This window comes from Thalassophryne amazonica, chromosome 21 (genome assembly GCF_902500255.1).
Source record: "Thalassophryne amazonica chromosome 21, fThaAma1.1, whole genome shotgun sequence".
Lineage (NCBI taxonomy): Eukaryota > Metazoa > Chordata > Actinopteri > Batrachoidiformes > Batrachoididae > Thalassophryne > Thalassophryne amazonica.
Window position 1 is genome coordinate 6,548,093 of NC_047123.1, and position 72,089 is coordinate 6,620,181.

At 43.0% G+C, this 72,089-nt stretch overlaps 3 long non-coding RNA genes across 3 annotated transcripts; all 3 read right to left on the reverse strand.

Annotated features, from left to right (window-relative positions):
• Positions 1–13,271: 13,271 nt before the first annotated feature.
• Positions 13,272–16,499, reverse strand: LOC117503532. Its single transcript, XR_004558585.1, has 3 exons — positions 16,452–16,499; positions 16,007–16,300; positions 13,272–13,352 (listed from the first exon to the last, which is right to left on the reverse strand). It is a non-coding gene; the product is annotated as an uncharacterized LOC117503532 (long non-coding RNA).
• Positions 16,500–20,427: 3,928 nt separating this feature from the next.
• On the reverse strand, positions 20,428–22,545 carry LOC117503138. The gene is made up of 3 exons (XR_004558495.1): positions 22,461–22,545; positions 20,635–20,724; positions 20,428–20,505 (listed from the first exon to the last, which is right to left on the reverse strand). It is a non-coding gene; the product is annotated as an uncharacterized LOC117503138 (long non-coding RNA).
• Positions 22,546–26,800: 4,255 nt separating this feature from the next.
• Positions 26,801–37,849, reverse strand: LOC117503139. Its single transcript, XR_004558496.1, has 3 exons — positions 37,790–37,849; positions 28,131–28,243; positions 26,801–26,863 (listed from the first exon to the last, which is right to left on the reverse strand). It is a non-coding gene; the product is annotated as an uncharacterized LOC117503139 (long non-coding RNA).
• Positions 37,850–72,089: the final 34,240 nt, after the last annotated feature.

Here is a 72,089-nt window from a genome sequence, read left to right on the forward strand (position 1 = left end):
GACTGAAGATTATGGTGTAAAAACTGCTAAAATAGTGACAAAGGTCAATTTCAGTTTGTACAGGGGTCTAAAGTTAAAGTTGCTCCAATTTTGGTAAAAAGGTGATGCATATTATTTGTTTATTTAACAGTTTTACAAATGAATATTTTGCACCATCTGTCATGCTCAGTTATCATGTCACAGGGTCACATGTCATAGAATCCTATGGATGCTGACCATGTTTGACCTTTAGTTTAGAACCAAACATTCAGCACAGTCAAAACAATTCCATTTATTAATCTTTTTTTTTTCAACCAGTAATTTCCATCACTTTTTATCAAAATTTGAGTAACTTTAACTTTTGACCCTGTTTATGACTTAATTGCACCATAAATAAAACACAATACATCAATATTTTCTTAATTATTCATTTATTTACAACAGTCAGTTTACCAGAGATACGTATGTACTTTAAGTGGGACCAAAAACCTGCTTGGCCTGTGGATGAGAACTGGAATAAGCAGGCTTAAAAATAGATGCATGGATGGATGGATAAAAAGATATTTCATAATAAATTCATCTGTTAATTTTTCCATGAGTGATACTGAGGATGGGAGGGGGCCGGAATCCACCTGCTGCGTCTCAGTCTCCAAAATCACGGACACCTTGGACTCCTGTCACATAAAACCCATCACCCACCTGGATTTACAAGTGTGTCGATGTCACAAAGAGGAAGAGGATGCAGGGATCGGACACAGATTTTTGACCCCCCCCATTCTTGTATCAGTTTGATAACCACCAGCTCCTCAAAATAAACTGATTCCCTTTTTTCTTAAAAACTTTTGTTTTTGGATTTCAGGGAAAATGTTTTAATAAATAACTTTATCTATTTACTTATTTTAAACTGCAGCAAATGTAACACCTACTGTTTCATCCGCTGCACTTTGAGTTGCACATACATTTGATGGGCAGTCGAGGCCTTATGTTTTAAAGATGAATTTGATCACTCAAAAGCTGCCAAAGTTATAGAAGAAAATCCACTGCAGGTTGTCAAAAAACAGGAAGTCTGGCATATCTTCAAAAAGTAAGTCCAGTAAACATGAAACATGGTCCAATGACACAGAAAAATTAACAAAACACTGCATAGAAAAACCATGAAATTCACATCTCAACAACTTATCCATCAAAGACCAGCAAAGATCAAAGAATGAGTTCAAGTTCACTGATTGATTGTGGGCTTAAAGAAAGCTAATGCCAGTGCCAAGAGAAGAGTTGTGGTTTTGTATGAGTAGTAGAGAAGTATTTGAGGGAGGTGCAGCCGGATACAGTGAGGCAAATAAGTATTTGATCCACTGTCTACGAAGAATGGAGAAGTCTGTAATTTTTATACACTTCAACTGTGAAAGACAGAATCTTAAAAAAAAAATAATCAGAAAATCACATTGTATTATTTTTAAACAATTAATTTGAATTTTATTGCATGAAATAAGTATTTGATACAATTGAAAAACACACTTTAATATTTGGCACAGAAACCTTTGTTTGCAATTACAGGTTTACTTATGTGCTCATTTAAAATAATTTTGTGTTCATTAACACGTGCAAAATTCTCATTTACATACGACTTTCTACCACAGTCAACTGCACATTTACTCTTTGAAAATAAATACTGAGATCTCAGTAAATCAGGACCTCTGTCTGGTGCTGAAACAACAGGTCAGCACCACGGACAGCTCCACTTAAAAAACAAACAAAATGATCACAAATCAGTGTGATTCTCATCCATCCATCCATTTTCTGTCCCCAACCGAAGCCAGCAGCAGTATGAATATAATTCAATTTAGTTCAATTCAAAGGGGCTTTACTGCTACAGGAAACACACGTTTACATTGGCAAAGCAAGTGTGATATAAAACAAAGGAATACAGGAATAAAAGAATAAAATAAAAATAAAAATTATGTTTCCATTTCAAAAGAAAGATATACTATAGAATGTACTATAATTATGGCATGTAAAGAGTTCAGAATCAGAAATTCTTTATTGTCCCGTAAAGGGAAATTAATGTTGCAGCAGGAGCACACAAAGGACAAGGTACACAAAGATAATATCAACAGTGAAAATAAGACCCAATTAAAAGTCTAAAATCAAACAAGGAAGGAAACAAAGGAATAAACTTAATAATAATAACTAAGTAACTTATCACTAAACTTAGTAATAAAAGTAAAACTTAATAATAATAATAATAACAATAAAACAATACCCATACAATGTCAAATATTCAATCCAGAGTCCATGCCAAAAACAAAAAGTATTGCAAAAATGCAATATGTGCATGTGCAAATAAGCAATAGTAGTGCAAAATAAACAACATCAAAGGCTAATTGCCATTGAGTAATAAAATTGCACTAGGAATAAACGAGACCTGAAATCTTTTATGCCTCCTCATAGGAGCCCTAAAACGACGGCCTGACGGCAGAAGCTCAAACTCTTTTTTCAGTGGATGATTAGAACAATCCAGAACAGCATTAGCCTTTCTCAGGACCTGTCTGTTATAGATGGACATTACCCCGGCCTGCTGACTGCCTGAGATTTTTCCAGCAGTTTTGACAAGACTGCCAAGATGACTCTTATTTGGACAAGTCAAATTTCCAAACCAAGCAACAATACAAAAAGTCAAAACTGATTCAATAAAACTTCTATAAAAAAGAGTCAACATCTCAGAAGAAACCTGGAAGGTTCTCATCTTCCTCAAAAAGAACAATCTTTGCTGAACCTTTTTGGAGATAACATCAACATGAGGTTCAAAGCAAAGTTTATTATCAAGGACCACACCCAGATATTTATAGCTCTCCACCATCTCAACATCAACATTTTTAAGAACAGTTGGTGATGGAAAACAGGTATACTTCCTAAAATCAATAATCATATCTTTAGTTTTTGACATATTCAATTCCAGAAAAGACTCCTCACACCAAGAGACAAAGTCATCAACAGCAGGCCCGTGGTCCTGCTCATCTCCCTGAAGAAGACTGACAATAACTGTATCATCAGCAAACTTTAAGATGTGTCTATTACTGACACTGCTGCGGCACTCAGTGTACAAAATAAAGAGCAGGGGTGACAAGCAGCAACCCTGAGGAGAGCCAGTAGAAGAGGGGAGCACACGAGAAAGAACACCATTGACACTCACACACTGTGACCTATGAGTTAAAAAGTCAGTTATCCAACTAATCAGGTGAGGATCAAGTTTAAAATGATGGAGGAGCCTATCAGCAAGCAAAAAGGGTTGGATGGTATTGAATGCTGAGGAAAAGTCTATAAATAAGAGTCTGGCATGTGTCTTCAGCCCCTCCAAATGCCTAAACAAAAAGTGCAGTAATGTTACCACTGCATCCTCGACACCTCTGCCAGCTCAGTATGCAAACTGCAGTGGGTCAAGCTGTTGTTCAACATGCAACAAAATTTCTGATCTGATAATCTTCTCAAAAGTCTTCATTACTAAAGAAGTCAAAGCTATAGGCCTGAAATCATTAAATACTTTGGGGGACCCACTCTTTGCTATTGGAACAATAACCGAATGTTTCCAAAGCTTAGGTACTTTGTGCAGCTCAAGAGACCGTGAAAAAATATAATGGAAAATGCTGCTCAGCTGATCCGCACAAGTTTTTAATACTTTACCACAGATATTATCAGGTCCAGGGCTCTTAGCCTTAGTTTTCTTAAAAAGATTTGCCACATCATCCACATCAATAGAAAATGCTGGAGACATTGTCAAAGTATCTTTAAAAACACCTGTCCGTGCAATAAAATTCTGATTTTCAAATCGAAGATAAAAAACTGTTTAAATCATCTGCTAACTCTTTATCTGAAGTAAAACCATCCAATGAAATTTTGTCATTCCCCTTCCTCAGTAACCCTGTCATTGTTGTCATTCCATTCCAGGCTTTCCTCAAATTGTTACTGCTCAGTTCAGCCTCAATTTTATCTTTATACCTTAATTTTGCCTTTTTTTATTTCAGACCTCACTTCCTTCTTTAGTTTTCTTTCTGTAAGGTCATCACCCATATCAAAGGCAATTTTCCTTTTGTGAATAAGTCCCCTAATATCCTTAGAGAGCCATGGTTTATTATTAGGAAAAAGTTTTACCTCCATAGAAGGAATCACAGAGTCTCTGCAAAATGAGATATAGCTACACACAACATCGGTGAGTTCATCAATATCTGGGCAGTCCTCCTGGAATAGAGACCAGTCTGTGCAATCGAAACATCCTTGTAGGGCAAGTGAACTGTCATTGATCCAGACATTGACCTGAGTTGTGCATTATTATAATTTTTCAATAAAAAGGATAATGCACGGCCCCATGTTGCAAGGATCTGTACACAATTCTTGGAAGCTGAAAATGTCCCAGTTCTTGCATGGCCGGCATACTCACCGGACATGTCACCTATTGAGCATGTTTGGGATGCTCTGGACCGGCGTATACGACAGCGTGTACCAGTTCCTGCCAATATCCAGCAACTTCGCACAGCCATTGAAGAGGAGTGGACCAACATTCCACAGGCCATAATTGACAACCTGATCAACTCTATGCAAAGGAGATGTGTTGCACTGCATGAGGCAAATGGTGGTCACACCAGATACTGACTGGTATCCCCCCCAATAAAACTGCACCTTTCAGAGTGGCCTTTTATTGTGGGCTGTCTAAGGCACACCTGTGCACTAATCATGGTGTCTAATCAGCATCTTGGTATGGCACACCTATGAGGTGGGATGGATTATCTCAGCAAAGGAGAAGTGCTCACTATCACAGATTTAGACTGGTTTGTGAACAATATTTGAGGGAAATGGTGATATTGTGTATGTGGAAAAAGTTTTAGATCTTTGAGTTCATCTCATACAAAATGGGAGCAAAACCAAAAGTGTTGCGTTTATATTTTTGTTGAGTGTATATGCACTTTGTTTGGTTGGGGCTCTTTTTGCATGAGTTACTGAATCATTGTGGCGTGGCATGAAGGCAATCATGCTGTAGCACTGCTGAGGTGTCATGGAAGCCCAGGTGGCTTTGATAGCAGCCACCTACAAAGCTTCAACAATTAGTGTCCTCAGTTCACAAATGCTTACCAAGTGTTGCTAGAAGGAAAGGTGATGTAACGCAGTGGTAAACATACCACTCTCCCAGCTTTTTTGAAACGTGTTGCAGGCATCCACTTCAAAATGAGCAAATATTTGCATAAAAAGTTTATCAGTTTGAACGTTAGTAGAGAAGTTTGACTCTTCGACTGGACTGGGTTGCTTGACGCGAGGACATTTCGCTTCAAATCGCAGAAGCTTCCTCAGCTAAAATTCTTGCTCTGGTAGTCTGACTTCTGTCTTGACTCTTCTTCTCTACAAGAGTCAAGGGTCAGACAGAAGTCGGACTACCAGAGCAAGAATTTTAGCTGAGGAAGCTTCTGCGATTTGAAGCGAAATGTCCTCACGTCAAGCAACCCAGTCCATTCGAAGATTCAACCTTCTCTACTATGGAAACCACCTGGACAACTGAGAGCCTTCAAGGAAAGTTTGAACATTAAATATCTTGTCTTTGTGGTGTGTTCAATTGAATATAGGTTGAACAGAATTTGCAAATCATTGTATTCTGTTTTTATTTACATTTCACATAACATCCCAACTTCATTGGAATTGGGGTTGTATTATATTAATATGAGTACATAATATAATTGTAAATATGTTAAAAATACACAAAAGAAAGTGAAAATGCATGTCCACTGTGGCCCATTTAAAATGACCAAATAGATGTAATAATAAAAGAAAGTAACAATATTCTACTAATACTAAAAATAATATTAACAGTGTGTAGATCAAGCGGGTAACGTGCTACTGACTCACTGTCATCCTACATATGGAGAATATCTATGCTTTCTCTGTCTTTTCCACCAGCTTGTCTGCTTAAGACACTCTCAGGCTTCTTAAAAGTCCTCCTCCCTCCTCTTACCAGTTTGGCACCTTCATCTTACCAAGGGAAAATTCTAAAAAATGTCTAAGAATTTGAGGAATTCTAAGATTTTTCTTAGAATAACATCACTAGGAGCTATTTTTAGCCTTAGGCTGCTTTGTGGATACGGCCACGGATGGCACAAGATGCAGTGATCTCTTTTTTTCCAGTTTCTTTTATCTTTTGGATCTGTTCATGAAGATATTCATTGCCGGGTTTAAATTCAAGCCAGTGCCAATTCCATGGATTCTTGATTCCATTATCATACTTTTTCATACTGTCTTTCTCGCGTCCTCCCGTCGTCCGACATCGCTCCTTGACAAAGTTATTCTAAAAATTGATCTTTGAACATTTTGAATGCGGTAAATTTTATATGTTGCGTTTAGCACTGATTTTGTGTCAGAAGGAACGCTGTCTTTTGGCAGCCCAATTGACGGAAATCTGTCATAGCTACAGAGTACTGTCTCTAAGCACATTTGACTGCCGTAGTCCAGAATGTCTGAGGAGTGAGTGTTCTGTTGTATGTTTTGCCTTCTGGGCACATCCCTGCATACCTCTCAAAAGTGATGAATTTGATCGGGCCATAGTCAAGGAGGAAGACTCTGACACTGGCCAACTGTGTGACCGGGGAGGCTTTCACAGCTCTGATACAGCCCGACTGCAAGATCTTGATCACCCTGGCCCGCTACCACAGACCCTTCTTCCACTTCACAAAGATCAATGAACCTTGGGGGAAAGACTAACATAAAGTTGAGTTTTCTATGCTGAATCATATTTAGAAGCATCGATTTTTAACTTCACTTTGTCAATACTTCATTTGGCCCACCATTTGGTCAGAAACTCGTTAGAATTCAAGGAAAAATATGGGATTTTTCATCCTGGAGCTTATTTTTAGTTATTTATTTATTGATGAACAATCTGCAACAATGCAAATAGACCACATGCACAAACATGACATACTGGTGTGAAGAGGCTGCAACGTACTACAGCACCAGTAACATGTTACTGCAAATCAAGACTTTTTTAGTTTCTTGAAATGCACTACAAATTCAGGGTTGCTTTGAATTTAATTTTCCAGACTGTGCTCTATGTAATATCCAATAATTTTTCAATTTCAACAAGGACAACTACAAAGTATTTGCTCTTGATCTTCAACATTTCTCTTGAATTTTTAAAAGCTTTTTTCAGATACATACATACATAAATAACTACCAGTCTCAAGTGTGTCGCTGGAAGAGAAGAAACTATCATCTTTGCAGCAGAACTGGTTGATCTTCTGGGACAGGATCTCACCTTCCCTCTTCTCAGCCATGTAGCGCACGTAAAAATGAGTCGGATTTACAACATGAGACAGTCAAACCCACTGGCAAACTGGGAGAGAGAAGCACAAGAGACATAAGGTAGCCTGGTTCTGCTGGAGGTTTCTTCCTGTTAAAAGGAATTTTTCAACAAAAAAGTAGTTTTTCTTTCCTACTGTCGCCAAGTGCTTGCTCACAGGGGGTCGTTTTGACCGTTGGGGTTTTTCTGTAGTTGTTGTATGGCTTTTGCCTTACAATATAAAGCGCCTTGGGGCAACTGTTTGTTGTGATTTGGCGCTATATAAATAAAATTGGTTTGATTTGGACGATTTGTCCTTGCTTTTTGGCACTTGATTTCCGACTGATAACCGGAAGAAAAACAGACATAAAATTGGAACCTCCATCCAATTTAAGGAGTATAGCCATTTTTTTTTTCCTATAATGGCTAAGTAGATCCATGTCATTTGATTGGTGCTTTGTACACCACATATCACAGACGGAGCTTTTATGAACACTGATTCACTAAATCACACTTAATTATTAAAGTCATGAAGTCATTACTAGTTAAAGTTAAAGGAATACTCGTCTCAATAGAGCTCTGACTCTTTGTCAGCCTGGCTACAGTGCTGAAAAGAAACCTGGGGTTGTTCTTATTTTCTTCAATTAGTGATGAGTAGTAAGATGTCCTAGCTTTACGGAGGGCTTCTTTATAGAGCAACAGACTCTTTTTCCAGGCTAAGTGAAGATCTTCTAAATTAGTGAGATGCCATTTCCTCTCCAACTTACGGGTTATCTCCTTTAAGCTGCGAGTTTGTGAGTTATACCACGGAGTCAGGCACTTCTGATTTAAAGCTCTCTTTTTCAGAGGCGCTACAGCATCCAAAGTTGTCTTCAATGAGGATGTAAAACTATTGACAAGATACTCTATCTCATTTACAGAGTTTAGGTAGCTACTCTGCACTGTGTTGGTATATGGCATTAGAGAACATAAAGAAGGAATCATATCCTTAAACCTAGTTACAGCGCTTTATGAAAGACTTCTAGTGTAATGAAACTTATTTCCCACTGCTGGGTAGTCCATCAGAGTAAATGTAAATGTTATTAAGAAATGATCAGACAGAAGGGAGTTTTCAGGGAATACTGTTAAGTCTTCAATTTCCATACCATAAGTCAGAACAAGATCTAACATATGATTAAAGTGGTGGGTGGACTCATTTACATTTTGAGCAAAGCCAATTGAGTCTAATAATAGATTAAATGCAGTGTTGAGGCTGTCATTCTCAGCATCTGTGTGGATGTTAAAATCACCCACTATCATTATCTTATCTGAGCTACGCACTAAGTCAGACAAAAGGTCTGAAAATTCACAGAGAAACTCACAGTAACGACCAGGTGGACAATAGATAATAACAAATAAAACTGGTTTTTGGGACTTCCAATTTGGATGGACAAGACTAAGAGTCAAGCTTTCAAATGAATTAAAGCTCTGTCTGGGTTTTTGATTAATGAATAAGCTGGAATGGAAGATTGCTGCTAATCCTCCGCCTCGGCCCGTGCTACGAGCATTCTGGCAGTTAGTGTGACTCGGGGGTGTTGACTCATTTAAACTAACATATTCATCCTGCTGTAACCAGGTTTCTGTAAGGCAGAATAAATCAATATGTTGATCAATTATTATATCATTTACTAACAGGGACTTAGAAGAGAGAGACCTAATGTTTAATAGACCACATTTAACTGTTTTAGTCTGTGGTGCAGTTGAAGGTGCTATATTATTTTTTCTTTTTGAATTTTTATGCTTAAATAGATTTTTACTGGTTGTTGGTGGTCTGGGAGCAGGCACCGTCTCTACGGGGATGGGGTAATGAGGGGATGGCAGGGGGAGAGAAGCTGCAGAGAGGTGTATAAGACTACAACTCTGCTTCCTGGTCCCAACCCTGGATAGTCACTGTTTGGAGGATTTAAGAAAATTGGCCAGATTTCTAGAAATGAGAGCTGCTCCATCCAAAGTGGGATGGATGCCGTCTCTCCTAACAAGACCAGATTTTCCCCAGAAGCTTTGCCAATTATCTATGAAGCCCACCTCATTTGTTGGACACCACTCAGACAGCCAGCAATTCAAGGAGAACAAGCGGCTAAACATGTCACTCCCGGTCCGATTGGGGAGGGGCCCAGAGAAAACTACAGAGTCCGACATTGTTTTTGCAAAGTTACACACCGATTCAATGTTAATTTTAGTGACCTCCGATTGGTGTAACCGGGTGTCATTACTGCCGACGTGAATTACAATCTTACCAAATTTACGCTTAGCCTTAGCCAGCAGTTTCAATGTCCTTCAATGTCGCCTGCTCTGGCCCCCGGAAGACAATTGACTATGGTTGCTGGTGTCGCTAACTTCACATTTCTCAAAACAGAGTCGGCAATAACCAGAGTTTGATCCTCGGCGGGTGTGTCGTCGAGTGGGGAAAAATGGTTAGAAATGTGAACGGGTTGGCGGTGTACACGGGGCTTTTGTTTAGAACTACGCTTCTTCCTCACAGTCACCCAGTCGACCTGCTTTCCCGGCTGCTCGGGATCTGCCAGAGGGAAACTAACGGCGGCTAAGCTACCTTGGTCCGCACCGACTACAGGGGCCTGGCTAGCTGTAGAATTTTCCACGGTGCGGAGCCGAGTCTCCAATTCGCCCAGCCTGGCCTCCAAAGCTACGAATAAGCTACACTTATTACAAGTACCATTACTGCTAAAGGAGGCCGAGGAATAACTAAACATTTCACACCCAGAGCAGAAAAGTGCAGGAGAGACAGGAGAAGCCGCCATGCTAAACCGGCTAAGAGCTAGTAGCTGCACTAAGCTAGCGGATTCCTAAAAACACACAAAGTGAATAATGTGTAAATAATTTAGAGGTGATTCAGCAGAGGGAGTGCTTTAGTTAAGGCACGTGAAGATTACACTGTGAAACAAATCGTTATCTAGGTAACTAGATCAATCTAACTGCGCAGATTAAACAGCTAACAGATACAGCAAAACACCGCTGTGCTCCGGAACAGGAAGTGATACAATACCGCAGTGAGAGCCAACCACCAGCAGAGCGTTATTGTAGAAAACACAGTGAGAACGACTGGTCAGGTACGACGTCAACCATGCAAAGGCAATTCCAGTAATGCCAAAATGATTCTGCAGCCTGTCGAGTAGAATATGATGATCCACTGTATCAAACACAGCAGTGAGATCTAACAGCATCAGAACTGTAGTGGTGTCCCAATCCATTGCAAGTAGAAGATCATTCACTTTAGTGAGAGTTGTCTCTGTGGAATTATCTTTTCTAAAAGCAGACTGTAGTGGCTCAAAGAGATTATTCTCAGTAAGGTGGTCCACGAGCTGCCGTGAAACCACTTTTTCCAGAATTTTAGATTTTATATTGGCCTATAGTTTTTCAATAGGGTCAAGATTAGATTTCTTAAGCAATGGCTTAATCACTGCAGATTTGAAACATTTAGGAACAGATCCAGAAGTTAATGAGAGATTAATAATTTCCAGCACAGTCAGCCCAAGAGTGGACCACAGGTCCTTAAACAGTTTTGTTGGTATAGGATCAAATAAGCAGGCTGTGCTTTTTGTAGACATTACGAGTTTCGTCAGCACGTCTAATGAGATACTATCAAATTCTGTAAATCTAGGTAATACCTCGGTAATGGAGCCCACCTCAACAGCAGGGTGTAGTGGCTGGGTTAAGGCATGCTGGGATATGCTCAAGCTAACGTCTGTTATTTTCTTCTTGAAGTAATCCAGGAAATCTTGTGCTGTAAAAGGAGTGCAAACTACAGGTGGTTGTCCATGAATAAGTGTTGTCACTGTGTCGAACAAGAACTCTGAGTTATGCTTGTTTTTGTTGATCAAATCAGAGTAATAGGTCCATATCGTAGCCAGTAGTGCATGCTTATAGTCTAAGATAGCATCACGCCACGCAAGTTGGAATACTTCTAATTTTGAACTACGCCATTTCCGTTCTAGACCTCTAGCCTTATGCTTGAGGTCACTCAAGTAATCACTGAACCAAGGTGACAGTGTTTTGGGGGTGTGTGGTTTTAACAAAGGTGACGCAATCATGTCGAGTGTTGTTTTGAGCACTGAGTTTAAACTATCCACAAGACTGTCTACTGATGGCGCATTTTCCAAACATGAAGCTAAGATATCAGGCAGTCTAGCTTCGAGTTCAGTCGTAGTTGAGGAGTTGATGCATTGCCGTAGTGATAAAAGAATTGTCCCTAGTCACCAATCCTATTCATGATTTTCATGGACAGGATTTAAGGTGCAGTCAGGAATTGCAGAGTGTCCAGTATGGTGACCTCAGAATAACAATTCTGCTTTTTGTGGACTACGACTCTGCTGGCTTCAGACAGTGACCACTGATGTGCACTGGACAGGTCTGAGGCAGGGTGTGAATTGACTGGGATGAGAATCAACACCTTCTGGCAGAGGACCATACCCCAAATCTCCCATTTGGGTTACGGGACAGTTATTTCCCCAATTTAAGGAGTTTACATATTGCGAGGTCTTGTTCATGAGTAAGGGTAAGATGGAGCATTACACTGACAAGTTGATTGTGGTTGCATCTAAGGTCATGCAGACATTGTCCTGGAGAGTCATGCTGAAGAAAAACCTGAGCCAGAAGGAGACTCAATTTACCAGTCAAATTTATGTTGCTATCCTGTCCTATGGTCATGAAGTGTGGGTAATAGCCAAAATGGCCAACAAGATCACGGATACAAGCATTGGAAATCAGATTAATCTAACAGGTATCTGACCTTACACTCAGGGACAGGGTGAGAAGCTCAAATATCTGGGAGGGTCTCTGAGTAAAGCTGCTGTGTCTTCGCATCAAAAGGAGGAAGCTAAGGTGGTTCAGGTATCCAATGAGGACACCACCTGGTCATCTGCCTGATGCAGTCTTCTGGGCATGTTTAACTAGGACATGTGTCCTAGTTGGACTCCAGTGTGTCTTGGGTAGACCCAGGACACACTGGAAATTCTATGTCCCAGCTGGTTTGGGGACGCCTCGGGATTCGCCAGAAAGAAATAGAGGACTTGGCTAAGGATAAGGAAGTGTGTGATGTACTGCTTGGTTTACTGCCACTGCAATCCAGACTGAGATAAATAGTAAAAAATGAATGAGGGGAAAAAGTTAAAACACAACAGGATGGAAGATAAAAAGCAAAACTGTAACAACAGTTCAGTGGGACATTGAGGTGATAACTCAGGCCAAGTTTCATAAGCAAGCTTGGGAGCAAGCTCTGGTGCTGCACACACCACATACACAACACCATGGAACGTCCCTGGGTCCCAAATGGCAACAACTCAGCTGTATACTGGTTCATCACCACCTGAAACACGTCATCCACAGTATCCACCAGACAGGCAATAGATGCATTGCGTGACCTTAGCTTTATCCAGTTACTGGGGTACACAGGAACCACCACCAGATCTTGAAAGTTGCTGAGGTTTGTATTAGTGTCGCCAATGTCCATAGGAGGCATTTCATACCTGAGGGTTTGCTGAAAATTACCCAGAGGAGTCACAGTGCATACGTTCAAGGCTGTAAAGGGAGCTGAGAAAGTGAGGTGTAATACAACAACCATGGCCAAGAGTACTGACACTCAAACAAACTGGACAGCTTCCAAACAAACTATGGCAGCAGCCATAAGAAGAAAATCAAAGTGTAGAGTGTGAGAGAGAAACAGAGAAAGACTGTACAGACAGAACTTCACACTGCATGTTCACTGCCTTTAAGTCAGTGACGAGCAACATTATTCTGGCTTGTATTGAAACATAAAAAAAAGAAAGGGGGGATTTATATGCTGGAGGAGATTTAGATTTTAAAATAAATTTAATTAAGCTTAAGGAAAACCCATCATACTCTTGATCCACTCAGAGTTGGTGCACATCTGCCTTTGGGTTGGTAGACGTATGGGTGATACCCAAAGGTAACTGAAGCCTTGACCTACCATTCCTTTTACAGTCAGACAGCCTCTTCCTCTGCATCCTCCCCTTGACATGAGCCATCTCAGGACCAGTAGGTGGTGGAGCTGCAAGGAAGAATACAATGTGTCTTAACATTTAAGGGGTGGACCCACCAAACACAATCGGCAATACGACACTTCACAATACAAAACATGCCCATGTGTTAGGACCTCCCCCTTATCATTTCATTGTGTCCACAATTTGCTGAAAATTTTCCGTGGGGGGGAGAAGATGCCCTTGTGTGTGGTCTGGATTTAGATCATGCAGTGGATACAGTTTCAACACAATGACTGAATGCCAAACACACACAAATGCACAGGTCTGGTGGTGGTTACTGTGTAACCCTGTGTGTGTGTGTGCGCGCGTACAGCCCAATTACAGCATCAAGTTCACAGTGGAACAAAGTAGTTTCATTATTTCCAAGGTGTGGAGATCTTACTCAGTGATTTTAAGAACACAAAAGGAAAAAGAAACAAACAGCTACAGTGCTGAAACTTGGAAAGCACTTCTTGTGTATACTTACTACATGCAAAACACACACACACACAAACACATATATATACATATATATATATATATATATACATATATATATATACATATATATATATATATATATATATATATATATATATATATATATATATATATATAAAATGTGCATACTGAGCCATGCACTATATTTTGCATCAAACAAAGGTGAGCCAAAGGCGCTGTGTGCTTCACATGCGTATTTGTATCAGACTCCATGCCAGACATAAATAGTGGAAAACTTCTTTTACAGACACTTGTGTTCACACGATGTTAATATAGCCTGATGTTATTTCTATGGACCATTTTACAAAAAGTAAAATGCACAACTGGATGCAAACAGCCCCTATGGTGCAAAATACTCAGGATTTCACTCCACCTCCACATATTGAATCATATAAACCCTGTCCCACCCAAATAAATGATATAATTATGATTTATCAATCAATCATACTGCACACATGACGAACGCACCTGTCCTAGATACAGAAATGCTGTATTTTCTGGAATGTAAGTCACTTTTAATAACTAGTTTGAAAGGTCCTGCAACTTATAGTCTGGTAAAATTTATATGCTGGAAAAAGAAATTTTTTTTCTTACAGCTGAAACAACATTAAAGAGCCTTTTTGTTTGAAATAAATGAGAGCAGTGGAAAGTTCCTAACAGGGCTCAGTTACTTTCAGCATGCGTTTAAAACAGTCAAGTCACATTTAAAGTGTTCTTTATACGAGCAGTCATGATGGCGTGACTATTTTGAGCTTGTCCTCATGTCTATAGCGATCGTCGGGCTTTAGAGAGAACATCTAATTCTCAGTCACACTCATTTCAAGCAAATAAATATAAATAAATGTCTTTATCAAACAGCAAAATGGCCTATTCAATGACAAAACTGTGTAAATGATCATCGTTCCTGTGTGCTGTAACGGTGTGCAGGAACAGACATTCATATAATTGTGGCTTTTTTTATTATTTATAAGGCACATACAGTGTTAAGGAGCATATCTAACCAGCAAATTAATGTCACTATATGAGGCACAAAACCCGAGTAAACTGCTTCGTTCAGCCACAGAACAGATGAACATATGTGAGGTGAACATTGAAACATTTGAAAAATAGGTTCATGGTTTATTTATTTACAACACAGCTAACGAATGTTTTGCTTTGCACGTGTAACAAAAACCTTCATTAGCTCTTAGAAACCTGTGTGAGAGAGTCTTGAACAGCCGAAATGACCTCCTTGTCTGTGTGTCGCCATGTTGAGATCCCTGCCTGCACTGATTCACGACGAACTCATTAATGCAGTGGAGTGTGGGAGGGCTCAGTGTGTGATGAAAACAGCCTGAACACACCCTTCTCTTCCAGTGCAAAGCACCAGCTAACCCATTAACCCAAGGGTCACCTACCCTGTTCCTGGAGGGCACCTACCCTGCATGTTTTCTAACTCTCCCTGTTCCACTCCCAGGCAATTAATAATATCAGGTGTGCTCAGCCAATCAAGAGCTGGAAAACACCACTTTTAAAAGATCAGGTGTGACTTGAGTAGGTAGATGTGGAAAACATGCTGGACAGGTGACCTCCAGGAACAGGGTTGGTGACCCCTGCACTAACCTAATCTCGGTTCAGGTGCTTATTAAATCATGTTTGGGGACTGCATGGTGGTTCTCCATTAACACACAACATTAAATAAGATGAGAGTTTGACTCAGCGTGAATATTGCAACAGAAATGTCTTAAATCAGTGGTGTCCAAACTATTCCAGAAAGGGCCGAGAGGGTGCAGGTTTTCCTTACAGCCACTGACTCCAGCAGGTGATTTGACTGATTAACATCACTTTGGGCAGGTGGGACACTGTCTGTGTTAACACTGGTGATTTTGCTGTGTAGAACTAATGGTAAAGAGAAAAAAGTTTTAAAATGCACCTTAAAAGATTGAAGTAAAGTGGACTTTCTAATATCAACAGGCAAACTGCTCCATAATGTAGGAACACGGCCAGCAAAAGCTCTAAAACCTGCTGACTTCTTCTAATCCCTGGCACCACAGAGTAAGCTCACATCCCATGACTGTAAAACGTTCAGCAAGAGCTCTTGTACAGGAATCTGTATCATATCTGTAGTTTTGTATTGGAACTGAAAAAATGTGGATCAACCCACCTCTAATAAGGACGGAGTCAAAGCCAGTGAAAACAGTACCTTTCCCTTTCTCCTCATGGAGAACCTGATCAACAAGAACATCTGGACTTCCAAGGTTTGAGGCAGCACTTTGGCAGGCCAAGAGGTTCCTATGACGAGGTCTTGGACTTGGAAAGGAGCCTAGCAATGACTGCCTATCAGCTTCAGGACTCTGTGGCCTGGTTTTGCTGTCGTGGAAGCTTGTCATAACCAGCTGAGGTCCTACTGCTGCTGTAGCCCTCTGAAAGCTGGCATGGTGACTTTATGCTGGACCTGCCCTCTGGTTGAGTTTGGGAGGAAGACATCACAGGTAAACTAAGGGAAAGAGAAAAAAAAAACTTTCAAAACACAAGCGCCTCAGCAAAGATGGATAACAGATACCCAATATATTAGTATGAAAATCTGAAGGAAAAAAACCCCCACAAAACACAAAACATTTTTTTACCACAACGTATGACAAACTCACAGCCTGGAGCAGCTATCCTCCATTGACAAGAAGATAGTCACATTCTGATTCAAACCCTCTGAGGAGAAACTATACCTAGAAAAGACAGTTGGAGACAAACAAAATACAATTATTTTAATCACTTCAATCAATTAGAAATGGCAACTGGAGAACACCTTTAAGATAAACCTTATTCCGGAGTCCATCTTGACGCAGTCCATATCAAAAGACTGTTCAAGTACAGGAGCCTGCAATGTCTCAAGTACCTGACACACACACACACACACACACACTTTGCAAGACGGACTTCACTGGGAGTAATCAAAGATGCAAAACAACTGCAACAACAACCAGCTGAAATGCATTAAAACATAACCATTCAAACCTTTTTCAGGGAGCAGTGCTGCTGAAGGAATGGCACACGGCAAACCTCTTTGGCCATTTTTATACCAATCTCAAGGGCTGTGATCCTCTCCTTTACATGGGAGACCTCAGCTTGGGTAGTGGAGAAATGAGCAAGCAGTTTTGGCAAATGATTCACCTGCTCTTCTTTCCTGTTGACCAAGACATGACATGACATGCTGAAGTTTTGTTTCTGTTCAGCGTTGATGTGTATCCTTCTGAACTCTTATGACTGCCCTTTCTCACTCATTTATTCAACTAGGTAGCAATGGGTACTGGTGTACCAAAGTGACAAATGAAGAAATTACAGTAGAAATGTATTCATGTTGTAATGAATATTTCACCTAGAATTTGCAAACATACTGGACATCATGCAGTAACTGTCTTGTTTGCTGGGCAGAGTGTTCAGTGCAGTAACAAGCACACACCACAGTCCAGTGTTCAGGAAAGAGACATCTGCTGGATAGTAAGTGGAGGCGCATACCTTAACAAGCATCAATTAAGATGTTATAGACCGTTAACCCCCTGGGGTCCATGGACAAGTGTCTAAGTGAAGTTTTCCTCATTTTCTATTAATAGATAAGCGATGGAATGTTAGATTTCATTTGGCTACAGCATCTGCTTGTGGGAGATCCTCAATTAAACGGCACCAGTAAAGACTCAAACTGCAAAAGAACAGTTTATAAGTCTCCACTGGTGAAAACAGAAAATCACTGTGGGAAAAATACATGGAAGAATTATTTTCTTCAAGAATGAAATACGAGGTCTGTCAATAAAGTATAGGTCCTTTTTATTTTTTTTCAAAAACTGTATGGATTTCATTCATATGTTTTTACATCAGACATGCTTGAACCCTCGTGCGCATGCGTGGGTTTTTCCACGCCTGTCGGTGACGTCATTCGCCTGTGAGCACTCCTTGTGGGAGGAGTCGTCCAGCCCCTCGTCGGAATTCCTTTGTTGGAGAAGTTGCTGAGAGACTGGCGCTTTGTTTGATCAAAATTTTTTCTAAACCTGTGAGACACATCGAAGAGGACACGGTTCGAAAAATTAAGCTGGTTTTCGGTGAAAATTTTAACGGCTGATGAGAGATTTTGAGGTGATACTGTCGCTTTAAAGACTTCCCACGGTGCGAGACGTCGCGCAGCGCTCTCAGGCGCCGTTGTCAGCCTGCTTCAAGCTGAAAACCTCCACATTTCAGGCTCTATTGATCCAGGACGACACGTCCGCACGTCTTTCATTAAAAAAAAATCTCCTTTAACAGTGGAATATCCGGAGAAAATGCTGAAACCGACTTCTTCTGAAACTTCTCTGTTCTCTCACGACGCCCTTCTCAGACAAAGGAATTCCGACGAGGGGCTGGACGACTCCTCCCACAAGGAGTGCTCACAGGCGAATGACGTCACCGACAGGCGTGGAAAAACTCACGCATGCGCACGAGGGTTCAAGCATGTCTGACGTAAAAACATATGAATGAAATCCATATAGTTTTTGAAAAAAATAAAAAGGACCTATACTTTATTGACAGACCTCGTAGACATTTTTTGGCATCAGTTTCCAATCACAGATTATTTCATTCATCCAAAAAGGAAATATATGACAAGAGAGCAGCAGCCATAACTCACATGATATTACAAATATACTGTTTTGGAATGCCCCACTTCTCTGCTTTGTAGTTCCCAGCAGGTGGTGCTGCTGCACTGTAAGGTGATTTATATCATATATAAGATATACATTGTTTTAAAACATTTTTAATATATTACATTACTTTTGTGACCTAAAGACTTTGGTAAACCCATTTCTAACACCAAAACAATTTATCCACACGAATAAGAAAAAAGTATATTCACTAAAGATTTAAATGAATTTGTGAAAACGCTTCATATTTTCAGCTTTTGAGCCAAACAATTTTTAAGCTCCGGGCACACCATGATAGATCAAGCAAATGTATGAGGAACTAATATGAATTTTAGATATCTGTTTGTGTTTGTTTTTGTCCTGCAAAGTCCTTTTCCCAATCGCTAACTGTATTCCTTGTAAGCTGATGTCCGCAGAGTCTGTTGGATTGTTTTGACATGCTCAAAACTTTGAGTGGACATCACAAAGAGAGCTTTCCCAGTGGTTGCACATTTAGCATTTTTACCTCTACTTGTTTTTTACCTTTACAATACTCATGCATTCATATCCTGTGGCAGTCTGACACTTCAGAGTGGACTTCTAACTGGCCAAAGCTCTGGCATAGAATGTGAATTCTGCATGAAGGAAGAGAGGACAGTCCCCAACGCCACAGCATGCAGCATAGCTGTTCATATAGCGAAGGTCAGGACTTAACAAAAGACAGTACAGCTGTGTGCATTTTTATCTGGACGTCAGAGCACCCAGCAAATTCTCTTGGCGAGAAGATGCCACAGGGAAAGAAGGCCGTTTGCTGTCCTCACTGTTGCAGCCACACTGAACGCCAGCACAGTCAGAAGACACTGTCAGCACATGAACGCAGTGAGGAAGTATGATGTCATGGTCCCAGAGCAAGCTGGATTCCGTCCACATTAGTGTACAGACCTCAGCCCCGCGTGCACATATGCTTTGAAACCAGGAACATCATTCTGCTGAATGCAGTTCTCTGTGTTCCCAGTGGAAATGTGACATCATCTGTCCATCAGTGCCCCAAATCCAAAGAAGGCCAACGGAATTATGTGATTTTGCCACCAGACAAAGAAAATTTAAATACGTAACTAATCCATTTGCGCTATCCATAACAATGTGACATCACCATTACAGTGTTTTAGACAAATATGTTTCACTTTCAGAAGGCCGAGACTGTTCTGAACATTCTGATGTAAACACATGGGCATTATATTAAAAGAAAGCGCCGATACCATGAACAGTAAATTACTGACACTATTGTAAAATTGAGAAAATGCCCTCGGATCACAGACAGCTAATGGATGCGAGATAAAATGTCCAGAATTGCAGACAGCTGTGGTTTTTATTATTTAACCAATATTTTACCAGGTTAGTTCCATTGAGATTGAGATCTCTTTTACAAGGGGGACTTGGACAAATTTGTTTCCAATTTACCTAACATGTATATCTTTAGATGTGGGAGGAAACCAGAGCACCGGGAGGAAACCAACGCAAACACGGAGACAACATACAAACACCACACAGAAAGGCCACAGGTGGGGATCGAGCCTATGACCTTCTTGCTGAGGCAACAGTGCTAACCACGAATCCACCGTGCTGCCAAAAGGTTAAGAGTTATGTACTTAGTCTGCCTCCTGAACACTGGACGATACAGTGTGCTTGTCGCTTCACCCAGCTAAGAAGCTCATAACCACAGGGAGAAACATGAAGTGCATTATGTGGGAAATTCTGCTCAAAATACACAACAAAAAGGGAAACTACAACCGAAATTAAAATGGCATGCTGTCAAAGGGAATATGCCTTAAGTGCAGTCACCTGTAGCTAGAATACAGAAAGTTATTCTGCTTTATTATTTCCTTGCTCTTGAACAATACACAAACACAGCACTTGATGAAGCAGTTCTTACGAGTACATAAGAGTATCCATACCACTTTTTGACAGTATACACAGCCATATCTGCCTTTTGCTTGATCTCCAACTCCAACCGATCATTCTCACATTTGATCTGTTCTTCCAGTCCAGCTGTCAGAGTCTACAAATCACATAAGACACAAATTAGTCCAGAAGTACAATTAAAAAAAAAGGTTTTTGTCCACTGCCTCAGGACCTGATTGTCTACAACAATAAACTCTGAGGACATCTGATCTCGTGTATATTTCACCTCATAAATGTGTTCCAGTTGGGCAAGATTATCTGCAGCCAGGACCAATGCTTCATCCAAAGCATTCTCAAGCTCCTCAGCATCAGTGGCCTAAGGAAGACAGAAATTTTAAATACTGTGACAGCCCACTGCTGCATCCAGCGTCCCTCAGCTATAGAATATTTCTGCATATGACATGTTGGAGTCCTGTAGGTGAAGTCAGATGTATACAGTGTGAAAAGAAAAGGGGAGGGGACCGTTCCCTGGGGAGCGCCGATGCTCATTTGCACAGTTCCAGAAATTGCCTGCCCCAACCTAACGTACTGTATTCTCTCTGTCAAGTAGCTGTTGATCCACGAGATAAATACCTGCTCCACACCCAACTTCACAAGCTTATCCTTCAGAATAGAGGGATGGATGGTTATTAAATGCGATTGAGAAGTCGAAGAATATAAGCCGCACATACCCCCCCACACCATCAAGAAAGGAGAGTGCCCTGTGCAGCATGAACAATATGGCATCCTCCACACCCATATGCGCTCGATAGGCAAACTGTAACGGGTCGAGTGCACGCTGTAATTGTGGCCCAAGAAGCCGAAGAAGAAGCCTCTCAAGTGTCTTCATAACCACAGATGTCAGGGCCACCGGTCTGTAGTCTTTGACCCCTGATGGCCTCCCGACCTTGGGCACTGGCAAAATGCACGCTGTCTTCCACTGTCTTGGCACCTGCCCTATCTGCAGAGCACCTGCAGAGGCACTGCCAGCTCCGCAGCACAGTCCTTCAGGACCCTCGGTGCTATGCCATCAGGTCCAGCTGATTTACCAGGACACACCTTTTGGAGCTACGCCCTCACCTCGTCCATGGTGAAATACTCCATATACAGCATAGCTGCTAGGTGGAGCAGCGCAGGAGGCAGTAGCAGAGGTGGAGGCACCGCCGGGTGGTGCAGAGTATCATGATGGCTCTAAAGATAATCTTATCAGATATTCCTGTCATGCATGATGTGCTAAGAGCGCTCCAGTCTGTTCAGAAGGATGCCAGGGCTGCTCCGATCACAAATCGTGGATATTCTACATGTTGAATTGTCCTGGCCCAATATCCCAGGGTATGGGGTGTGTCCTGACCACAAACGAGCACGCAGCCTGCTGAATGTGATGGGTAGCCAATCAGAAAGCGAAGTGACAGGTGCAAGGAATGGAATCCAAAATCAAAACGGCTGTAATGGCGAACCACAAAGTCCGGTGGTCGCGCTGTCTCCACAAACTATCTCCATTGCTTCTTCCTCGTCCACCTGTTTCTTTACTCTGAAGTCACATTTAAACTCTAGAGGTTTTGTGAGATTTCCTGTCTGACCTGGGAATGTTTGTGTGTGAAATATGTTCATGTGTGGTGTGTTGTCTTTACCGTGTGGCTGCACACCACACACTATAAGGCAAAAATTTATATCTAGGATTTTCTTAGCTCCATGTGTGTGGTCTCTCAGGTATTGGAAACCTACAATTTGAAAGTCTTGCCGTGTGAACTAGACATTAGCTGTAGAAAGATCTCAAGGATAATCAGTGGAAACAGGATGGAACTGAGCTCAATTTTGATCTTCATGGTAAAGGCTGTGAATATTTATGTGCATGTGATTTGTTTTTTTGTTTTGTTTTTTAAATAAATTTGCAAAAATCTAAAAAAAAACTTACACATTGTCATTATGGGGTACTGTGTGTAGAATTTCATCCATTTTGGAAAAAAAGCTGTAAGATAACGAAAATTTGGAAAAAGTGAAGCGCTGTGAATACTTTCGGGACGCACAGCATGTTATGTGATGTGAAAGTTTAAAACATAATCCAAACAGTACCTGCTCTTGTTCTTCAATCTTGTCATTTCTGTCTGGGGATAATGACAGTCGGACTTTCCGGTAATACCCTGATCTGGCTCGCCGCATACTACAGAACATTACAATGAGGAACAAAAGTTAGGCACCTTAAACAAAACAGCTCGACTTTGTAACCCAGCATCAAATACAGCTTCAAATCTGTTTATATTAAATCTAGTTAAGCAATCTGAGTCCATACAGGATGTTCCTCACCATTATACAGGAAAAAGTAGAGAATTTTGTCATATTTTTTAAATTTTCCCTTTCCATTTGATACCACAAGTATGCCTGCAGCAACTACAGCAACATCTTGTAGTATCTTTGTTAATTCAGCTGTTCTGTTATATGAATAAGACATACCATAGTTGAATCATCTGCATACATCACAAATTCAATAAATATGGCAATTTGTAAAGATGAACCAGAGAAGTGGACCCAGACAACCTCCCTATGGTACACCACAATTTGTGTTGCAATCCTCAGAGAAACACACATTATAATAAACTGTTTTGTTTGATGTCAGACAAATAAGAAAAAACATGTGAACCAAAATGGCTATGAATCTGTCCATTTTTTTTCCAAATGTTCTCCACACAAGTTAAAGTCTTGGAAGAAATTATTTATAATCAGGTATGGAATGACTGTTGGCTGGACTAAAATATACCCTTTAATGACCGACCCTCCATGTTTCAGGAGGAGATTATGTGGTTTACACAACAAAGCGCCTTGGGGCAACTGTTTGTTGTGATTTGGCGCTATATAAATAAAATTGATTGATTGAAAATCACATTCCAGACAAGGTCCAGAACAAGGTCTAAACCAGGGTTTCATGTTTGTATGCATTTTGTGTGGCTAGTTTGATTTCACATTGCAATGTTGCGGCCCTGTAGGCTGTGCTCTCTAGTTAGAAGCTACACACTGAGAAGGACGCCTGGACCAATCATATCCGCCTGAAACAACACTGGACCAGCTGGAGCCCGGAAGGGTTCAACATGTTCCTGGCACTGCAAAAGACACAAGAAGCGTGGGAAACAAGCCGGCATCACTGCTAGGCTAACCGAGAATCCACATAAACCAGCAGTTGCAAGCGTTTTTCCCGCTAGCATCTGCTCGCTGGTTAACAAGATGGACAACATTAAATTAAATCAGTGATTTTCAACCTTTTTTGAGCCGCGGCACCCTTTTTATATTTACAAAATCCTGCAGCACACCAAAAACAAAAATAATATTATAATGCTATTACCTCTGGTTTTGCGCAAAACCCAATTATTGTAATAGAAAATCGATACAGAAAACACCGCATTTCGAAAATCCTCAAGCATTTTGCACTCTGATCTCAAGTAGGGCTGTCACGATTAGGAATTTCTGGAGATGATTAATTGTCAGACATATAATTGTGATTGACGAATATATTGTCCATTGTCCATTTTTTTTTCTTTTTTTCCCCCTTCTTTATATTCTAGTATTGTAGTATAATTACACAACTCTGGAAGAACGTTTGGCTTCTGTGAGTGGAGAAACTGGGAATGGTGCAACATTTTTATTTTTATCTTCATTTTACATACAGTCCCAACTTTTTCTGATTTGTGGTTGTTTCTGTTCCATTTCTGAAATTGTTTCTCCTCATCAGTCACGTTTTGTGCTTAAACACTGCATTAAGCTCAGGATTGAACAAATAAATACCTTTGGAAAATAACAGCTGTTAAAGTTCAGATCTGTGCGTCTGAACATTGTTTTTTTTTTTGCGGCTCAGTTCATTCATATATTCTCATTTTTAAATATGTTTTTAAAGCTATTTGACCGTTTATTTCATCTCATGAGCTCATAAATTCAGCATACAACGCGCACATGGTGTGAACAGGATGGTAACGGCAGAATCACACCTTTAGAGAAAGTTCAGAGAGAAGTAAAGGCAGCTTCACATTTCCGTTTTGTTAACGTTCACTCGGGTTAAAATCCTCTCTCTGCTCCGCGCTCGCTGCGCACTGAACGTGTCGCGCCTGCATTCAGGAATCTCCCTCACCCACCCCCTCCCTCACAGTCTGCAGCCTGTTAACTCCACACGCACACACAGGCAGAGGCAGACACACACACCGACAGCTCCGCATTTTAGACGGCTTTTGAAGAAGATGGAACTGTTTTAATCTGTCGTCAGCCTCCTTGTTATTGTCCCGCTTTAAGACGAGAGCGAGGCTGCAGCACGTTTGACGTCAGATTCTGAGTCGTTTTATGCTTTGTGGATAAAATAAATAATTCACGGTAATCGCGAATATGAAAAATACCCACGGCACCCCTGACGATCGATCACCCGGTTGAGAATCACTGAATTAAATAACAGAGACCTGGCTGCATGAACATCTCAGACCTATCTGGGGAGCTAGCAGACAGCACAATCTTCCAGGCAGACCACATATCGGACTCGTGCAAGACTAGAGGGGGACGTGTGCATCTATATTAACAACAACTGGTACATAGACACTACCATAATTGAGAGACCCTGCTGTCCAGACCTGTAAATTTTACGGTTAAAATTCAGACCTTTTTATCTGCTCAGGGAAATCACTTGAGTGTTTGTTGCTGCTGTGTGTATCCACCCGCGGGTTAATGCTAGTGTCGCTATGAGCTGGCTGCACGACAGCATCAGTAAGCAGCAGAACAAACACCCAGAGGGCTTCTTCATCGTGGGATGCCGTTTGTTGATTTTAGCTCAGCATTTAACTCCATCAGCTCCAACGGATTGATCAATAAACTGCAGACACTGCAACTTGGAACCCCCCCCTCTGTCTGTGGATTAAGGACTTCCTGACTACCAGACCCCAGCATGACAGAATGGGCACCTCCACCACTGTCCTCAATACTAGTGTCCCTCAGAGCTGTGTCCCGAGTCCTGTCTTGTATATGCTGTACACCCATGACTGCGCTGTGATCCATGGTTCCAACACCCTCATCAAATATGCAAACGATACAATCATTGTAGGGCTCAATAGCAATGATGAGACACCATAGAGGGAGGAGGTCCATGCACTGGTGGCCTGGTGCAGTGACAACCACCTCAACCTCACCACCAAGAAAACAAAAGAAATCATTGACTTCTGGAAGTCGAGGACCACATGGCACTCAGGCCTGGGCATCAATGGGGAAGAAGTGGAGCAGATCATAAACTTCAAGTTTCTCGGACTGTGCATATCAGAGGACCTGGGCTGGACTGTGAACCCCATCCACATTATTAAAAAGGCCCAGAGAAACATACTCCCTCCACTCTGCTGGAAAAGTTTTATCGCTGCACAACAGAGAGCGTCCTGACCCATGGATGCACAGTACAGTCTGACAGCTGCACTGCATCAGAGAAAAAAACAACTGCAGCGCAGCATCAAGACTGCACAGTGGATCACTGGCTCTGCAGTCCCACATCTACAGGAGAGCCACTCGAGACATCTCCTCCGACGGGCGACAAAGATCCAAGATGACCTCGCCCACTCAGAACACACTCTGTTCACCAGCCTTCCCTCTGGCAGACTCAGGGTCATGCGAGTATCAACTGATCTGCAGGAACCACGACACCTCCCCAACACCTACCTCCCAGTCCAATAAATGGATGATTGCATACAACTGTTCTTTGCCGTAGTTTAATACAGACTATATATATATAACATATTCTACACTTAATATTTATTACTTATGTTACCTTTTAAAGTTATTTTTTTTTCTCTATGCCTGTGACACTGTAGCTGCAAAAAAGATGCTGCCTAACAGAATGTTGTTGCATTTCTTGTACAATGACAATAAAGTTCTTATTATTCTTGTTCTTCTATCTCCCCATAGACGAGACTGATTGCCTTTTGGACGTGTGTGCACCTGGCAGCACGTTATTAATTTAGTGTGTAGCTCCATTTCAACACACAAACACACAAATTAATGAACAGGTTGTCAGCCATATGAACAAATGATCACAAGTGATTTTTTTATATCATATGCTGAAGGCAGTAAACTCTGCTGAGTCATTTGCCGTTCTTTGTCAAACATATGAAGATTACAACATACAATTTGGGATGGGGGCATGTGCATTTTAATGGTGGGGCACAGCACGGCACAGTGCATTAAGACGGTTTATGTGAGTCACACCTGTGTGAGTCTCTAATTGTGAAAATATAGAATCACACAAGTTAACTTCATGATTATCACAGTAATGTGATTATTCATCCTAATGAGAGGTTATGAAACCTGTTTTTAAGCAATTACATCTAGAAGAATTTTATGTAAAATAAAAAAATTCTGCTTAACTATTAGCTTTTTGTCTTGTTCATTTTAGCAGTGTAAACAAGGCCAATGATCCTACTGTCTTCCTGTAGACCACACACACCACCTTCAGGAAGGCTCGACTCAACCTGCAGGTAAGAAAATAAATCAAATAAATTTTCTTGCATCTCAGCCTTTTTGCTCGAACTGTACAATTTAAGGACAAAGCCATATTTGACTTTGTACTGTGTTACTACATTAAAACATGAATTAAAAAGCAAAATCCATGAAAACTGTTGAATCAGGTACTTCAGAAACAACTCATTCATGTCATAAGAACAAATACAGTCAAGCTGCAGCAAGACTGAATGTGTGTGTGAACGAGAGGGAGCACGGTGAAATAGTGCAGTCACAAGGAGTAGAGGAGTTTAAATATTTGGGGTATCCAAAGGAATGGGACTATTCCACAGAGTGTCGTCCTCAACAGCAAATTTGGGCACATTTTGAAGCATCACAGTAACGTCTCGATCCATATTTGTTGATCTTGAACAAACCTGGTATACATAGTAGTTGCTCATACTTGCTCAGGTGCTGTTTGAGACGGCTGCCTCTCCAGTAGCACTCCAGTTTGACCTCTTTTTAGCTCCTTTTTTCTTTCCTTTTTACCCTTCTGCTCTTCTCATGAGGACACTGTGTGTTCTATACATATCCCATGGACATTTTAAACTTTTCAATGCTATCAGGAGCCAGCTTTTTCCACTTATTCAAGAGAGGAGCTACTAGCTCTGAGAATAAGGGCACAAGCTGAACCACGACACCCCATCCAGGCAGAGCTTAGGAGAAGACACAGAGGATGCAAGGCTGGGGCTAAGCTAAAGGATAGGCTAACAGACAACCAGAGGCACTACAAACCATCAATTCCCTCTGTGATAATGGGAAATGTGAACTCGCTGTCTAACAAGATTGACGAGTTGTTGGCAATGAAAAACCAGAGGATTTACCATGAGAGCAGCTTGTTAGCCGGTACGACATGGCCAACCCACCTCTTAGAGACAGTGGCGCTAACAAAAAGACAGGACAGAGAGCTGGAAGTGGCAGAGCTGAAGATGTTGGGAGAGGTGAGGATGGACAGAATTAGGAATGAACATATTACAGAGACAACACAGGTCAGATGGTTTGGAGACAAAGACAAACAGATGGGAAAGAAAAATACTCATGGAAACACTACAGCCTGTATCATCCAAACAATTTCATCAACACATTTATAAAGCCCACATATCGATGCAATAAAATAACAAATCCCTCAAGGAGCAGAGCAAGGTATAACTACTATAAAACCACTTCGTACAGTCCCGGCGAGTTTTACTACAAAAAAGCACAACTGGCTAGTACACCACGTAACTCACTGAAACCTACCTCACACTCCGGACATCGAATGATACGGTCACACTCAATAGTGCACAGGCATGATGTGCAGTAGATGTGGCCACACAGAAGTACACGGGGGAGGTTGCCTTCAACTTCTTCTTCTGGAGAAAAACAACAAACATAACATCCATTTAAACAAACAAGCACCAATGAATGGGGGAAGATGCAGCCTTCAGCATCAACACTGGTCTGATGGTGCAGCACCAGGTCCACATCCAGTTCAAATAAAAAAACCTTTACAAATGAAAAAAAAAAAAGTTTGAGATTAAAGCAGGGGTGCTGCAAAAAGAGACTCCTACTGACGATCGTTGAGAGATAATGCATAGTTTTTGTCTTGTAGTTAGAGATGGGCCCGATCCGATATCCATATCAGGATCAGATATTGATGCAATTCACATACTGGATACCGGAGGGGCAAGACGGATCCACTTACTGATCCAGGCCATTGCCGCATAAGCATATGGCACATGAATGCATAAGATGGTGAGCTTACTTTGCTTGTGAATGGGCACGTGGTGAAGATAAAAAAAAAATAACCTTCAAAATTTTAGTAGCACTACTGGCAAAAAATATGATTTTGGTCCATTGACGAGCTCATGAGACTGAATGTCAACATCGCCACCCTGCAGGAAACATGACTAGCCGATGCAGGCAGACTGAGGGAGAGGGACGACACATTTTTCTGGCAAAGGAACAGCTCTAATGAGCCCAGAGTGCATGGAGTAGGATTTGCGGTAAAGAACAACCTGCTGAATATGGTAGAACCAAGCAGGGGCTAATCTGAGCGACTCCTAACTCTCCGTTTTAAGACCAATGAAGACCCCGTCACCCTTGTCAGTGTGTATGGCCCGACGCTGTCCGCCACTTCCGGATGCCAAGGATGAATTCTATGAGAACCTCGCATCTATCATCAGGAATATCCCCAGTACTGAACAACTTGTTCTCCTAGGCGACTTCAATGCTAGAGTGAATGCAGACATCGAATCATGGCCCTCTTGCTTTGGTCTGTTTGGAGATGGAAAGTCGAACAAGAATGAATAGCGATTGCTCGAGTTCTGTGCCTTTCACAACCTTTAAGACAAAGCCTCAAGGCACCTTGAGGCACCCGCGCTCAAACCACTGGCACCAGCTAGATTTGATCCTGGTTTGGCGGGCCAACTTCACACACTCTTATCACAACACGGACTGTGATACATAACACTGCCTGGTAATGCTGCAAGATCAGGCTGCAACCCAAGAAGTTCCACCATCCAAAGTAACAGGCAATCCCACACATTGGAACCAGTAAGATGACCCAGCCAGATCTTGTAGATCAATTTGCAAAGGAGCACGATGCATCACAGCCCAGAGACACTGCCACAGAGAGGTGGGAAACTCTGAGATACCATCCACCGCACCGCCCTGGCTACCTTTGGGAAGAAAACCTCAAAGCCACATGACTGGTTTGAGGCCAAGGTATCAGTGATGGCCTCCGTTATTGATGCCAAGCGCGCTGCACTCACAGAGTACAAGGGGTCACCCTCAGAGGAATCTGCAGACGCTCAGGGCTGCCAGGAGCACGGTCCAGCACACTGCCAGGCGCTGTGCCAACGAGTACTGGACAGAGCTCAGTGAGAAGATCCAGACAGCTGCTGCAACGGGCAACATCAGGGGGATGCACGATGGCATCAAGAAGGCACTGGGACCAATGTAGAGCAAGGCGGCTCCCCTTAGATCTGCCACTGGGGAAATCATCACCGACCAATTCCAGCAGATGGAACACTACTCAGACCTCTACTCCAGAGAAAACACAGTGGTTCCCTCAGCCCTGGATGCCATTGAGTACATGCCAGTCATGGTAGAGCTCGATGCAGAGCCAACCATGGATGAGCTCAAAGTTACTTTATTTGTACCAAAAGTTAAAATTTGGTTTGTTATGAATGTAGTGACTCACTGCCAATCACATAAACACATAAATACCGATAAAAAATACAATAAATATAATAAAAATACAATGAGCAATGCAAGTATAGGCCAATAGCATGGCACCTAGAAGAAAGTCACAATGTGCCTGCCATCTCTATGCAAAGTAGCAAATAAAATTAATTAAATATACATTCAAAGTCATCTGTTAAGAGCACTAATAGCAGCAGGAATAAAAGTGCTCCTGTAGCGTTTAGTTCTGCAGGAAGGAGCTTTATACCTCCGTCCTGAAGGGAGCAGTTCAAACTGATCAAGAAGAGGATGTGAGGCGTTCTTTAGAACTGCCTCAGCCAATCTCTGGACCTGCCTCATGTACAGAGAGGCTGGATACAGCTGAGACTCTCCTCCAATGATTTTGCTTGCCCATTTTACAATCTGATTCAGACTGTTTGTTTTTAATTGACAAATTTCCAAACCATGACACCAGACAGAAAGATAAAACAGATTCAATATAACAACGATAAAACATAGTTAACAGTGATTTGTCAATGTGAAAGGATGCCCGTTTTCTAAGACAGAACAAGCGCTGGTATCCTCTTTTACACACCACTTCACAATTAGACTCAAAGGTGAGTTTGTCACCAATGACAGTACCCAGATATTTATAGGTGCTCACAGTTTCAACAGCCTGACCTTTTAGGAGAGTTGCTCCATGTTTGTGGGCACCCTTCCTAAAGTCAATGACCATATCTTTAGTCTTCAATACATTCATCTGTAGGAAAGACTTCTCACATCAGTCCAAGAAATCATCTACAACAGGACCCAGACCTCATCAAGCACTGCAAGACTACTCTACTGCAGCCTCTGCACAAGGTCCTCTGCCAGTGATGGAGAGAGGGAACTGTGCCACAGGACATGAGATGCCAAGATTGTTACCATATACAAAAACAAGGGTGAGAGGAGCGACTGTAACAACTACAAAGGCATCTTCCTACTTAGCATCATAGGTAAATTCTACACTCAGGTCCTCCTGATCTGACTGCAGAGGCTGAATGAGCACGTCTACCCAGAATCACAGTGTGGCTTTCGAGCTGAAAGATCCACGATAGACAACTCCAAGATTAGTGTAGAGAGCAGTGGATGTCCCTGTATGTTGCATTCATCAACTTCACTGAGGCCTTCGACCTTGTCAGCAGAGAAGGTCTTTTTCAAGGCTCTCAGAAAGACTGCACATAGCTTAATCGAGTCCTTCCATTCCAACATGAAGGGGACTGTGCAGTTCAACGGCAATCTCTCCCAGCTCTTCAGCATACGCAGTGGGGTCAAACAAGGCTGCGCGCTCGCCAGAACTCTTTGAGATCTTCTTCACGCTCCTCTTGAGGCAAGCATTTGGCACAGCACAAGAGGGAATCTACCTGCAGACCAGATCAGATGGCAGATTCTATAATCTTGCCTGCCTAAAAGTGAGGACAAAGGTTCATGAAGTCCTCATCAGAGATATGCTGTTTGCTGATGATGCCGCGATGGTAACACACACCCAACGGGAACTGCAGCTGCTGATGGACCACTTCTGCTGGCCTGCAAGGACTTCGCACTAACCATCAGTCTGAAGAAGAACAACGTCTTGAGCTAAGACACACCTGCACCACCATCAATCACTATGAGTTCAATGTTGTTCACCAGTCATGTACCTTGGATCCACCATCACCAATAACCTCTCCCTTGATGCTGAGATTGACAAGAGGATCGGGAAAGCAGCCACGACACTTGCTCTCCTCACATCAAGAATGTAGACAAACCCCAGGTTGACCGTGAAGATGAAGACAGCTGTGGACAATCCCTGCGTCCTCAGCACCTTGCTTTACAGCAGTGAGACATGGACCACGTAAGCCTGCCAGGAGAAAAGGCTCAACTCCATCCATCTCAGAACCCTCCGACGAATACTCGGCAAGACAAGTTGACCAACACTGACGTCCTATCTTGCGCTGGCCTTCCCACGATATACACCCTGCTGAGATGTCGGCTGCAATGGCTAGGTTATGTTCGCCGTATGGAAAATGACCGAATTCCAAAACACATCCTCTACGGAGAGCTTGCCATGGGTCGGAGAAGCATTGCCCACCCTCAGCTGAGGTACAAGGATGTGTGCAAAAGAGACATGAAGGCGCTAGACATCAACACAAACACCTGGGAGGACCTCGCAGCTGACCATACCAGATGGAGAGGCACACTCTATAGGCAGCTGCAGACAGGTGAAGAGAAGTTGTCTGCTGTGGCAGCAGAGAAGCGAGCTTGCAGAAAGGAAATGACAGCCAACAGACCAGACTCAACACACACGTGACCTATGTGATTGTGACTCCCACTCTTGCATCAGCCTGTACACCCACAAGAGGCACTGCTCAAGTTGAGCAGTCAGTTTGTAAAAAAAAAAAAAACAACAACAAAAAAAAAAAACAGGATATATTTACCCATGGTCAGTCATGACCGATGGAGGCCAGAGACTGGACTCTGAGAGGATTTAGTACTGCTACAATAAGGATGCCAGCTGCCGTTATATGCCTCAGAAGAATAAGGGTTCCCTTTGTTTTTCTCTACAGGGTCACATTTTTGAGAAAAAGCACATTTCATGACAAAATAAAGCCATAATATACATACATTTTACATGAGATAGAATTTTACTGATCCCTTGGGAAGACTCCCTCAGAGAAATTCAGGTTCCAGCAGCACACAGTACCAAAAGTGAAAGTTAAAAATAAATAAATAAATAAATATATTTGAAAATATAAATACCAGATTTACTGATCAATACTGGTTTACTGGCTACTACTGTTCCACTCATTCCCGACCTCTGTCTTCCTGTTACTCCTCCTCCCCCTGAGTGAGGAGTTACATAGTCTGATGGCCTCAGGGACAAAGGGGGTTTTCAGTCTGTTGGTCCTGCACTTGGGAAGGAGCAGTCTGTGGCTGAAGAGGCTTCTCTGGTTGCTGATGGCAGTGTGCAGAAGGTGACTGGCATCGTCCACAATGTCCAGCAGTTTGTCCAGTGTTCTCTTCTCTGCCACCGTCAACAGAGTCCAGCTTCATGCCAGCCCACCTGATCAGTTTGTCCAACCTGGATGTGTCCTTCTTGGATGTGTCATCCCCCCAGCACACCATGGTGTAAAAGAGGACGCTGGTAGAACATCCACAGGAGTTTCTTGAAGACGTTAAAAGACCGCAACCTCCTCAGAAAGTACAGTCTGCCCTGTCCCTTCCTGTACAAGTGGTTGGTGTGGGGTGTCCAGTCCAGTTTGCTGTCTAGCTATAGCCCAAGGTACTTGTAGGAATCTACAGCCTCCACCTCAGCTCCCTCAATCCAAACTGGTCGCGGTCTTTGTCTGGACTTCCCAAAGTCAATGACCAGCTCCTTTGTTTCCAAGGTGTTGAGCTGTAGATGGTTTGTGCGGTAGCAGGCAGCAAAGTCCTTCACTAGGTTCCTGTACTCCTCCGTCATCCCTGCATCTAACAATGGCTGTGTCATCTACAAACTTCTGGATATGACACAGCTCAGAGTTGTAGCAGAGGTCAGAAGTGTAGAGGATGAAGAGAAGATGGGCCAACACTGTGCCCTGGAGTGCTCTGGTGCTGCTGATCACAGTGCCAGACGTTGTGTCCCTCAGCCTGACATACTGCGGCCTGTTGGTGAGGTAGCTGGAGATCCAAGTGACCAGGCAGGGGACCACTTGCATCCTGTTCACTTTGTCCTGGAGCACAAGGGGCTGGATGGTGTTGAAAGCACTCAAGAAGCCCAGGAAGAGAATCCTCAATGTGCTGTTTCCCTTATCCAGGTGCGAGTGGACTCTGTGTAGCAGGTAGAGGATAGCATCCTCCACACCAACACCTGCCCGATATGGAAATTGTAGACAGTCCTTGGCATGTTGCCCCTGGGGTTTGAGGAAGTTGAGGAAGAGCTGCTCCAACGTCTCCATCAGGTGTTAAGTGAGCACCACTGATCGGAAGTCATTCATGCAGATGTTTTGCCAATGGGAGCCATTTTTCTTTGTTCTTTTGTTTACTGGAGTAATCTCACAATGGGGCTAGATTAGTCGAGTAATTAGAATAATTTGATTACAAAAAATGTTTGAGGCAAATTCTGTGCCTCAAAGCTCCGTTTAACATTGTAGTAAATATTCCAGGCCTGTGTGTGGCACTGTAACGTCCCCAGAAAAAACAGAAGACGAGAGCGTGCGCATAAGCTGTGTTAGCGCTATCAATTTAGCACCAACAGCTACAGCTTTCCAACGCGACACAGAGTAAAATAAAGCCTTTTAAGAGATAGAGAGTCCACACTGATCATCTGAAATAACTATACAAGTATAATTACACAACTCTGGAAGAACGTTTGGCTTCTGTGAGTGGAGAAACTGGGAATAGTGCAACATTTTTATTTTTATCTTCATTTTACATACAGTCCCAACTTTTTCTGATTTGTGGTCATTTCTGTTGCATTTCTGAAATTGTTTCTCCCATCAGTCACGTTTTGTGCTTAAACACTACATTAAGTTCAAGATTGAACAAATAAATTTGGAAAATAACAGCTGTTAAAGTTCAGAGTTCTCACCTGCTTTTTGTGATCTGTACCTCTGAAAATCACCACAGCTTCTCCACGTTCATTCATATATTCTCATTTTTTAAATGTTTTTAAAGATATGTGACCGTTTATTTCATCTCTTGATCTCATAAATTCAGTATTCGACGCGCACATGGTGTGAACAGGACGGTAACGGCAGAATCACGAGAAAGTTCAGAGAGAAGTAAAAGCAGCTCCATGTTTTGTTTTTTTAACATGTTCACTCAGGTTAAAATCCTTTCTCTGCTCCGCGCTCGCTGTGTGCACTGATGTTTCTCAGACTGTAACGTGTCGTGCCTCCATTCAGGAATCCCCCTCCCCCACCCCCTCCCTCACAGTCTGTTGACTCCGCGCACGCACAACGCGCGCGCACACACACACACACACACACACAAACACACCTCCTTCGGTAAACTCTGCATTTTAGACGGCTTTGAAGAAGATGGCCACTGTTTTAATCGGCCGTCTTATCCAAACAGCAGGACGGCTCGCTCCTCACCCTCCATGTTATTGTCCTGCCTTAAGACGAGAGCGAAACAGAGTGAGCGAGGCTGCAGCACAATGTCAGATTCTGAGTCATTTTATGCTTTCTGGATAAAATAAATAATTCATGGTAATCGCGAATATGAAAAATAATTGCGATTGGTGAATATTGTAATAATTGTGACTGCCCTACCAGGGACCCACAGTTGAAGTTTGCTGTTCGCTCGGCGGCGAGCTGCTGTCTCTCTCTGTCTGGTGTGAGTGGCTCTGCACTCCCCTCACAGGAGGCGAGTCACAACTCCGACCCCGGCCACATCCTCTCAGCAGAAGTCCACTCTTTCTTCTGTGTTTTGCTCAGACTCGCACTGAGTGTTTCAATTTTTTGGGCAACACACAACCCTTCACAGACATGGTAACTTAAAAAAAAGAAAGTGAGTGCGAGGCTTGCATGTTCAACCTCCAGCTGAAATGCATCTGCTGACTCACAGAGAAAGAGAGATTAAAAAATAAATAAATAAATCACGCAGGGACCCAGTATACCAACCTTAAAAAAAAAAAAAAAAAAAACAATCCTCAAAAATGGTTACATTTTACAAGTTGGGGAAAAAACAAAACAGAAAGCCACATCCCATCGCCATTTCAGCAAAATGTCAAGACTTTGGCACAGAGACATTTGTGCCATTGCTCAGGAGAACCCTGGACTATTGATGATGTTTAACAACGCAAAATTCCTTTTTATCCAATTACTCGCCAGAATAATCGTTAGAATACTCAATTACTAAAATAATCGATTGCTGCAGCCCTATCTCGCAAGCTCAGGTTCACATTTGAGTTTTTGATGCAACTTCTGTGGGAAAACCCGGTTGGAAATTTCCACACACTGGCCGCTGTTGAGGGGATTTTCATCCTTTTGAGTGGGCTGCTGGCCACGTTTAAGGGGTGGCCTGTCTTGAGAGGGGCCACTAATGAGGGGGATCGTTGTACTTGTAACAACTATAGATTTTGCTCCAAACAACCTGATTTATGATTTGACTGTACAGATTTGCTGTAACACATAAATCACGATGTGACTGTTATAGCTCGTGTATTTCTTTGATTTTTGAGCAATCTAAATATGAACAATATGCCTAATTTTGGGCTTGCTACCATCTGCAGGCCTTCATGAAAAGATGATCACACTAGATAGCTCAAAACTGATTAAATTTTCCAACTCTACACCAAATGTTAGAACTAAATGAGCAGTTTCACATCTGTGAGGCGTATAGCGGGTGAGTTATTAATATCTAAAGTTGACACACAAAACACCCTTTTCGCAAAATGTAAAAAAAAAAAAATCATCTGTGATTAAGATTATGACTTAGGTGGGCACACTCCTGGCTGGGCGCTTTTCAGTCTGGGTGCTCTGCCCCTGGATTTCATCCAGAAACTTTGTGTCTACGATCACAGTGTTCTATCATCGCTTAACCCCAGCCCGCATCTCACCCCCTCCAGACTTCCAGTTTTCACTCACACAGCTGCACCGATCAGGGCGCTTTTCAGTCTGGGTGTCCTGTGCCCCTCCCTGGAGGAATTTCATTCGAGGAACACTTTAAGGCACCGTTGGCGGTTACAAATCGGCTGATTTTCAATTATGACTCTGGAATTCTCACACTTGTCTTTACTGATTGATGGGAAGCAATGGAATTGCATTAGGCTAAGATGTTTTCTTCATGGATGTGCAGTATGTGGTTCTGAGCGAAGCAGTGGTCAATGTGGCACTTTTGCTGATCTCATAATTACGAATTCAGGATCTTGTAATTACAAGAAAACATCACATAATTACGAGATCTAGCCTAATATTGTATTTTATTGTTTTCGTATGTTATTTTTAGATTATTTTTGTATGCCATGTGCAGCGCTTTGTGACCCTGGTCTGTGAAAGGCGCTTTACAAATAAAGCTTACTTACTTACTTACTCAGATCGAGATAATTATGAGACAATGTGGTTTTTTTATCCAGTGAATGCAATGCACTTCTGTAGCATATGAAATATGGGCAAAAATCTAACATTATGCATCCCTAAAAATAGATAAAATGGGGGTTTTGACATCCTGAGAGAAATTTTCATATGGGACAAGTTAGTGTTTATCTTGTCTGAACAAGTGATAGGTTGAACAAAATGCTTAATATCCCTGAAAAACCTTAATATCTATCCTGCTGTGTCAACTTGACATATGTTACGATGATTCTATTGAATAAAAATAAATAAATAAAATAGGGCTCAGCTCTCTTTATGTTGAACCTGTAACCAAACGAAATCAGTTTTCCTTCAAACAAATAAAAAGTAAATATAAAAGTTGACAGAAACAGAGTTGTTACAACCAGACTGCACGTGCCCAAAAAAAAACGAGCGAGCGCGCGCGCACACACACACACACACACACACACACAGGTTTAAAAGTATAAAAAATAACGATGTAGTCGTTCTTGTCATCAATCACATTCAACACGTCATTACTAGATTAAATATAACAAAACTAAAATGTCTGAAAGTGACATGTTAGCAGATGCTAACGACGTGCCGAGGAACTTTGCTCAACCACACCGTGAGAACGAAGTTTACCACAAAAGTCCACATTTAATTGAGGGGAAAAAAGAGACGTTCGCATCCTACCGGGCAAAGTGAAGGCATTTCCACAATACTTGCAAATAACAGCGTTGGAAAACAGGCCTGAATCCATCGTCGACGTCCGACGCGCTTAAAAACGAAGAAGCGTCGCCCTCAAGGTGGAAGATGAAGGGTCACGTGACCAGCACGCGCTGCGTTCACGCCCAGGCTGCAGGCTCCATCTCTCTGACAGGGACGTAACCAGACTTTTTTTTTTAACAGGGGTGGGTCTTTTTACATTAAGCGTGGATCTTGAGGTTGGTTGGTAAACTAATCAAAAATAAATTCCATAACTTGATACTAACAAATAGGGATCACATCTGAGTTGTTTACTGGCCTGGATATAATATAAAATCTCTTGTTAAATATTCATTTATTTTATTTAACCAAGGTTAGTCCCATTGAGATTGAGATCTCTTTTACAAGGGAGACCTGGACAGTTATGAAGTTTCCAATTCACCTATCCTGCATGTCTTTAAATGTCAAATGAAACCGGAAACCCACGCAAACACAGGGAGAACATGCAAACTCCACACAGAAAGGCCACAGGTGGGAATTGAACCCATGGCCTTCTTGCTGTGAAGCAACATTGCTAACCACTAACCCACCGTGGTAAGTCATGTGTATAATAGAAGATATAACTTACTGAATTTTCATGTAAGCCATATCACCGCCAAGTAATTATATATTCTGTGATTTGTATTGAAGGAATTAATATTTATGCAACCAACTGCAAGAGCAGTTACTTGACATATGACCCCAAATCAGAAAAAAAGTACAAGGAAATAAGGAAGAATAAGGAAAATGCAATTTAACAGAAGAGTAATCCTTACATCTATTTTGACTTCTGTTTTATTGCAGACAGTATGAACCCAAGATATTTCAAGTTTTGTATGGTCAGCTTCACCTCATTTGTTAATAAACATCCATTCCTGCATTTTAGACCCAAAAAACATTCAAAAAAAATTTTTAAAAACTGGGGCAATTTATTGTAAATATCATCAGTCTTTATAGGCAGTTTGGTTGAGACAGGTCAACGGATGGATACATGAACACGTCCAACTAACTGACTATGTCTTGGACTTCATTTACATCAATGATTAATAAACACAAACAGTATATTCAAGTCAAGTCAAGCAGCATGTGTTGGTGCCAGCATCCATTACACCACAGAGCCGCCTTAGGTCCCTGATGGAAACCGCCCAGGCAGGCAACTGCTTTATCCCCACCTCACTAAAATAACCATCTATCTGCCACAGTCTTGTGAAACGTGTTCATTCCATTGGCCTTCTCCAGTCAGTGACTGGAGAAAACTATTTGTATGTACAGCTCTGATCACTTGGGAGCCGGACAGCCGGGTCTGAGCGCACACAGCACAGGGAGGTGCCTGTCAGCTGATCACAGCACACTGACAGCTGGATGATGGCTCAGTGCACAGATTAAAAACACAGAAAACACCACCCGGACAGGTGACAATACCTACATATGCAATTACATAACAAATAACGAAAATGAATGACCACATGACACAGAGTGACACTTTCTTCTGGGTGCTGAATGGACAGGGGGGACGTGTCCACCCACAGCCGCTGCTGTAGAGATCTCTGGTCTGGAGAATACATACCGAGTTTTGAAGGACATGAACTTACAACATTCCTCCGTGAGACGTGTGTCTCTGCCTGCTGTCCTCACATGGAAATGCAAAAAACTTCTTTCGCCTTTACGCTGGGCTGCAGCGACCGCACACAGGGAACCTGGTCCATGTCCTTGTTGATTTCAGGCATTTTTCAGCACCTTTTACAAGCTATCGATGGTAATGCAGTGGCAAAGTTTCTGGCTGGTAATCTGAGCTTTTGTAAATTGCAGGTTTGAATCCTGTGGGTGGCGTATATTTCTTTTTTTTTTCACAGCAGCTGCGCGATGTGGTTACATATGCTCCAGCTGCTCATTCTATGTTCCCGCTGTGACGGTTTTGTGCACGAGCGTGCCCGAAACTGTCACAGTGGGATCGTTCACACCTGCCCAATGTTTTCGTGGTTCACTCGTATGAGCTGTTCCACAGTGATTCGCCCTGATTTGTACTTATTTGTGTGAAGGGGTCCTCACAGATGTTGGTCCATATTGAGATGACAACATCACACAGTCGCCCATTCAACCAGTCTGTCCATTCTCCTCTGACCTCTGACATCAACGAGAGATTTTCGTCCAAACAACTGCCACTGGATATCTTCTCTTTTTCAGACCATTCTCTGTAAACCCTAGAGATGGTTGTGTGTGAAAATCCCAGTAGATCAACAGTTTCTGAAATAGTCAGACCAGCCTGTCTGGCACCAACAACCACGCCACGTTCAAAGTCACTTAAATCCTCTTTCTTCCCCCATTCTGATGCTCAGTTTCAACTTCAGCAAGTTGTCTTCACCACACCTAGATGTCTAAATGCATTGAGTTGTTGCCATGTGACTGTGTTAACAAGCAATTGAACAGGTGTACCTAATAAAGTGGCCAGTGAGTGTATTGATGCCTTTACAAAATGTGGACCCTGGAAAACTCTGGAAAAACAGAGTGCAGTCCTTCTCCAGCAGTTTGGTTCCACAGCCTGTTGTGTGTGTGGAGGTGAGCCCAACTATTTTGAGTTGGTATCTCTCAACCTCTTGCACAAGCTCAGGCTCCTTCCCCACCAGAGGTGAAATTCCATGGTCCAAGAGTTAAGTTCCATCATCAAGTGTCAGTTTGTGTGGGCCTTTGTCTGTGTCCACGCCAGAAAAGCAGCGCACCAGACCCTCTATAGACTCCATGTGGGTGGCGAGGCCACAGGACACCGGGTTGTTTGTTCGGGCTGAGCACAGCCGAGTCCCATGGTTGTAGATTTGGCCACCAGGCACTTGTCTGAAAAATCATTTGTTACCAAATGATTATTTTTGAAACATGATACAAGATCTGTTGGGAATCATGCTGCAAATCATCATCGCAGCCTTCAGTGATTGCTGTTGAAGTGCCTATGTGCAAGGCTGCAGCAGGGCTTCGTGCTGAAGTGACAGGTTTGAACATCAGGAAGCAGGTCACAGAGGAGCCACCCAAAGCTGCCTCATGTTCTGTCCATCACATCCTTCCTGGTTTCCTTTTACCCATTTGTTTTTCATTTATCCTTTTATTAATTTCAAACTTTTTTTAAATGTATTTTTACTAGCAGTTTGTAAAATTAATTAATAAATACTGATAAACCACAAAACTGACTTAAGCTCCAGTGTCTCTGTCCATGGTGCTGAAACTCCTTTGAACCTGAACGGTAATATGACTGTCACCAACAGAGGGAGCCAAAGTGCCAAATAAAAAAATCCCCGTGGTAACAGAGTAAAAACCAATTCACACTGCTGTAAACGACAGCAGGTTATAACAAACAGCTTAAAGTGCAAACTAAATACCACCGGGGCTGCTACAACAGGCGTCGGAGCCAGCTGCACGGGAGGAGACGGGGCTACAGCCGTAACAGCGGGGTGCGACGCGACCCAAGCTGTAAACTCCGCCATGCGCGCACTAACGAGCACAACCCGGGCGGAGAGCACCCGCAACTGATCCCGGATCAACTCCAACATCTGCTGCAGCCTTCCCGGCAAAAATACCGTCTCTGCTTCCGCTGGTCCATTGTTAAATGGCCAGAGACTACTGTTATGTGTCGGACGCGGTCGGAGCACCGACCCAGCGTTTGACAGGACCCAGCACGAAATAAGCAGAGCACGGTTCAAAAGATAACACATTTTAATGTAAGTGAGTGAAGTGATAAACAACTAAAGTCCGCGGTCTGGTAAGGTGAAAAAACGGCGCGCTCTCAACAGCGCAAACGGTCCGGAGCCACAGCAGTTCGGACCCAGGGACCCCGCCGACACCCCCCAGGTGGCCGCGACAAACCAAGCTCAAAAGGGTGCACATAATCAGCAAACACTTCCTGGCTTAAATATATATCAGCTTCTCACCCTGCAGGCACGGAACAACTCAGTTCAAATCTCCACTGCAGCAGAAGCTGATTAGACAATTAGCATAACGTGACAGCCCAATAACACAAGGTGTGAGGGACACCAAATCCACTGTCATTACTTCATAAAAGTCACCAAAACCAAATTACCTCAGGAAGTGTGCTGAAGAGCATATGAGACCTCACCCAATCCTCCTTCACAGACTGTGGCGTCAAACCTGGAGCGGTCTCTGCGTCCGTAATGGTGAGATTGTTCTCCTGACGTCGATCTCACACGTCTGCTCACAAGGTCGAGTCTCTGGCAATCACACACTGTGCATTCAAGGTTTAAGTGCAACAATCTCTGATCAAGACAGAATACACCACAGCTTTGAGTCCTGATGACCTGCATGTGAAAACAAGCCTCAGGTGTTCAGTGTGAGGTCCTAATGCTCAGCCACTCAGTCCTGAATGCATCCCACCTGGTGGGAGAAACAGAAAACCAAGCCAGCCAAACACCCCAGCACACAACAATCTTGGTTCTTCCTGGGTGGTTCTTATGGCAACTGATCCAATCCCAAACAAGGACTATTTGTATATAAAAATGTATTTCCTAAAATGATACATTTTGGGTTTCAAATGAAATTGTAGCTTTTTACCCCTCGAAATCCTCAAAAAGCTTCTGCTTGGGGGGCTTCGCCCCCCTGAGCCCCCCACGAGGGCGTTGACCCTCAACCCCACCGGGGGCCCTGCAGCCCACTGGAACACCAACTCAAGGATTTGAACCCCCCCTTTCACATTCCTATATACGGCCCAGAGGAAGACTGATGTTCTGTGTCAATGACCTCATTACAGCAAAGTGTTAAAATGTTTTTAAAATGTTTTAAAGGCTCACACACTTACTTGATGACTCAGTTTTAATTTAACTGATTCTGATCAATCAGATAAATGCCTTGATCAGTCTGATTTTGATTATCACAGACGTGGGTTCCTGATGGTTCCCAGAGGTCCAAATAAAGAACTGATGATTTTCATTGATGTGTGTCACAGGAAACCAGTCAGCTTATTGATTGAAGCAGAACATCCAGCCAGCTGACCCACAGGCTTCCCCATGGAACCTTTTCATGAGGCTGATCTGTTGATCACATTTGAGGACGCCATTGCCCAGATGAGGTGGGATGAAGTAGAGCTGACCATCAAGGAGATGGAAAAGGCAGCGGCAGAGGCAGAGTCATTGTTGACAGAACAGCCAGTTGAAAGCCTCTCTGCTCTTCTACTTCCCCCTGCAGAAGAACCACAGGTAGCTTTAATGATGGTATATGTGTATATACATCACTGCAAAAACTGATAACACAAACGGGTTGAGGAAACATGCTGCGAACAGGCTTCTGCAGCTGTGATTGGAGATAGAGTCCACTGTGTTATTTTTATCTGTTGCTCTTGGTCTCGTATCCATATTAAAGTTTTTTTCTGGCAGAAAACTTCTGAGAAGTCTTTGGTTTGGCTCACCAACGTGCAGCTGCTGACGCTCGGCATGAAGAAATGGGCGGAGCCACAGAGAAACCGCTGCAGCTCTGAGATTTGATTGGATTCATGTTTTAAGAACTTATTGAAGTTCTGGATTTAGAATTCAGTTTCAAAGTGCGTTTTGTGCCCAGTGCCCTGTACACTAAACTATTGTTTGCTCTGGTGTCAGTGGACTGATAACGTGGCTCTTTTATTCATCATCACCTTTTTTTAAAAATAAAGTCCATCCATCCATCTTCTTCCGCTTTATCCGGAGTTGGGTCGCGGGGGGCAGTAGCTCAAGCAAAGCCGCCCAGACCTCCCGATCCACACACACCTCCCCCATCTCCTCTGGGGGAACCCTGAGGCGTTCCCAAGCCAGCCGAGAGACTTAGTCCCTCCAGTGTGTCCTGGGTTTTCCCCGGGGCCTCCTCCTGATGGGACGTGCCCGGAACACCTCTCCAGCGAGGCGTCCAAGGGGCATCTGAAAAAGATGCCCGAGCCAACTCAGGTGGCTCCTTTCGACGTGGAGGAGCAGCGGCTCAACTCCGAGCTCCTCCCGAGTGACCAAGCTCCTCACCCTCTCTCTCAGGGAGCACCCAGCCACCCTGCAGAGGAAGCTCATCTCGGCCGCTTGTACTCTTGATCTTGTTCTTTCGGTCATGAGCCAAATCTCATGACCATAGGTGAGGGTCAGAATGTAGATCGATTGGGAAATGGAGAGCTTTGCGCCCCTACTCAGCTCTCTCTTCACCGCGACGGTCCAATACAGTGACCACATCACTGCAGATGCTCCACCGATCCGTCTGTCAATCTCACGCTCCATCCGTCCCTTTCTCGTGAACAAGACCCCGAGATACTTAAACTCCTCCACTTGAGACAAGGACACTCCACTGACCCGAAGAGCGCAAGGCACCTTTTTCCGGTTGAGAACCATGGCCTCGGATTTGGAGGTGCTGATTTTCATCCTGGACGTTTCATACTCGGCTGCAAACCGCGCCAGTGCACGCTGAAGGTCCTGATTTGACAAAGCCAACAGAACCACATCGTCCGCAAACAGCAGAGATGAGATTCTGTGGTTCCCAAACCGGAGCCCCTCTACACCCTGGCTGCGCCTAGAAATTCTGTCCATAAAAGTAATGAACAGAACCGGTGACAAAGGGCAGCCCTGGCGGAGGCCAACGTGCACTGGAAACAGGCTTGACTTACAACCGGCAATGCGAACCAAGCTCCTGCTGCGGTCGTACAGGGACCGGATAGCCCTTAGCAAAGGACCCCGTACTCCTGGAGCACCCCCCACAGGGTGCCCCGAGGGACACGGTCGAACGCCTTCTCCAGATCCACAAAGCACATGTGGACTGGTTGGGCGAACTCTCATGAACCCTCGAGCACCCGATGGAGGGTGTTGAGCTGGTCCAGTGTGCCATGCCAGGACGAAAACCACACTGCTCCTCCTGAATCCGAGGTTCGACTATCGGTCGAATTCTCCTCTCCAGTACTCTGGAATAGACCTTACCAGGGAGGCTGAGGAGTGTGATCCCCCTTAAAGTCCTTTATTATAATCTCTGTAGCTCAAACGCTTCCAAATGACTGTGAAGAACATCTGACTGAAGACAGGAGTTGTTTGGATCCGTCACATTTGTTGCTGGCGTTATGACGTGTGATTAAAACTTTCTTCTCTCATCCTTTCTCTTGCAGGCTGACACGTTGACGTTCTTCTGGGATGTTCTCTGTTTGGTTCACGCTCTTGTTACGCAGATGCTTGAATAACGTTTTCACCCTTTTTATGTTTACAAAGTGGAGGCAGTGTTGCTGCCGTGATTTGTTTTCAGCAGTCTTTTGTTGCTGTTTGTCTGTTTTTTGTTTTTTTACATAAAGTTTTCAGTGTTAACGTGTGTTTTGTTTGTTTTTGTGTGTGTGTGTGTGTGTGTGTGTGTGTGTGTGTGTGTGTGTGTGTGTGTGTGTGTGTGTGTGTGTGTGATCTTTCGTCACCTGTCCAGGGCTCTGCACTGTGACACGAGCTCAAGAAACCCAGGCTTTCTGTGTGAGCTGACGCAACAAATCCAAACATCATGTTCAACAAAAATGGACCAATTACATGTTAATTATTATTTATTGCTGATTGTTTGAATTCAGAAATTAATATCTTTATTTTACCAATCCACCCCCACCACAGTAACTTTAAATGTCTGGATCACAAACAATATGCAGTTAAATTATTCATTGATCTCAAAAAAGCTTTTGATACAATCAATCATGACACATTAATCAATAAACTGGAATAGTATGGGATCGGGGGGATAGTACTGCAGTGGGTGAGAAATAACTTAACAGACAGGAAACAATTTATGAACCCGACCACCAATTGTTTGCAAGCTGATTTGAGACTTGAGTTGGGACTTGCTGATTCATGACTTGATGGTGACTTTGTCTCACCTCTGCAGACTTTCTCAGGGTGCTGCACTAATATACCCAAAACTGGTGATACAAAAGACTGTGTGGCTGGAGGCTGGACTGACAAATGGGAAACTGTTCTTTTTAGTGCAAGAATGATCCCATATTCTTTGTCTACTTTTCATCAGTAGGAGGACATAAAATTACATTGTTGCACACGAAAACCAAAAACTTACACAATTTTGCAAGAATTCATGAATATAACAAAATCTTGTTTTAAAACAAAAATCTGCCTTGAATTACTGCATCACTGTGGTTTAAATAGAAGTTCCAGCCCGGCTCGGTAAACTTTGGTTGTCTTCAACCACAGCAGACTCTCCATCCAGCGCAAACGCCCCCATCCTCCGAATGGTTGGTGCCGACACTCACACTCAGCCTGGGAATTCACCCGTAGTCTGCTTACTTGAGTTTAAAAAAAATGTATGTTTGGCCGGATCAGATCCGCACCTACCTGAGGGACTGTCTGTCAGAGACTCCACACAAATGTGTAAAGCTGGTGCAGATCTGATGGATCTGGGAATGTGTAGTGGGAACTGGGGAGTGGAGTAACTAATGGATTCTGTTTGTGGTGACTGAGATAAAGGATGAGATTAAATAGATCCTGGAATTTAGCCTGGTTTTGAGCAGGCTGGCTCCACAGAATAAATGTCCATGGTGACATATGCCATGACGTATCTCGCTTTTGTGCAACCAGATCATGGATAAATTAAGCCAGGATAACCATGATATCCTTACTTAATCCCTTATGCAATGGGCCCCTGGTGAAATATTGCAATAAAGAATCAGAGAAACATAAAAAGACCAGTAATTTATCAAGAAAACTACTATTGACACATAATTATGTAGATGTTTTTAAAAAAAAAAACTTGGATATCTTCAAAACAGCAATCAGCCATTTTGACTGTTATATTTGAATTCAACATGCCAAAATCTAAAATAAATAGCACATGTAATTTTTCATCATGTCATAAAAAAGAATCTGGAATGGTCCCTTTTATAACTATTTTGTGTTTATTTGGGTTTCCCTGGTTTAAATTCTTTTTGAAGACCTGAAATCATTTAAAATGAGGTGAATTAAAAATACAGAAATCATGAGGAGTTAATTTCAAATTTGATTTTGCAATTTTGCTTTTTTAAATTTGGCATTTCAAAATACGAAAGTGAACATATATATAAATGCAGACAATATACACAAAATAGAAAATGGCTTGCAATTTTACAAGAACTGTTAAGGGACATATATGATGTCACACGTCTTTAAAATAGCGCAAGCTGTAAACAAAAACAGGTTCGATTGTTTTTCACACCTAGATTTTATTTATATGTTACATGGAATTACACATGCCATTTTATGAACCTGTAGGTGAAAGCAGTGTTTGGAAAACTGCTTTTTATGCATCTAAAAAAACAAAAAAAAACAAAAGCTGTATTTTGTGTTTATTTGGGTTTCCCTGATTTAAATTCTGTTTGAAGACCTGAAATCATTTAAAATGAGGTGGATTTAAAAACAGAGAAATCACGAGTTAATTTAATTTCAAACTTGATTTGTGTGTGTGTGTGTGTGTGTGTGTGTGTGTGTGTGTGTGTGTGTGTGTGTGTGTGTGTGTGTGTGTGTGTGTGTGTGTGTGTGTGTGTGTGTGTGTGTGTGTGTGTGTGTGTGTGTGTGTGTGTGTGTGTTTTAAAACCATCAAAGGTTGCAATTTTACTAAAATTGTTAAGGGATATGGCAAGCCAACAGTGCCACAATTATGCCACTTTAAAAAAAAAACGCTGTAAAAAAACGCCGTTTTTGTCAGTTATTACGGTGCTTTTTACGTCTTAATTAAAGACGACGCCCTTAAATGCGCCGTAATGTGTCAAACAATACGCCGTTTTTACGCCGCAATGGAGCCCTTAAAAAAACACGGTAAAAAACATTCAGATGCACACAACACGCGTAAAATACACGCATCTGTGCACTTCACGACACGCGTATTTTATGGCGTTTGTGTTGTGTGGGCCGCTGAAGAGGAGGTACTGCTGGCCCACCACCACCAGAGGGCGCCCTGCCTGGAGTGCGGGCTCCAGGCACCAGAGGGCGCTGCCGCCTCACGAGAGCAGCCAGGGTGACAGCTGTCACCCATCACTGGACACAGCTGTTCCACTCAGCACGGAGGTATATCAGCAGGACGGCGTCTCCACCTCAGTGCCGAAATATCGCCTTGAGATAGAGGTAACCTTCTCTGCAGCATATTCTGTGTTATCTGATAATACTTGTTAACCCTTTCAGGACAGCTGACTACCGAAAGCCGATTGCTTGGATAAGTACTCACCTTCCTGCTTTATTGTGACGAGAGGTGGAGGCGGCTTCTCCCCTCTCCGTGTTACTGGGTGCAGCCGCATCCACGCCTGTGTGTTTGTTGCTCTCTCTTGCCAGCAGTACCGGATCCGACGAGCGGAGGCAGTGGCCACCTGGGAATTCGGGACTTGGCGGTTCCAGTACTTCCAGGGTTCGGTGGCAGAGGAGATCTGGGTGGTTCCGGTTCGACTTGGACGGACGTCTCCTACCTTCGAGCCTGCCCACACGACACCAGCAGAATTCGGCTTAACCCCAAATTGTTGATTATTGTATTGGTTGTGCTGGTTTCACAACAGTAAAACTTATTTACCTTCTCCATTGTCCGTTCATTTGCGCCCCCTGTTGTGGGTCCGTGTTCCTACACTTACACAACAGTTTGTACAGTATGATAATTATCTCCAGCCCCCTTTTTTCTCAGCCACTGAACTTGAAGTGTTTGTGTCCAATCGCTGATCAAGACAAGCAGACAGAATCAGTCCAGCACAGATCTCTTTGTGGCAAAGTTTGCTCCAACTTACCTCTTGTGTAGTTTAACATCGGCCAATATTTGGGGGTTTAGGCCGGAACATAGCTCATAAATTTACTTCCTCTTTTACATATCGTTTCATTTTATTTTATTTTATTTTTATTAAATACGCTTCTGTCTTTCTTGAGTTTAGGTATTTTATGTCCCCATTGTTTAATTGTATTTGTAACATAGTGGTAAACCATGCATCTTTCACTTAGAACCTTGTGGGTTCAAATCTTGAGTAACTTTTTATTTATTTATATATATTTTAACTAAAATACTCCCATTAACCCCTTAACACCCGAATTTATATAGCTGTATATAAAAAATGTTTTGTGTGTGTTTTTGCCTTTAAGTAGATGGTAAATAATGTTATTAATTTCACTTTTGCACAAAAACTAGATAGTAATATTGGGTATTCTGGTAATGACTTTATGTTATAATGTTATAATAATAATGATGGTATGTTGAAAAATTGCGACAACAGGTCAATTTGGTAAGTTGCATATTTGAGTCAGAGATTGTAGCATATATGTGACGATGGGCGTTAAGGGGTTAAGATTAAGAACATCTTTTCCAAGAACGTCCTGGCCAAGATAAACAGCAGCAAATACAAAGCACAGTTACACGCTCACACAGACACAAACAAAAGGCAAATAAAAAGATGATAAAAATTTAAATTACAAGCATGCTATAAAAGCAAGAGCATATTATGGAGCTGGACTCAAGTGCTCTCAATTTGGATTTAAAAGTGCTTAGTGAAATTAATACTGGATCTTCTGGTGGCCAGAGCAGGCCACCCCTGAGAGTATAACTGACAGTGGGGTGTCAACACTTTGTAAGAAGAATTTTACAATTTTGGTATCTACAGTTGCAGAAACTAAAGTTTTTTTCTCTTTTGTAGGCTCTTCTTCAAAATTTTAAAATTATTCATGTAACGTTTGATATAAATATTTGAAACCAAGGAGTGTTTTTGTGTTCACCCTGTAGTTTTCATACTAAGGGAATTTCATTCTTTTCGGCTGTGAGGTTAAAACGACATGCAAGAGGCTTCACTACAAATTGGTACTATGATGGAAATTTTGAAATGTTATTAAATCTCTCTCAGTGAGTCAAAAGCTCTCAGGTTCTACCTACTTATGTTTTAAAGGATACTGTTCCTGTCTATGATAGGATGTAGATGTTGAATCGTTTTAACAAACATTTTATATCATCTGGCTCTTTGTTTGACTCTGTGGGATCTGTTGCTGTGAAATCTTGCAAGGTCTCCTAATGTCTGCTGGTCAACCTTTCAAATTTGTACCTTTCACGGTTCAGGAAGTTCATAAAGTTCTTAAAGCTCTACATCATAGATCCTTACTTTTTGAAGCTGGCAACTGATTTTGTATTGCATGGCTACAATTCCTCTCCATTACCCATGCGTACAACAGGTAACTCAGCTCGTAATGTATACAGTGAGGAAAATAAGTATTTGAACACCCTGCGATTTTGCAAGTTCTCCCACTTAGAAATCATGGAGGCATCTGAAATTTTCATCTTAGGTGCATGTCCACTGTGAGAGACATAATCTAAAAAAAAAAAAAAAAAATCCATAAATCACAATGTATGATTTTTTAAATAATTTATTTGCATGTTACTGCTGCAAATAAGTATTTCAACACCTGCCAATCAGCAGGAATTCTGGCCCTCAAAGACCTGTCAGTCCACCTCTAAAAAGTCACCTCCACTCCACTTATTATTCCAAATTAGAAGCACCTATTTGAGGTCGTTAGCTGCATAAAGACACCTGTCCACCCCACACAATCAGTAAGACTCCAACTACTAACATGGCTAAGACCAAAGAGCTGTCCAAAGACACCAGAGACAAAATTGTAGACCTCCACAAGGCTGGAAAGGGCTATGGGGCAATTGCCAAGCAGCTTGGTGAAAAAAGATCAACTGTTGGAGCAATTATTAGAAAATGGAAGAATCTAAACATGAGTGTCAATCTCCCTCAGACTGGGGCTCCATGCAAGATCCCACTTCATGGTGTATCAGTGATCCTAAGAAAGGTGAGGAATCAGCCCAGAACTGCACGGGAGGAGCTGGTCAATGACCTGAAGAGAGCTGGCACCACTGTTTCCAAGGTTACTGTAGAGAGAAAACTGACCCACCTTTCGTCAAAAAAGTGACAGCTGCCAATCAAAATCGACTACGTCACTAAGCCCCGCCCCCTCTATGACGTCACAGCCAATCAGAATCGATTACGTCACTATGTCCCGCCCCTAAGCCCCTCCCCTAGTCCCGCCTCCAAGCCCCGCCCCTTATGACGTCACAGCCAATCATAATCGATGATGTCACTATGCCCCGCCCCTAAGTCCCGCCCCTGGTCCCACCTCCGAGCCCCCGCCCCTTATGACGTCACATCCAATCAGAGTCGATGACATCAGTATGTCCCGCCCCTAAGTCCCGCCCCCGGCTCCTCCCCTAGTTCCGCCCCTGGCTCCTTATCACTCACGCCAGATGATGTTTTCTTTTAAGATATTAGCCGATCGATCATGGTGCGCGGGACACCCGCTGAGCGGAGATGCTGCCCCGAGCCCGAACAATCAACAATGCTCCTTATCACTTACGTCCCTGGGAACGAGTCAGCGAGCATTTCCACTACGACTGCTGAAGAGTGAAGATGCCTGGACCCCCAGCTATGGGTATAAAATAGAATAAATTTGCGGAAAAAATCCTGGAAAACCATGTTGTTTAATTAAGTTTTCTTGTCTATTATTAGACTCTATCGGCTTTGCTCAAAAAGTAAATGAGTCCACCCACCACTTTAATCATATTTTAGATCTTGTTCTGACTTATGGTATGGAAATAGAAGACTTAACAGTATTCCCTGAAAACTCCCTTTTGTCTGATCATTTTTTAATAACATTTACATTTACCCTGATGGTCTACCCTGCAGTGGGGAATAAGTTTCATTACACTAGAAGTCTTTCAGAAAGCGCTGTAACTAGGTTTAAGGATATGATTCCTTCTTTATGTTCTCTAATGTCATATACCAACACAGAGCAAAGTAGCTACCTAAACTCTGTAAGGGAGTTAGAGTATCTTGTCAATAGTTTTACATCCTCATTGAAGACAACTTTGGATGCTGTAGCTCCTCTGAAAAAGAGAGCTTTAAATCAGAAGTGTCTGACTCCGTGGTATAACTCACAAACTCGTAGCTTAAAGCTGATAACCCGTAAGTTGGAGAGGAAATGGCGTCTCACTAATTTAGAAGATCTTCACTTAGCCTGGAAAAAGAGTTTGTTGCTCTATAAGAAAGCCCTTCGTGAAGCTAGGACATCTTTCTACTCATCACTAATTGAAGAAAATAAGAACAACCCCAGGTTTCTTTTCAGCACTGTAGCCAGGCTGACAAAGAGTCAGAGCTCTATTGAGCTGAGTATTCCATTAACTTTAACTAGTAATGACTTCATGACTTTCTTTGCTAACAAAATTTTGACTATTAGAGAAAAAATTACTCATAACCATCCCAAAGATGTATCGTTATCTTTGGCTGCTTTCAGTGATGCCGGTATTTGGTTAGACTCTTTCTCTCCGATTGTTCTGTCTGAGTTATTTTCATTAGTTACTTCATCCAAACCATCAACATGCTTATTAGACCCCATTCCTGCCAGGCTGCTCAAGGAAGTCCTACCATTATTTAATGCTTCAATCTTAAATATGATCAATCTATCTTTGTTAGTTGGTTATGTACCACAGGCCTTTAAGGTGGCAGTAATTAAACCATTACTTAAAAAGCCATCACTTGACCCAGCTATCTTAGCTAATTATAGGCCAATCTCCAACCTTCCTTTTCTCTCAAAGATTCTTGAGAGGGTAGTTGTAAAACAGCTAACTGATCACCTGCAGAGGAATGGTCTATTTGAAGAGTTTCAGTCAGGTTTTAGAATTCATCATAGTACAGAAACAGCATTAGTGAAGGTTACAAATGATCTTCTTATGGCTTCGGACAGTGGACTTATCTCTGTGCTTGTTCTGTTGGACCTCAGTGCTGCTTTTGATACTGTTGACCATAAAATTTTATTACAGAGATTAGAGCATGTCATAGGTATTAAAGGCATTGCGCTGCGGTGGTTTGAATCATATTTGTCTAATAGATTACAGTTTGTTCATGTAAATGGGGAATCTTCTTCACAGACTAAAGTTAATTATGGAGTTCCACAAGGTTCTGTGCTAGGACCAATTTTATTCACTTTATACATGCTTCCCTTGGGCAGTATTATTAGACGGTATTGCTTAAATTTTCATTGTTACGCAGATGATACCCAGCTTTATCTATCCATGAAGCCAGAGGATACACACCAATTAGCTAAACTGCAGGATTGTCTTACAGACATAAAGACATGGATGACCTCTAATTTCCTGCTTTTAAACTCAGATAAAACTGAAGTTATTGTACTTGGCCCCACAAATCTTAGAAACATGGTGTCTAACCAGATCCTTACTCTGGATGGCATTACCCTGACCTCTAGTAATACTGTGAGAAATCTTGGAGTTATTTTTGATCAGGATATGTCATTCAAAGCGCATATTAAACAAATATGTAGGACTGCCTTTTTGCATTTGCGCAATATCTCTAAAATCAGAAAGGTCTTGTCTCAGAGTGATGCTGAAAAACTAATTCATGCATTTATTTCCTCTAGGCTGGACTATTGTAATTCATTATTATCAGGTTGTCCTAAAAGTTCCCTAAAAAGCCTTCAGTTGGTTCAGAATGCTGCAGCTAGAGTACTGACGGGGACTAGCAGGAGAGAGCATATCTCACCCGTGTTGGCCTCCCTTCATTGGCTTCCTGTTAATGCTAGAATAGAATTTAAAATTCTTCTTCTTACTTATAAGGTTTTGAATAATCAGGTCCCATCTTATCTTAGGGACCTTGTAGTACCATATTACCCCATTAGAGCGCTTCGCTCTCAGACTGCGGGCTTACTTGTAGTTCCTAGGGTTTGTAAGAGTAGAATGGGAGGCAGAGCCTTCAGCTTTCAGGCTCCTCTCCTGTGGAACCAGCTCCCAATTCAGATCAGGGAGACAGATACCCTCTCTACTTTTAAGATTAGGCTTAAAACTTTCCTTTTCGCTAAGGCTTATAGTTAGGGCTGGATCGGGTGACCCTGGACCATCCCTTGGTTATGTTGCTTTAGACGTAGACTGTGTTTCATAATTATTGTATGGCCTTGCCTTGCAATGTGGAGCGCCTTGGGGCAACTGTTTGTTGTGATTTGGCGCTATACAAGAAAAAAGTTGATTGATTGATTGATTGTCTTCGAGCAGAGTGCGAAAACCGCATCAGCTTTCAGGGTAAGTGATTTAAGTAATCTGTTTTGATAGAAATGAGTGTTTTTAAATGATGCACGCGGTCTGAAACTGTCTTTTTTGTTTGTTTTTTGTTTTTTGTTTTTTAGACAAAACCACGCAGACGGTCCAGAGCGCGTTCGGACCCGTCCTCGGTAATATATTTGAAATAGTACAGAATATCCGCTTGCGAGGGTGATGCTTTGTATTCATTTATTTATGTTAATTCTAGAAATCAAGTCAGAGCCCCCTGAAGAAGTTCGAAGGCTGGAACCCCCGACTTCACCACGCAGATGTAAGTACAGCGATCGAGATTAAATCACGGTTAAAACTCTGGAATAACCCGATTTTTTCTGTCACAGCCCATGGAGAAGCGGGTCAGCGGGAGAGACCCGTAAAACGATCCGCGGATGTACACGGTAAGGAGTCGGAGTTTATGTATTTATTTATTTTAAATATTTAATAACTAACGATTTTCTCTTTTTTCAGCACGCGGTGGAGGGAGACCGTCTATTTTCCACCGACACGCAAGGCTTGAAGATATTCTGAGCTGGGATTAACCTCATCACGCAACTTTCTTGAAAATGTGTATTCTGTTTTTATTTTTTTATTTTTTCTCTTATTCCGATGGAACGGGAGAATTCATTTGAAGCGGTATATTAACTGAATTTCTTGAGGTAGATTCTTCCTGCTACAGATTTTAAAAGATGGAAGGAGAGAATTCACATCGGGAAAATAACTTCGGACGTGTATTGGATTTAAACGCTTCAATAATCGACTCAGCAGGGAGCGCTCCTGGAGCAGATGGTCCATTACCCGAGGCGTTAAATTCACCGCCTCGAAATAACATCGAGTCCGGAGAGAGACTTTTAAGCCGTGTTCGTTTAACACCGTTAAATGAAGCTCTTAACAATTTAGCGGCTGAACGAGAATCGGAAGAAATTAACCCCTACATCATTTCTGCGATTAACGCTATAAATTCGACGGTCCAGTCTGATACTGAAGAGCCCCCTGACCCCCCGCACACCTCACCTCCAGACGAGTCCGGTCCCGCGGCGTTGAACCAGGTACGTCTGACTCCGTTAAATAACGCCGTAAACCTCCTCGCGTGTGAAGTTAATCCTCACGTCCAATCCGCGGTGGATGAATTAAATCAAACGCCTAACGACGCTCGCGCTTTTTCACCTTTAAGAAGTCCCTCCCCGCGCAATGCGCGCGGAGAAGAGATTTTAAACAGAGCTCGTTTAACCCCGATAAACGCGGCGATCTCTGTTTTGATGGAAGACGGGGATGATGCACGACCGGGACCCAGCCGGCACTCTCCCATGACGGGCGGTGGGGCTGCTAACGTCATCAGGAGACCTGCTTTTAACAATATCGAAATCAGGCTGCCTCTCAATTTCCAGCGCGCCGACGAAATTCCCGACTACGCGGAATTTTACCGTAACGTCGTAGGGGCTCTTCATAACTCGGTCGAAAAGGCTTTAACACACGCCAGGGCCGGGGACTTTATCCAAATGGAGATTCGTGGGGACTCAGTCTACAACGAGGCCGCTTTGATCAGCTCATATAACGACGCTGGTGATGTGACGGGCTTCCAAAATCTGTTAGAACGATTGATACAATCAAATTCCAACGTTTTATCCGACGAGTCTCTGGAATTAGTGGTTCAAGTCATCCGCAACCAGAACGGCGCGGGGAAGCGCAGAATAGATGACCTCCTCCATCACGAGGTTCTGAGGAAAAAATCCAAATGCCTTAATATCGTGTATAATCCTGACAACAGTTTATGTTTCGCGATAAACCTCGTTCAGTTATTGAATCCTCATCTGAGTACGCACGAGGCGGAGCAGCGCGGACTGGCGTTACAAAATAGCGTCGGATTAACGGAAGCTACGCCGGTATCTTTAGAGCAGGTGGGAAAATTTGAAAACGCTCTGGGTTGTAAAATTGTGGTGTTTTTCAGAGCCGAAGGGGAGAGAAAGCTGACAAAATTCCAGACAGGAATACCGGCGCAGCAGAAAACTCTTTTCGTTTTTCTGTTTAATAATCATTTTTACGGAATCATCGATTTAAAGAGATTTTTGGGAGTGAAATATGTATGTAAGTTTTGCTTTGAGGGGTACAATAACCCCGCCTCCCATAATTGTCCGTCATATTGTAAAATTTGTGAATCCACGCAGTGTTACGAGAAAAATAACCCTGTATTCTGCAGCGAATGTAACAAGGAGTGTCGCTCTCCCACCTGTTACAGCCTGCATAAACAGCCGAAGTATCGTCCTTCCGCCGGTAAGTTCGTTAATGTGTGTGATAACAGAAAACAATGCTCTCGATGTAAACGCGAGTATTACATAGCGTTTTCTAAAAACAGCGCTCCGCACGTGTGTAAGCAGAAGAGGTGTCATATATGCGGCGAGGCTCTCCAGGAGCCGAGCGAGGGTCACCTCTGCTATATGACCCCGCTCAAAGCTGAAGAGACGCATTCAGAGAAATATGTTTTTTATGATTTTGAAACGTATGTCGATAATAACGGGGAACACGTACCGTTTTACGTCAGCGCTGTAACAAAGACGGGTGATTTTTGGAGCGCATGGGGGACAGACTGCGTAGCCCGCTTCTTTAAACATTTTAGAACGAGAAAATTCAAAGAATACGTGTTCATCGCTCACAACTCAAAAGGTTTTGACGGCTATTTGCTTCTAAAGTATTTAGTCCAGCAGGGCGTAACCCCCGCTGTGATTATGACCGGGAGTAAACTATTACTCATGACAGACGCCGCCTTTAAACAGAAATATATAGATTCGTTATCTTTCCTTACAATGCGCTTATCTCAGATGCCTAAAGCCCTGGGAATCCGGCTGAAAGACGAAATCGTCCGCAAAGGTTACTTTCTGCACCTGTTCAGTTCAGAAAAAAATCTGAACTATGTCGGTCCGTACCCGGACTCAGCGGCTTACGGGGTCGCAAATATGTCAGAGGGAGAAAGAGAGGAATTTAACGGGTGGTACGCGCGGAAAAAAAACGCAATTTTCGATTTTAAAGCCGAGGCCGTTATGTATTGTGATAACGATACAAAAATCCTGGCTGCAGCCTGCTCCAAATTTATGTCCGAATTCATCGGTGAAACACTCGTGGATCCTTTTACCTGCGTTACAATCGCCTCGGCGTGTATGAAAGTCTTCCAAACTAACTTTCTTGCTCCAAAAACGCTGGCGATCCCCTCCGCCGACAATTATAGAACGAAGCATAAAAAATATTCAGACGTGGCCGTGCAATGGTTAGAATGGGTTGCTGAGACGCAAAACATTATCATCGATCATGCTCTAAACAGGGGCGAGAAAAACATAGGAGGTTATTATGTAGATGGGTATGCCCGGATTGACGGCCGGATAAAAGTGTGGGAGTTTCTCGGGTGTTTTTACCACGGGTGTGCAAGGTGTTTTACACAGCACGAAATAAACCCTCTCACAAACACCTCATTTGGAGAGCTCCACGCAGCGTGTCAGAAAAAAATAGCCTTTCTGCGGGCTATGCCGGGCGTCACCCTCAGCGTAATTTGGGAGCATCAGTGGCTTGAAATGAGGCTGAGGGATGAGAGCGTTCGGAGTTTCCTCGCTGTATCCTTACGTTAACGTAAATTTCACATATCCCACGGGGCATCCGGAAATTATCGAGAGAAATTTCCGAGACCCCAGGACTTATTTCGGGCTCATCAAAGCCATCGTGTACCCGCCCCGGGGGCTAAAATTCCCCGTCCTCCCACACAGAAGTCCTCACGGTAAACTGGTGTTTACTCTGTGTCGCACCTGCGCTGATGAAAATAATCAAGCTGGAGCGTGCACACACAGTCAGCAGCAGAGAGCTCTGTCTGGGACTTGGACGACCCCGGAATTCCACAAAGCTCTGGATACAGGCTATGCTGTAGCTAAGATTTTTGAAGTCTGGCATTTTGAGGAAAAAAGTGATAAAATCTTTGAGGGGTACATAAACACCTTCTTAAAACACAAGCAGGAAGCCTCTGGTTTCCCTCCCGAATTTGATAAAGACCCCGAGAGCAGAGAAAAATATATCACGGACTACTGGCTGAATCAGAAGATTCGTTTAGACCCAGAAAAAATCAGTCACAATCCGGCAAAACGACAGATGGCTAAGATCTGCCTCAACTCCTTCTGGGGGAAATTCGCCCAGAGGGCAAATCTGACGCAGACCGCACTCGTTAAAAACGCTGACGATCTGTTCAGGTATCTGTTTTCTGAAGAGTACGAGGTCACATATCTAACATTCCTCAGCAGTCAGGCGGCTATGGTTCAATGGAGGTACGGCCCGCGGCACGTCAGCCGACCGGGTAAAACCGTCAATATTTTCATCGTGGCGTTTACAATGGCGTACGCGCGTTTGACCTTGTACGGTTTTATGGAGGCTGTGGCAAATCCTGACAGGATTCTGTATTATGATACCGATAGCCTGATTTACGTTTGTAGGCGGGGTGAAACCCCGCTGCCTACCGGTAATTATCTGGGGCAGCTCACCGACGAGTTGAACGGCGACGTCATCACAGAGTTTGCAGCGGCGGGGCCTAAAAGTTACGCATATAAAACCGCACGAGGTAAAACGGTCATGCGTGTGAAGGGGATCACTCAAACCCACGAAAGCTGTCAGAAAATAAACTTTGACAGCGTCAAAGATCTGGTCGAGGGTTATATAAAAGATCCCGCCCTCGCTGCATCTATCATAATGCCGCAGCAGGGAATTAAACGTCATAAAAGCAGTTTCAGTTTGACAAACGTGTCATTTCAAAAATCCTTCAGGGTGGTGTATGACAAGCGGCGTCTTTTAAAGGACGGGGAAACCGAACCGTTCGGATTTTGAAACATGTCTCACTCTGGAAATACGGTGGAGATTGACCCCAGACTTCAGCTCCCATTCTCCTGTCTCATCGTTGGACCGAGTGGTTCGGGAAAGACTGTGTTTGTGAAAACATTGCTGGAAAATTGTAGCCACGCTATGAGATATGTGCCTGACAACATTGTATGGCTGTATACGTCTGAACAACCTCTGTATTCTGAACTGAAGAATAAAAATATTAAATTTGTAAGAGGACTCCCTGACTCATTTCTGGACGACAGCCTTTTCCCTGAAGGTCAGAGCCATCTGGTTATTTTGGACGATCTCATCTTTCAAGCAACGGATCATCCTGAAGTTGTAAGAATTTTCACCCAGTACAGACATCACCGGAATATGAGCGTCATCATGATCACACAGAACGTGTTTCATAAAGGGAAATACAGTCGAACCATCAGTTTGAATTGTAATTATATGGTGCTGTTTAAAAATCCCAGAGACAAGTTACAGATGAATATTCTGGCTCAGCAAATGTTTCCCAGCAGAAAACAATTTTTTTTGGAGGCTCTTGATGATGCTATGAGCGTACCTTACGGGTATTTATTACTGGATTGCACGCAGGAGTGTCCAGATCAGTTCAGACTGAGATCGGGATTACTCCCGCACGAGTGGCCCACAGTTTATTTACAGAAAGATAAACGGACATGAGCTCTCTTTTAAAAAGGAACGCCCCCGCTCTTAAAGCGCTAATCAGAGCCGGGGCGAGGGAGCGTCACTACAGCCTGAAGACCTGCAGGCCGGAGCTTCTGAAAACTTTATCCGAGATCGCTTTGAATATATTAAAGGGGAATATTGCCTTGAGCGACTCTCAATTCCGGGCCTTGAAAAAACGAAAAAGAGTTTTACGTCTTCTGGCCGACAGAAAAACCAGTTATAAAAAGAAGCGGGGAGCGTTGATTCAGACGGGCGGCTTTCTCCTGCCACTGCTCTCCGCGGCCCTGCCCGTTATAACGAGTCTAATAGTACCCAGAGGATAATGGCCTTCAAAGCGGCGCAAAAGATGTTTTTACTCACTCCACAGCAGATGCTTCAACTCGGTCATTCCGTTCCGCCGAGCGGAAATAACATCAGACAAACGGCGGAAAATGATTTAGACTCGCGAATGCGAGGTATACTGGAAGAACGTACTCACTCTCCTTATGAAAAAATTAAAAAGTATGAGGCTCTGTTGCAGCGCTATTTAACCCTGATCAAGCAGGGGGAACTCGAATCACGCGTTTCACCCCCGCAAGAGACTCGCGTCGCTAAGCAACCTGAGGAGGAGGGGGTGGAGGAGGAGGAGGAGGAGGAGGATGAGACTGTCACAGAGGTCCTGAAGAATATCCCCTCCAGAGAGCGTAGAAACGCTGAATATATTATGAGGAAAATATCGAAGGGTGATACGCGCTGGAGTCCGTCGGGGGAATTTATTTACAAGGGGAAAGTCGTGAGGGGGTCTCACGCCATAGATCTTATGAAACATCTCGGATCCTCGTTCAAGAAATCGAGCCCCCCTACAGGCTGGGTGAAGTTCCTCAATATTTTACAGGAGCGGAACATTCCGGTGGCGTGCGTATCAAACCCGCAAGCCCGCGAGCAGCTTCAGAAGCTTAAAAAGGCCGGAGCAGCTCGCCGGATGAATCCCTTCTTTTAACCGATTTGCCGGTCAGGAAGAAACTTAAGAAAACAAAAAGACTTCCAACGCTGGGAAGGTTTCTCACCATAAAAGGAGGGTATCGAATTAAAAACTGACTGGATATTATGATCAAGATTCTTTAAAATACATCGCAGTCAGTCACGTTTTTGTATATTGTTACTAATAAAACACCGACTGAAACTCATCTCCGGCCTTCATCACTTTTATTCGGTATACGTTTAAAAAACAACTTTCAACACTTCTCTACTTAATAACAACGATGCAAAAACATTAAAGGTATGATCGGGGGTGCATTTTCTACACATTCAGAACATTTTTCACAAAAAAAACATAAAAAAAAAATCAAAGGTCAAAGGTCAAAGCTTCTTTCTACGTTTAAAAACGGGGGTTTACATCATGCAAACACGATAAAACTTTAAAGGTATGATCGGAAGGCCGCTCTCACACATCCACCCCGTTTTCAGGCGAAAAAAAACACATAAAAAAAAATTTAGGATCAAAGATTAACACTTCTTTCTGTACTTAATAACAATGTTTTAAAGCGTGCAAACACGATAAAACTTTAAAGGTATGTTCGGAAGGCCGCTCTCACACATCCACCCCGTTTTCAGGTGAAAAAAACCACATAAAAAAAAATCAAAGGTCAAAGGTCAAAGCTTCTTTCTACGTTTAAAAACGGAGGTTTACATTATGCAAACGCGTTAAAACTTTAAAGGTATGATCGGAAGGCCGCTCTCACACATCCACCCTGTTTTCAGGCGAAAAAAAACACATACAAAAAATCAAAGGTCAAAGGTCAAAGCTTCTTTCTACGTTTAAAAACGGAGGTTTACATCATGCAAACGCGTTAAAACTTTAAAGGTATGATCGGAAGGCCGCTCTCACACATCCACCCCGTTTTCAGGTGAAAAAAAAACACATTAAAAAAATCAAAGGTCAAAGGTCAAAGCTTCTTTCTACGTTTAAAAACGGAGGTTTACATCATGCAAACGCGATAAAACTTTAAAGGTATGATCGGAAGGCCGCTCTCACACATCCACCCCGTTTTCAGGCGAAAAAAACACATACAAAAATTAAAGGTCAAAGGTCAAAGCTTCTTTCTACGTTTAAAAAACGGGGGTTTAAATTATCCAAACGCGATAAAACTTTAAAGGTATGATCGGGAGAGCGTTCTAAGACGGGGGTTACATTTTCACACGGAAAAACATAAAAAAAATAGGAACACCGGTTAACACAAGCCGTGACAATATTTAAACTCATGCAGAGGCCCTGCTAGCTAGTTACAGGAGGTATTGCAGCTTTTCTTAAGGCAATAACGATATCTTTTCACAAAATCAGAAACCAAATCATCGTTCGCGATAGTATTTTCGGAGTATAAAGACACCACGTCCCGGTGCGACTTCCCACTGGCTCTGTTATACAGATAATACACGCAGTGTTGTCCGCATACGTCGGATAACTCGTGCTGAAGCTGCTTGTTGTGATACAGAATGTTTTTAACATCTGGGAGATTCTCCAGATATTGCAGGATGCTTTTAGGGTAGTAATCAAAGTCAGGGCTGAGGCCGAACGAGTCAAAAAATGTGGCTCGACCATTTTTTTCAACGGTGAGCGCTAACCAGTGTTCCCCCGGTAAATGTCTAGGGTGGGTGTTTACAATGAAATATACGGGAGGGCCCGGCTTGATCCGGAATAACTCGTCAGACGCAAAAACACCGGCAAACAGGTCTCCTATTAAGCCCCTCATAACAGCGTCCAATTCCAGGGTGTTCATCAGTAAAAATCCACAAGGACCTGTCGCTTGGAATTAATCTCCAGGAGAGAATCATAACACGCGTACACTATCAGCGTGGTGGTATGCGGAGTCGCGACTCTGAATCTCATTTCAAGTCGCAGGGTGCCTGTGGAGACGGGGCTCAGAGCGCCGCTGTCCTCCTCCGGGTTTAAATTGAAGACGTACAGCGCGTAGCCGTGCGCAAAATCCTCCCGGTCTATACAGAGAGGCTGGTCTTTGAGGTGTCGTCCGGTCGCGGTGTAGAGATTGTAAAACTCCCTGACAGAGAGTTCGTTGTTAAATTCAGGCTGGAAAGCTTTAGCCGGCAGCTGTCTCCCGTTTTGACTGAGTGCGAGGTACTCCAGGTCATAGTCTGCAAATTCAAACGGGGACAGATCTCTTCTCCCACTGAATGCATTGTGATTCACCATACCCAGAACCACATATTTGGGCATGGTTCCTAAAAACAGGTTCTCCTGGTTGCATATCCTGGAATGGCTGGGGATCACGTAAGTCTTAACGTTGATTCGTGATAACGGGTACACGGCGTTCCCTTTCATGAGAGCCGCGGAGTGGCCCAATCTCACTGCAGGGGATACGGTGACTTTCTTAACGAATAGGGACGCGCCCAGAATTTTCAGCTTGAAAGTGGAGGCCGCCAGCCCCATCAGGCAGAAAGCATCGCTGGCTCGAATTAATTTAACTCTTAGATCAATGTTATTCAGAAGAAGCCTCTCGCAGAAAAATATGTCCGCGTGCAGCGGACCCTGAACTTGAAATTCATGCGATTCGGCGCTAAAGCGCGCTCTGCTCACGAGGCCTTTATTCGGGCCCGCGTCATCCACAGCGGTTGAATTGTGCTGACCCGGGGTGTCCTTGTAAAACAAACCGCCCGTGAACTGCGATTTCAATGAAGCGGGGGAAAAGTTCAGCAGCGTCTCAATCATTGCCCTGTACGGGTGCGTCGCGCTGGACTGGGAAATCAGCCGGTCACCCAGAGTCACGTCGACTTGTGAGAAAATCGTATTGAGAGGATAATTTATGACGCCCACGCGGGCGTCATTAGCCAGGTCAGTCCCGTCGGCGTTTGTAATTTTCATTCGCAGATAAAGCAGCGTATTATTGAGGTCTAAATACCTCTCACCGTCTCCGGGGATAAAAAACTCGATAGGGCCCATGTCCGTCAGGGCTGATAACGGGCTGACTTCAATGTATTGGCTTTGCTCGATGGACAGCTGGGTCCCGGGGACGGCGAATAAATCCAATTCGCTCATGGTGCATTCGGGGGAATTATTTCGCAAAAGAGAAAATAAGAGAAAATATCCCCGGACAACCTCCTCTTCTTATGCTTCCTTCGAACTGTTCTGCTTTTTCCGGGGTCTTTCGCTTTTTAACCGTTTTGACCCGTTTCCCCGGGGGGCGTTTCCGGGGCCTTCTTGAGAGCACCATGATCCCGGACCCCCGCTGCTGCTCGGGCTCCTGACTCCGTCCGGCCCTCTCAACAACGCGGCTCACTACGTCGGAAGCGATGCTTCGGGCTGCGTTTTTCAGGTGAGGTTTGGCGATCGTGTATCCTTGTTTAATCAGCGGCGACACAAATTTGAACAGTTTCGAAAATATGTTCCCGAGCCCGCGCCCGTACATAACAGGAGCGCCGTGGAAGCCGTGAAGGCCGTTCCCGACTTGATTTTCATAGTAAGGCACAAATCTATAAATGTCGGCTTTGTGCGCTGCCCCAGCCATTTTTTTTTTATCCCGCCGGTTTAAAATGTAATGTGACAACCACTTTACCGTATCTGAAATCCACCGTTTGATCTTGATCGCTTTTGATTTCGATGCGTACTGTCTCAATATGTCTTTTGGAGACCGGGATGTAATAAGCGGGGTTGAATTTCTTTGTAATTATTTCCCCGAAACGACCTCCAATTTCGAACGCTCGGAGGAGAGGAGCAAAAGCGTCACCCACCGCCTGAGGCTGTACAACGTCTGTATAACAGAACAGGTGATACATCCCTGCTTTTATATCGGGGTAGCGGGGACAGCTCGTGACCCCGGGTCCGCATCTCAGCCATTGATTAGGGTGCATCCCCAGCATGTACGCCGTCGGGGCTTCAAAATATACCTGGCTGGTACCGTCTCCTTCCCACAGAAACTTTTTCTGGATATCGTCATATTTTAAAGTCAGATTCGGATCTATACTCCTCAAACGAGGGTTTATCAGCCCTGCAATAACCTCAAAGTTATCATAATATCCGTGTCAAAATATCGCGAGTGAACGGCGAGTTTGTTCTTGCCCGTAATTTTCATCACCTGGAACGTACAGGAAGGTTTTTCCGGGATAATTAAGCAGGTTGCGGATAAGAAATTTCCGTCAGCGCCACATCCCAGTCACCCTCTAGATCCAGGTGTCGAGCCAAGTCCACCTGGTAGCATGAAATTGTGTTGTCCGGGAATACTTTTAGGCTGGCGTTTGAAGGCAGAGTCATATAAAACCCGTGTTTCAGATCCCGATCCATTTCTCATATGTCGGTTGAAGATGGAAGTTCTCATATTTATACGGCCATCAGCTGGTCCGCGGGAACCCAGGAGTTAAATTTCTCGGGCCAATTTTTCCATCTGACAAATACAAATTTCTTTCCCTTGGTAAAACGTTCACAAATAATTTCTTGAACCTGATACGGTCTGTCTTTTGCTATTTTAACCTTCTGCAATTCCGGTTCATAGAATGAACCTTCAATGATCTCGCCGTCATAATCTTTCAATTTATAAACGGGCGGCGTACGTTGTATACATTCTGACACCGTGAACATTTCATCCGTAAAACTTTGTTCATATTTTTTATCAAAAACTCCCCTGAGCTTGGAGACCCTGACTATATCTCCGACCTTATATTTGCACTTCACAGGCCTCCTGCGTAGGGTGGATGCCCCGTACAAATTTTGAAACACTTGATCGACATTTCGATCATTAACCTCATTCGGCCTCATCTTAATGCTTTTATGATAACTCTCGTTATAAGCCGTGAGTAAGACGGTAGGACGTCGATGTATCTTCTCGTGTTTTTAGCAGTAAAATATCTCCACATTCTCATCTTTAGCGTGCGATTAAACCTCTCGACAACCGAGGCTTTCAGATCACTTGCGGTGGCAAAATGTAGAATCCGGTGTTTTTTTCATTAAATCCTTGAACGGTTTGTTAAAAAACTCTTTCCCGGCATCAGTCTGCATCTTCAGAGGCACCCCGCTCTGCTTTAAGAGTGAGGCAAAGGCCTGTGAGACTTCGCGCCCTTGCTTTGACTTCAGAGGGTCTGGCATACGCTTTTTTTGAGAAGATATCGATAACGGTCAGCAGGTACTTGTACCCGTCGTTAAAATCTGATAACCCTTGCATGTCGCATAAATCTGCCTGAAATTGGTTAAGCGGGTTTGTGACAAATACTCTATTTCTTGGAAAATGCGTCCTGGCAGGTTTGTGGAATGTGTATGCATCTTCCCCCGACAGGAAATCTCTGATATGCTTCATACGAATTTTAGAGCCGTGTTGATCGGTCATAGCCCTGCGTAAACGCTCCGGCCCTCCAAAACTCCCCGGATTTACCGGACTATAATATACATCCTTCATTAAACCCTCATCACCCATCTTTTAAGACGGATCTCTTCAGAATGATGAACCGGATAGTCCTTTTGCATTTTTATATGTTTTAGCGACCATAAATATTAGTCTTTTGTTTTAAAGTAGGAGCTCTTGGAAACGTTAAATTGAACTCTGATTCAGCACCGCGGAGAGCGCTCACAGAGCAGCCTCGAGCTTTTAATAAGACCGTGTTAAAACCCCTCATTAATTCATACGAGCACCTTTTTTCCACCAAAACCTCGTTTGTATGACTCTGTCTTGCAATATGAAGCGCCTTGAGGCAACTGTTTTGTTGTGGTTTTGGCGCTATATAAATTTGATTTGTAAAACATTTCACCCTTTTCAACAATATTATAGGAAAGAACACAGGCCGTATAAGGTTTAGAATATATGCTTTATTACATTCATTAAAGTCACACACAGAGAAAAAAGCAATTGTTCATGTTTATTAAACACAACATGCGTGAAGGAAAAAAGTATACGTTTTAAATAGGAGCTCTTGGAAACGTTAAATTGAACTCTGATTCAGCACCGCGGAGAGCGCTCACAGAGCAGCCTCGAGCTTTTAATGAGACTGTGTTAAAACCCCTCATTAATTCATACGAGCACCTTTTTTTCCACCAAAACCTCGTTTGTATGACTCTGTCTTGCAATATGAAGCGCCTTGGGGCAACTGTTTTGTTGTGGTTTTGGCGCTATATAAATTTGATTTGTAAAACATTTCACCCTTTTTCAACAATATTATAGGAAAGAACACAGGCCGTATAAGGTTTAGAATATGTGCTTTATTACATTCATTAAAGTCACACACAGAGAAAAAAGCAATTGTTCATGTTTATTAAACACAGCATACGTGAAGGAAAAAAGCATACGTTCACGTACAAAACTGGAAAACTCTCAGTAATACATCTCCCCCGCATTTACGGTTTATTTCAGTATTCAGCTGTAAAAGTGTAGGAACAATCTCCCCTCTGGACACCCCCATCTGTTTCACCCGGCACGCTATCACATCCACAAACAGAGTGTATAATGTAAGCAGATGCATCGTATTACACCGTGTAAAATCGTCAGTGGTCAAAACAGAGATTTTCAGTAATACGTTGTACAGAGATTTTTCAGATGAATGGAGAGCCGCGCTGTAGATATGATCTGTCCAGACTCTGGGCCCGGGTCGACGTCTGATAACGTCGAAGACCCTCTCCAAAGCGCATGAAGGCGGGGCGTCTGGGATCTCCAGCCTGCGAATGACTACCCGCTCCAGCTTATACGAGAGTCCACGTATAATATAAACTTCCCGCAAGCTTTGAAAGAGAATCATCACACAATTACCCATGACTGTAAAACAATATAATGATATTTAAAAAAACAAACAAAAAAAGCAGGTTTTTCTTCAGTCGTCTGGGTTATAGACGGCTACCATCCCCTCCAGGTCGAGATCTGCGTCTTCACCGAAACATGTGTACAGTTCGTTGATCTTTGCTTCAAAATTATCAGTGTATTTCAGCTCAGTGAGGATGTTTTCTACCACCCCCTGAACCCTCGGAAGCGCTGGGCTAGGAGCTTTACCACAGCCGGGATGAAGGTCGGTCTCCAGAGTCTCACCATTAATCTCTCAAAATGTCCGGTAAAGAAATATTCATTTAACGGGTCCAGGCATTCGTGCTGGCGCTGGCTGGGGTGATCGATCTCACACCCGTAACAGAGTTTTTGTCTGTAACTTTTGATCACAGCCAAAAGTAAGTGTGCCACGCCGACTTTCACCGTTTTCAGGAATTCCTCTGACAGGAACCCGTCAGGCCGGTCAGATGCGAAAGATGTGGCGTATTTCTCAGCCGGTTCGAGGTCTTGTACCTCCCGCGGACTCGCGGCCTCCGTGACAGCGGGAAGAGACCCCACGCCTCCCGGGCTGGAAAGCGCGTGAGAAGGATGGATCTCACCCCAGACCGCCTCGAGCTGAACTCCCCACGAGCTCTCGTACCCGCCGCGGGTCCGTGAAGCCTGGCTCAGGGACGGCAGGTCTCTTCCACAGTCGAGCGCGTAGTCACAAGCGATGTCGTCGGCCGCTGCAATGGGAGAGGTTGAGGAGCTCATGCTGGTTCGTTGTCCGATGCTTGAATGAGATGTGGTCCCCTGGTTTTTATAGAAATCCCCGTGCATGCGGGGAGGAGCTACGTCAGAGTTTTTTTTATTTTTATTTTTTTATTTTTTTTTTTAAGTAAAAAGAGGGGCCAAGTTTTTTCGGACTTCGATAGCGTCCCTCCAGGCCAGGCACCTTGTAAAGAGGCCCGTAATCCTGTCGTTGCAGGTGTTGAACATCTCATGCCAGCTCTCAGCCGCAGCTGTGACGCTTCTGACGTGGCCGCTGGCACTAAGCCGCTCCAACTTAATTTCACCCTCAGAGACAGTGTCAGGAGGTCCACGCTGGAATATCACCCTATAGCGCGGCCTATGGTGAATGCTGTATGTCACTCTGCCGTCGGAAAGGGGATTTTTAAACCCTTCTTCGTCCGCGGGGCGTAATTCCTTACCTTTTGCTCTAAAAACACCGTTTGGCGTAAGTGATAAGGAGCATTGTTGATTGTTCGGGGCTCGGGGCAGCATCTCCGCTCAGCGGGTGTCCCGCGCCCCATGATCGATCGGCTAATATCTTAAAAGAAAACATCATCTGGCGTGAGTGATAAGGAGCATTGTTTATTGTTCTTCGGGTTCATCACCTCGGGGCAACATCTCCGCTCAGCGGGTGTCCCGCCACACACACACACACACACACACACACACACGCATGCACACACACACACACCCACACACACGCACTCACACAGACACAGTTAGCGTCTGCAACAGGTTTTACAGCCGTGGGGTCATGTTTCCGCGAGCGGCTCTATGCGTGGGTATTTGACCGTCTTGCTGCAAAGACTTACAGCCGAGAGACGGCTATTTGTTTCCCTTCTTTAATTTACGAATTAAAAACAGAAAAGGAAACGTAATAATTTAAGAATTAAAAATATTAAAGGGGCATTAAATAATAGACACTGATTTATGTTTAATTATTTCAGAATTAGTTAATTCTTTAATACATTAAAAAGATCTAGGTATTTTTAATCGTTCTTTAATTCATGAAATAAAATGACATTAAAATATTAGACCCTGGTGGGAGGGGAGGTATGGCTTGGAGGCGGTGCTTGGCCGGGGTTAGGGGAGGAGCTTGGGGGGTGGGGCTAGGGGAGGAGCCAGGGGCGGAACTAGGGGAGGAGCCGGGGGCGGGGCTTAGGGGCGGGACATACTGACGTCATCGACTCTGATTGGATGTGACGTCATAAGGGGCGGGGGCTCGGAGGTGGGACCAGGGGCGGGGCCTAGGGGCGGGGCATAGTGACGTCATTGATTATGATGGGCTGTGACGTCATAAGGGCGGGGCTTGGAAGCGGGACTAGGGGAGGGGCTTAGGGGCGGGACATAGTGACGTCATCGATTCTGATGGGCTGTGACGTCATAGAGGGGGCGGGGCTTAGCGACGTAGTCGATTTTGATTGGCAGCTGTCACTTTTTTGACGAAAGGTGGGTCAGTTTTCTCTCTTACTGTGGGTAATAGACTAAGACATCATGGGTTAAAATCATGCATGGCACGGAAGGTTCTCCTGCTTAAATAAGCGCACATCCAGGCCCTTCTTAAGTTTGCTCAGGACCATTTGGATGATCCAGAGGAGTCATGGGAGAAAGTTATGTGGTCAGATGAGACCAAAATAAAACTTTTTGGTCTTAATTCCACTCGCCGTGTTTGGAGGAAGAAGAATGCTGAGTACCATCCCAAAAACACCGTCCCTACTGTGAAGCATGGGGGTGGAAGCATCATGCTTTGGGTGTGTTTTTCTGCACATGGGACAGGACAACTGCACTGTATTAAGGAGAGGATGACCAGGGCCATGTATTGCGAGATTTTGGGGAACAACCTCCTTCCCTCAGTTAGAGCATTGAAGATGGGTCGTGGATGGGTCTTCCAACATGACAATGACCCAAAGCACACAGTCAGGATAACCAAGGAGGGGCTCCGTAAGAAGCATATCAAGGTTCTGGAGTGGCCTCTCCAGTCTCCAGACCTGAACCCAATAGAAAATCTTTGGAGGGAGCTCAAACTCCGTGTTTCTCAGCGACAGCCCAGTAACCTGGTTGATCTAGAGAAGATCTGTGTGGAGGAGTGGACCAAAATCCCTGCTGCAGTGTTTGCAAATCTGGTGAAAAACTACAGGAAACGTTTGACCTCTGTAATTGCAAACAAAGGCTACTGTACCAAATTTTAACATTGATTTTCACAGGTGGTGAAATACTTATTTGCAGCAGTAACATACAAATAAATTATAAAAAAAAATCATACATTGTGATTTCTGGATTCTATATATTTTTTTTTTTTAGATTATGTCTCTCACAGTGGACATGCACCTAAGATGAAAATTTCAGAGCCCTCCATGATTTCTAAGTGGGAGAACTTGCAAAATCGCAGTGTTCAAATACTTATTTCTCTCTCTCTCTCTCTCTCTCCTCTCTCTCTCTCTCTCTCTCTCTCTCTCTCTCTCTCTCTATATATATATATATATATATATATATATATTATTACTTACAATGAGTCTAATTTGCATTAACTATTAAATGAATATGTTAAAATGTAGGTACTGACCAAAAGATGAACAAGACAGACTACCACGAGGAATGATCACCATGAAGAGAGACTGACTGGCAAGGCCATTCACTATTTTCATGCCAAATTTGGAGACAAACTTTGAAAAATTGCAACCAGGAAAGTTGGTTTGTTTATTTTAGTGTTTGACATTGCTTTGACCTTGAGCTTTATCCTTTTGTGTGCTGAAAGGTATCTTGGTAGGACTGCTATATGTGACATTGCAAGAGTCTACATGACTTTCATGGTTTTTCCACACCCTTAAATTTTTTTTTAACTTTTCAGGTTTTATTGTGATGATGCCATAACTTTCAAAGATTGATATTTTCTGGATCCTCTCATCAAGCCCTTTTGATTTTGTGTTATACATGACATGTTTTACTGTAATCTGAAATTTGACCTAGCTTACATCACCTTTGACCTTAAGTAAACCCTGATGGTCCAGGTTGATCACTCATCCCAAGTAATGGCTTATGGACAAGGCCATTCACTGTTTTCATGCCAAATTTGGAGGTACACTTTGAAAAATTTTGACCAGGAAAGTTGTTTGCTTGAATTTAGAGTTTGACATTCCTGTGACCATGACCTTTGACCTTGAGTTTGGTCCTGTTATGTGCTGAAAGGTATCTTGCTCGGACTGCTATATGTGAAGTTGTAAGAGTCTGCAATGTAAACTGTGCTGCACAGTGAGTTAAAGGTGAAAAATGCAGTGATTACACTGAAGTACTGAGTACATACTGAGTACATACTGAGTACATACTGAGTACATACTGAGTACATACTGAGTAACATATCTTACTTCGTTTTGACAAGAGAATCTTGGCTGTTGATAATCACTGGATATTGATAATTACTGTTGATAAGATAGTCACTGGATGTTGTATAAAGTTGTTCAAAAATACATAAAATGTTAAAATAGCATTTGTTAGCTAATGCAAGGTGTAATTTCTTTAATAAAATTTAGATTTATTTTCTGTCTGTCAATATGTCAGTCTCTGTGAACAACATCCAACAGGATCGATCCAGTAGTACTGGTTAGTTGAGTGGCACCACGTACAGTCCAAGAATTTCGTATCTTCATTGCAGGTAGGTGAGAGCAAATATTGACAGTACACACAGGTTTCTGCAGTCTTGTTTACTGACATGGTTGCAATGTATTCCAATAATTATAGTATTTATTGTATACCTATTGTTTAGTATGTGTGCTCAAAAGATACCTTGGTGGCAGAATTTGACTTTTTTGGGGGGGGAGGGGGGGGCATTGTTCACAGAATGAATAACGCAAAAACTTTTATTTCACTACAAGCTGAGTTACCTGTTGTACGCATGGGTAATGGAGAGGAATTGTAGCCATGCAATACAAAATCAGTTGCCAGCTTCAAAAAGTAAGGATCTATGATGTAGAGCTTTAAGAACTTTATGAACTTCCTGAACCGTGAAGGTACAAATTTGAAAGGTTGACCAGCAGACATTAGGAGACCTTGCAAGATTTCACAGCAACAGATCCCACAGAGTCAAACAAAGAGCCAGACGATATAAAATGTTTGTTAAAATGATTCAACATCTACATCCTATCATAGACAGGAACAGTATCCTT